Source organism: Prionailurus bengalensis, chromosome A2 (genome assembly GCF_016509475.1).
Source record: "Prionailurus bengalensis isolate Pbe53 chromosome A2, Fcat_Pben_1.1_paternal_pri, whole genome shotgun sequence".
Classification (NCBI taxonomy): domain Eukaryota; kingdom Metazoa; phylum Chordata; class Mammalia; order Carnivora; family Felidae; genus Prionailurus; species Prionailurus bengalensis.
This window is the reverse complement of record NC_057348.1, coordinates 1,557,931-1,625,661: the sequence shown is the minus strand read 5'-3', so window position 1 is coordinate 1,625,661 and position 67,731 is coordinate 1,557,931. Positions and strand designations below refer to the sequence as shown.

General features: G+C 58.1%; 3 protein-coding genes across 7 annotated transcripts; 2 read left to right on the top strand and 1 right to left on the bottom strand.

Moving 5' to 3' along the window:
* The first annotated feature begins 9,813 nt into the window (after nt 1–9,813).
* On the top strand, nt 9,814–29,615 carry LMNB2 (lamin B2). 2 transcript variants are annotated; one of them, XM_043586064.1, is made up of 12 exons: nt 9,814–10,164; nt 17,002–17,138; nt 21,767–21,923; nt 22,147–22,272; nt 23,723–23,893; nt 23,997–24,122; nt 24,454–24,674; nt 24,869–25,160; nt 25,248–25,355; nt 25,889–26,008; nt 26,270–26,383; nt 27,037–29,615. In XM_043586064.1, the coding sequence occupies exons 1-12, from the start codon at nt 9,865–9,867 to the stop codon at nt 27,076–27,078; spliced, it is 1,914 nt and encodes a 637-aa protein (XP_043441999.1). In that variant the 5' UTR covers nt 9,814–9,864; the 3' UTR covers nt 27,079–29,615. The 2 variants fall into 2 exon arrangements, with proteins under 2 accessions (XP_043441999.1, XP_043442000.1); XM_043586065.1 differs by lacking the exons at nt 9,814–10,164; nt 17,002–17,138; nt 21,767–21,923; nt 22,147–22,272 and adding an exon at nt 22,297–22,939.
* A 209-nt stretch (nt 29,616–29,824) lies between these two features.
* Nucleotides 29,825–35,655, top strand: TIMM13 (translocase of inner mitochondrial membrane 13). Of its 4 annotated transcripts, none has more exons than XM_043586067.1 (3): nt 29,825–30,098; nt 30,230–30,298; nt 34,002–35,655. In XM_043586067.1, the coding sequence occupies exons 1-3, from the start codon at nt 30,024–30,026 to the stop codon at nt 34,452–34,454; spliced, it is 597 nt and encodes a 198-aa protein (XP_043442002.1). In that variant the 5' UTR covers nt 29,825–30,023; the 3' UTR covers nt 34,455–35,655. The 4 variants fall into 4 exon arrangements, with proteins under 4 accessions (XP_043442002.1, XP_043442001.1, XP_043442004.1 ...); XM_043586066.1 differs by having other exon boundaries at nt 29,855–30,143; XM_043586069.1 differs by lacking the exon at nt 34,002–35,655 and adding an exon at nt 30,450–31,884 and having other exon boundaries at nt 29,911–30,098.
* Nucleotides 31,236–61,589, bottom strand: TMPRSS9 (transmembrane serine protease 9). The gene is made up of 18 exons (XM_043586063.1): nt 60,558–61,589; nt 56,860–56,987; nt 53,715–53,782; nt 53,430–53,605; nt 52,484–52,525; nt 51,272–51,385; nt 48,883–49,054; nt 46,208–46,482; nt 43,888–44,024; nt 42,865–43,168; nt 42,556–42,727; nt 41,761–42,032; nt 41,056–41,192; nt 37,012–37,393; nt 33,179–33,350; nt 32,257–32,522; nt 32,044–32,180; nt 31,236–31,574 (listed from the first exon to the last, which is right to left on the bottom strand). Exons 1-18 carry the CDS (start codon nt 60,697–60,699, stop codon nt 31,413–31,415), a joined length of 3,258 nt encoding a protein of 1,085 aa, XP_043441998.1. The 5' UTR covers nt 60,700–61,589; the 3' UTR covers nt 31,236–31,412.
* Nucleotides 61,590–67,731: the final 6,142 nt, after the last annotated feature.

Sequence of the window (67,731 nt, the reverse complement as noted above, 5' to 3'; positions counted from 1 at the left end):
TAAAATTTTGAAGACTCACCCATTGAGGTTTTTTTTTTTTTTTTTTCATTTGTTTTACTTTGTTGAAAAACATTGCTTCATTTTGGATTTTTCATCAGGACCGGGTTTCTGCCTCACCCAAGTCCGGGCCCTGCTTCTTGGGACCCTGACTTTAAACCCCCCCCACACACACCCCAGGGGTGCTGAGTGGCTCAGTCGGTTAGGCCTCTGACTCTCAATTTCAGCTCAGGTCACGATCTCACGGTTGGTGAGTTCGAGCCCTGTGTTGGGTTCTGTGCTGACAGTGTGGAGCCTGTTTGGGATTCTCTCTCTCCCTCTTTCTCTTCTCCTCCCCTGCTTGTTCTCTCTCTCTCTCAAAAAATAAATAAATAAACGTAACCCCCCCCCCCCAACACACACACACACACACACAAACCTGGGAGACAGGGGTTGTTCCCAATGGATGAAGGACAAGCCCAAGGAGGTGGGATGGGGGTTGGCCTGCCCAGGGTGGGTGGATGGGGCTCCCTGCCAGCACAGAGAATGCCCCAGGCAGAGAAGCAGGACCGGGGAGGACAGCCTGCCCACCCCCCATGTCACTACAGGAGGTATTAGGGACCAAATGTTTGTGTTCTTCTGCAGAAGCCCTGACCTCCAGTGGGGCGTACTTGGAGGTGGGGCCCCTGGGAGGTGACAGGTCAGGTGAGCTCATGGGGTGGGGCCCCCCTGGGGTGGATTAGCGCCCTTATAAGGAGAGGAAGAGAGATGAGCACTTTCAACACAGATGAGGACACAGTGGAAAGGTGGAGGCTGCGGGCTGGGGAGGCCTCCCCCGGACTCACCCCTGCTGGCACCTTGATCTCAGACGTCCAGCCTCCAGGACTGTGAGGAATCAGTGACTGTGGCATAAGTCCCCCAGTCCGTGGTGTTTGGTTATGGCAGCCCCAGCTGAGCAGGGGGGGGTGTGAGGGGTGGGGATGAGGAGAATGGGGACAGAGTCCCCGCCCAGCACGTGGGGGGGAGGGGGGGGTGTTTGACTGGGTTTGAATCCCAGCTTCCTTCCCGACCAGCCGTGTGAACGTGGGCACATCATTCCCTTGTTCCACTCCCGTGCCTCAGTTTCCCCCCTCTGCAAATGGAAATAATAGCCTTGTCTAGGATTGTTCTGTGCACCGAACGAGGCCATTCTGGTCCACACTCAGAGGAGGGCTCTGTGGGTAGCAACTGCCTCTGAATAAGGCTGCTTCCTGACTTGCAGGCATTGATTGGAGACCCGAGTCACGTGAAGAAGCCAGGCTCGGAGGCATGAAGGGAGAGAGCCTCCGACACAGCTCGTGCAAAGGTCCTGAGGTGGGGCCACAGCTGGCATGTCCACGGAGCCCCGAGGAGGCCCAGGTGGCAGGATAGTGAGCAGAGATAGTGAGGGGGTGTGGGGGGTTGAGGTTAGAAAGGTGGGTCCTGGGGGCTGCGGGTTGGGGTGTCTGGATGTGGCTCCGGCCGTGCCAGGAACCCATTGGCAGGTGTGAAGCAGAAGAAAGGCTGGCCTCTGACATCATGTGGGTGTTTTTGCAGAGATGAACAAGACGGGATTCCTGTCCCTAAGGAGAAGCTTCCGGGTAGATGTGAGTCATCATCTCCAGTTTGAGGTGTTGGTAAGACAGGACGGGTCGGGAGGAGGTAAGGGTGACCCAGCAGGTGGGGGAGGTGACAGGAGCAAAGGTCATGGGGCCAGGAGCCCGGGCACACTTGGGAAAGAGATGGGGGGTGGTGAGCGGGCAGCTGGCTGGCACATCCTACAGGGGGGTGGCTGAGGGGGGGTTCTGCTCTGAGGTCACACTCGCCGGGTTCAGATCCCACCTCCACCCCCCTCACAAACCGTGTGTCCTTGAGTTGGGGTCTTAAACTCCCTCAAACTCCCTCTTTTCGTGGGAAAATCGGCTGTTGCCACGCGAGAAAGGATGGCCCAGACCGCACTTGGCACGTGGGAAATGTGTCTCCGTACGCCTCCCCTGCTGAGGTTACCTGGAGATCCACGGAAGGCCACCCCTTCCCTCCTTGGACACCCACGCCCCGCCCAACTGGCCTCGCTGCAGTGCTCAGAGGGTCCCTCCCTCGGCTCACCCTCCCAAAGTAACACACACGCCAGAAAACCTCCCGCTCCCCTTTTCTGTTTTTTAAGTAGGCTTCACGTTCAGCGCCCCAATGCAGGGCTTGAACTCACCACCCTGAGATCACGGCTGAGATAGGCTCAGCAGGGCTGCTGAGCTGCTGTCCTTGGAATGCACCGGGCAGGGTCCTACCCCCAGGCCTTTGCTGGTTCCTCTCCCTGGAACACCCTCCTACCCCGTGTCATCTCCCCACTGTCCCCCTGCACCCCCATCTCAGCGGGGCTCCCCGCCCCCCCCCCCACAGCCTGAGATGTTTCACACCCCTGCCCCGCCACCTCGCACATTTTGTACTCACCCCTTGTTTCTTCTTAGCCTTTCACACCGTCTATGTGTCTTACCTCCCCCTCCTAGTCCCCCCCCCACCCTGTGCCCCTTATGGGAGCATGGATGCCCCAGGGCGGGAGTTCCCGGCACACAGTAGGTGCTCAAAAAAGACGTGTTGGTTGAACGACTGAATGAGTCCGCTAACTAATGAAGGGACTGGTGAGATGTCACAACACTCTCAGCTCCAGAGCCACGCATTTCCAGGCAATCGGGATGCTGAAATAAATGTGTTTCACGGGTACAAAAGGATACGGACCACCATCAACTTTCCATCGTTGACCGGAGAGTTCACGCCGCTTGGCTGGAGGACCCGGTTCCCCGGAGGCTGCCCACACTGCAGGCGCCAGCCGCGAGCCTGGGGGCCCGAGACGGCCCAGAGCCACCGAGGACTCGGAAAAGGGCCGGACGATAAATCCCCACACGCTGGGCAGCTTGAAACCACAGGGATTTATTCTCTCCCAGTTCTGGAGGTCCGAGGTCAAGGCCGGGCTGGTTCCTTCTGGAAGTTCTGAAGGAGAGTCTGTTCCGGGCCCCTCCGGCAGAACCGGGACTCCTTGGTCCCACGTCTGCCTGGGTCTGGACCCGGCCTTCTCCCTGGGCGCCTCTGTCTTCACAGAGACCTTAGGGCTGACCTTAATCCCAATGACCTCACCTGAATTTAACCAATAATTATATCATTATTTAACCAACCCTATTCCCAACCAGGTCCCCTCGCTGGTTCCAAGTGGCCGTGAATTTTGGGGGGACACGTTCGCTCCAACACACAGTGAAGATTCAGGGCTCCCGGGCAGGAGGGGGGCACACGTACAGACAGGTCAGCCAGCAGGCGTGCAGGTGGGAGGTGGGAGGTGCCGCAGGGGTGCAGGAGGGGTCGGGTGGGGCTCACCCTCTCACCTCCCTGCCCTGCGGCATCGAACTCCTCAGCTCTGGCTCCAAACCAGGCCTCGTGTCCATGCCTTCCCTCGGGTCTGGCTCACGGCCAGCGAGCCTGTCTCTAACATCCATGGGACCCAGAGCAAGAATTTGGAGGGGGGGGGGTGTCACAAAACCCTCATCCAAGGGTTCAAAGTCCATACACCGAGTGACAAACTGGGGCACAAATGTGTCCGTCCTGTCTGGACAGATGCTCTGATGGATTAGAGACGCTTGCCCTGGGACCGCGGGCAGGCTGCCTGCCTCACGCCCACCAGGGCGGTTACAATAAAGACACAGATTCTCACAAATGTCGGCAGGAGGTGGACACGTTGGAACGCTCACGCGCGGCTGGCGGGAGGGTAAAACGGTGGAAGAGTCTGGCGGTTCCTCCAAAGGGTGAACGCAGAGTTTCCATCTGACCTGGCAAGTCCAGCCCAACCCTGATCCGGGAATGTTAATGGCAGCGATGTCCATAATTTCCCAGATGTGGAATCAACCCCAATGTCCATCAGCTGACGGTGGGTGAGAGAGATGTGGTTCATCCCCACGACGGAATTCATTCACCTGCTAGCAAGAGCGAGGCGCCCACCCCCGCCGCCCCGCGGATGGACCCCGAGCACACGACGCCCAGGGAGGGAACCAGACCCGAGAGGCCACACGGGGTGTGAGTCCACGTGTGTGAAACGTCCAGGACGGGCCCATCCACGGACGGGAAGGGGGCTCTGGTGGGGGGCGGGGGAGGGCAGGGGGAGTGACAACCTGTGGGGACGGGGCTTCTTTTTGGGGAGAGGGAATGTTCTAAAGTTGACTGTGTTGGGGGACGCACCATGCTGTGGACATAGTAAAACCCACTGAAATGCACACGTTAGGGGGTGAACTGTTCGGTATGTGAATTACACGTCCATAAAGTTGTTAGGAAAAAAAAGAAGGTTGCAATTCTTGGACATCCCTCCCATTGGCGCATCCCGACTGCCCTCTCCTCCCTCACATCTGGGTTGCACCTGGTCCTAAAATTCAAGAGGCCTGGAGCTTCCGTCTGGCTCCCAGGGAGCCCCGAGACACCACGTAAGAAGTTCCACTGTGCTGCAGCCACAGGCACGCGGGACCACACAGAGGGGAGCGGGGCTCGCTGAGGCACCAGGCCAAGCACAGAAGCATCTGGGAGCCCCCACCCCGGCCCACCTGCAAGTCAGACGCCGCCCCGTGACCCCTGTCAAGCCCACCCCACCGGGGACGGAAGAACCACCCAGCTGAGCCACGTTCCCGACCCACAGGTTGGGATAAAATTTGGGGATGGTTTGTGACACGGGGATAGACCAGAACGCAAACCTTCCGAACTTCCTGGCAAGCCCGCTTCACGTTTAGAATTCTTGGATTCCTTGTGGTTCTGCCCCGGAGGCTGCAACATGGGGAGAGCCGGCCCTGTGTCAGGCCGCCCGCCGTGGCTCGCTCTCTCCCTGGGGTTTGTTCTCTGTGAGAAGGTCCTGGCGTGGACCAGGTGGCATCTCAGCTCACAAATCCACCCCCCCACACACACCTTCAAAAACCAGCCACCCTTCACCTCCTGAGTCCGGGCAGCACACACACTGGGTCCCGGAGTGCCTTTGGGAGGACAGGCCAGAGAGGGAGGTCGGCCCAAGTGTTGGAGACAGGTGAGTCCTGAGGTCTGGGTGCTGGAGTGAGGTCTAGAAAAGGAGGTGTAGGGAGAAGCCCACAAAGGGAGACGGACTAGGTCCAGGTGCAGCAGCGACCCCCGCCCAGGCCACTACAGTCCCTCCCCTGGGTGACCTTCCCAGAATTCTCTTCAACCTGTGCTGGCTGGTAGGTAGCAGCTGCGTGTGGCTACTGAGCCCTTAAAACAGGGTTAGCGTTGGGGCGCCGGGGTGGCTCAGTCTGGGGGGCTTGAACCCATGAACCAGGAGATCATGACCTGAGCCTAAATCAAGAGTCAGATGCTCAGCTGACTGAGCCACCCAGGTGTCCCGAAAGTCTCATTTAAAAAAAATTGTTTTTGGTAAAGTTTATTTATTTTGAGAGAGAGCACGCTCGCAGGAGGGGCAGAGAGAGAGAGGGAGAGAGAGAATTCCAAGCAGGTTCCGCACTGAAAGCTCGGAGCCCGATGCAGGCTCTATCTCACGGTTTGTGAGTTCAAGCCCCGTGTCAGGCTCCTCACTGATGGTGCAGAGCCTGCTCGGGATTCTGTCTCTCCCTCTCTCTGCCTCTGGTCGGTTTGCTCTCTGTCTCTCTCAAAATAAATAAATAAACTTGAAAAAATCTTAAAAAAAAAATAAAGTAACAATGTGGCTCACATTCTATATCTTTTCTTTTTTTGGATATTCTTTTTAAAAGAAAAAACTTGAGATTGGGGCACCTGGGTGGTTCAGTCGGCTGAGCATCCGACTGCGGCTCAGGTCGTGATCTCACGGCTCGTGGGTTGGAGCCCCGCGTCGGGCTCTGTGCTGACAGCTCAGGGCCTGGAGCCTGCTTCGGATTCTGTGTCTCCCTCCCTCTCTGCCCCTTCCCAGCTCATGCTCTGTCTCTATCTCAAAAATAAACATAAAAAAAAAAAAGTGAGTGAACTTGATGTGAGCTTTTGTGAAGCCTTGGCCAGATGTGCAGCTAAGCCCCACCCAGATTCTTGAGCCACGGAAACTGAGCGAAAAATGGGAGTTGCTTTAAGCCACTACATTTAGGGCTATTTGTTACACGGTGATAGATAACTAATACACTAACATCATATCCTATATTTGCTTAAAAGCGGAAAGTCAAACATAAAGTTGGCTGCACTAACGCTTCCACAAAGCTTGATTTTATTTTATTTGTAAGTTTTATTTTTTTAATGTATTTTGAGAGAGAGGGAGAGCACGAGAATGCAGCAGGGGAGGGGCAGAGAGAGAGAGTCCCAAGCAGGCTCCGTGCTGTCAGCGCAGAGCCTGACGCGGGACTCAAACCCACAAGCCACAGAGACCCTGCCCTGAGCTGAAGTTGGATGCTTAACTGACTGAGCCCCCCCAGGCGCCCTGAAGAAGTTGGATTTTAAAGTACTCTTTTTCCCAGGGCACCTGGGGGGCTCTTTATCCCCAAATCTGTCCTCGGGCTACTAGTTTGGGTGAAAACACCCCTCCATGCTGGGGGGTCCCTGTCCGTGCCGTGGAAGGCTTTCTCCCCACAGTTGACAGGGTGGATACCCTCCTCTCGGAGTCCTTGCTCAAACGTCTGCTTTGCTAATGAGGCCCAGCCTTTAAGAAGAGCTCCCCCCCTACTTAAAAATGCAACCCCCCTGGGGCGCCTGGGGGGCACAGTGGGTTAAGCCTCCAGCTCTGGATTTCGGCTCAGGTCATGATCTGAGGTTCCTGGGATGGAGCCCCACATGGGATCGAGCCCCACATCAGGCTCTGCATGACGTGGAGGGGCCTGCTTGGGGGTCTCTCTGACTCTCCCCCGCTCTCTTAAAATAAATAAACTTAAAAATAAATGCAACCCCCTATCCACATGCTCCCAAGCCCCTTCACCCTGCTGTGTTCCCCCGCAGGCCCTGTCTTCCAGCTCCGCCCAGGTCAGCTGCCCCAGAGCCGGGATCCTTGTCTGGGTCCCCGATGCAGCCCCCGTGCCCGGCACAAGGGAGAAGTTCAGTGAGTCTTCGGTGGTTTCTCCAGCGCATTCCGCGCCTGTGAGGAACGGCAGCCTGCACCCAGATTCCATCTGGGGTCACCCGTCTGCAGCCCTCCAGCCTCCCGAATTCTGCCTCTGTATTCCAGGGTCAGCCTGCAGGCTCTGGGGTCTGGGCTCCAGAATCTGCACTCCCCGCCAGGCCCCGGAACCCAGGATCCAGGCTCGCGAGCCGGGCCCGCAGCCAGCGGCGTCCGTTGGACCGAGGTTTTGAAAAATCAGGCGCCAAACCGAGCGCGCAGCCCGGGGCGCGGAGGGGACGACTGGGGGAGGGGTGGGCGCGCTGGGCGGTCCCGGGCTCGGCCCCTCCCACCCCTACCCGGACCCCCTGCCTCCAAGGCAGACAGCCGGGCACTCTCTGCGTGCGCTCCTGGGTTCGAGTCCCGCCTCCGCGTCGCCCCTGTTAGGGGGTCCCGTGCCTTAGTGTCCCGTGCGGGCCAGGGGTCCGGAGCGCAGCCTGCGGAGGGGGCGGGGTGCGGCCGCAGCTGTCGCCGCCCCGCCCGCCCAGCGCCAAAATTTGAAAACTGCCGAAGCCTCTCCAACCGCGCGGGGAGGGGGGACGTCCCGGGCCCCACCCACGGGGAGCGCAGGGCTTTCTGGGACTTGGAGTCCAGCTCCCGGGGGTCCCGCGTCGGGGGGTAGGGGGTGCTCCGGACCCCGAGCCCCGCCCAGCGCTGAGAGGTCAGGGCGTGTGGCAGGGACCCGACCCCGTTTCACAGACGGGAAGGCTGAGGCCAGGCCAGCCCGACAGCCAGCAGGGCAATGGCACCCTGGCCTGGGAGAGACCAGGAGGCGGATGGGACATCCCCGCGTCGGGAGGGGTGACAGCGGTTCACGGTGCGCCGGACCCTGCGGGGCCCCGAGTTGCAGGCGCTGGGGGTCAGGTCGCTGACCTGTGGCTCTGGGCGCTGGTCCAGTTGCTTTGATGAGGAGGGGGTGGCAGCTCAGTCTGGGGGTGGAGCGCTGGAAAGGTGACCCCATGCCACCCTCAAACTTCAGTCCTCTCCCTCCCCTCTGGCCCTGCCGCCTGGAGTATCACCTACCTTCCCTCTGGTTAAAATGCCCTCACATTCTACCAACTGTCTTTTGTATTTGATGGCCCACCGTTAGCAGGTGCAGACGACAATATCAGGTTTAAAGCACAAGGTAACGTTTGAGAAGACAGCAGAGTGACAGTGTAGCTGGGGACCTGCTCCTGCCTGGGTGTTCAAGACAGGTGAGCACGCAGGGGAGACCTCCTGGCCTCCTCAGAAGGCTGGAAGGGGAATCACATTCTCAACGTGCCACTGGCCAGACTCCCTGAGGGAAGCTGTTTAAGCCACAGTCCCCAAGGTGGGACGAATGGGAAGGAGGGGTTCTCCAGGCAGAAGGAGCACCTGGCAAGGTCCAGGGTACGGGGAAGGAAGTGATCCTAACTGGGGGTGATTTTGCCTCGGAGGTGACACGTGGAAATGTGTAGACATTTTGGTTTTAGGGACTGGAGTGAGGGAGTGGTGCTCCTGGCTTCAAGGGGAGCGGTGGGGAGCCCGGAGATGTTCCTCCACGTCCCACCCCCCCAGAGCAGGATGCGGCCAAATGTCCAGGCTCCAAGACCCTGCTCTATAGAGGCCCCTCTTGTGGACATTTTATACAAGTGGAATCATAGACTGTGTGGCCTTTTGTGCCTGGCTTCTTTCCCAGAGGGGTGTGTGTGCGTGTGTGTAATATTGAGATATAATTGACATATTACATTGTATTAGTTTCAGGTGTACAACCTAATGATTTGATCTTTGTGTGCATTGTTGAAATGACCTCAGTGGGTCTAGTTAGCAACCATCGCCGTACATAGTTACAATTCTTTTTCTTGTGGTGAACACTTAGCAACTTCAAATATGCAAGAGTGTTATTAACTACAGTCACCATGCTGTACATTACATCCCCAGAACTTATTCATCTTATAACGTGAAATTTGTGCCTTTTGACCACGTTCACTTACTTTGCTCACCTCCCACCTCTCCACTGCAACCACCCCCAACTTGTTCTCTGTATCTATGAGCTCAGTTACTTTTTTTAAGTTAATGTACTATTTTTTTTTTTAAGTAATCTCCACACCCAAAGTGGAACTCGAACTCACGACTCTGAGATCAAGAGTCGCAGACTCCACCGAGTGAGCAGGCCAGGCACCCCTGTGAGCTGTTATTTTATTTTATTTTTATTTTATCATTTCATTTTATTTATTTATTAAAAAAAATTTTTTTTTCAACGTTTTTATTTATTTTTGGGACAGAGAGAGACAGAGCATGAACAGGGGAGGGGCAGAGAGAGAGGGAGACACAGAATCGGAAACAGGCTCCAAGCCATCAGCCCAGAGCCTGACGCGGGGCTCGAACTCCCGGACCGCGAGATCGTGACCTGGCTGAAGTCTGACGCTTAACCGACTGCACCACCCAGGCGCCCCTATTTCATTTTATTTTGATTGTACAGGTAAGTGACATCACTGAGCATATTTTTCAGGTTCCTTCACCTTTCATTTTAATAGGACTCCAAAGAAGTAGATAGGCTATGCGGGTGTGGAAACTGGGCATTGGCGGGAAAGCCGGTGTCTCTTGGTGTCGAGCTGGGAGTTTCGGGGCGGGCGGCTTGGCTAACCGATTATGGTTTATGGACAGCCAAGGACGGAGCGGGAACCCGAGCGGGAGGCGGGCCGGCCTAGCCCGCTCAGGAAACTACAGCTCCCGGCGTGCCCCGCGAAGCCCCGACGGACTACAAGTCCCAGGCTACTCCGCGGCGGCGGGCGCCGGGCGCCATCTTGGTCGGCGGCGCGGATTGAATGAGCCCGCCGAGCCGCGGCCGCCGTTCCGAGCCGCGCGGGCCCCGAGCCGTCGCCGCCGCCGCCGCCGCCGCTGCCGCCGCCGCCGCCGCCGCCATGGGCACGCCGCTGCCCGGCCGCGCGGGCGGACCCGCCACGCCGCTGTCGCCCACGCGCTTGTCGCGGCTGCAGGAGAAGGAGGAGCTGCGCGAGCTCAATGACCGCCTGGCGCACTACATCGACCGCGTCCGCGCGCTCGAGCTCGAGAACGACCGGCTCCTGCTCAAGATCTCCGAGAGGGAGGAGGTGACCACGCGCGAGGTGGGCGCGGAGCGGGGGCTCCGGCCTCCGAGGGTTCCGGGGGGTTCCCCTGCGCGGGAGTGACACTGGGCAGGCCCCGCCCACCGGGGGGGGTTCCCCGGGGCTTCGGGGGGACCCCTAGGGTCGCACGCTGTGGTGGGCATCGGCCTCCGAGGGTACCTGGGGGGCTTCGGGGATCCCCGCGAGCGAGGTTTGGAGGCCAGGTGGGCCCTGACCACCGAGGGGTCCTCAGGGGTTTCTCGGGGAACCTGTGAGCGAGGGGTGCACACTGGGGCAGGCCCCGCACACCGAGGGGGATTCTCGGGTTTTTCGGGGGACCTGTGAGCAAGGGGTGCACACTGGAGCAGGCCCCGCCCACCGAGGGGGATCCTCAGATTTTTCGGGGGACCCGTGAGCAAGGCGTGCATCCTGGGACAGGCCTCGTCCACCGAGGACTCCCAGGGAATTTTGGGGGGACGTGTGAGCGAGTGTTGCATACTGGGGCGGGCCCCGTCCGCCGAAGCGCCCGCAGGGGGTTTCGGGTGTCTCCTAAGCGAGGCGTGCAGTCTGGGGCAGACCGTGCTCTGAGGGACCCCTAGGGCATCTCGGGGTCCTCTGTACAACTGGTGGATATGGGACAGCCCCGAGCGCTGAGTGATCGGAGAAGATCTGGGGATCCCCTGACTGAGAGGGTGTGAGCCAGAGTAAGCCACGCCCCTAAGAGAGTTGTGGGGCTGCGTTAGTCTGTTCTGGTGTCCTGGGAGAAAATTTGGTGGGGTTCTCTGGTCTCTGAGGAGACTGGGAGTTCAGGCTGTCTGATGGGGCCCTGAGGAGGGGTGGAGGGTCTCATGGGTGCGGGTGGGGGTCCCTGGGGCGAGTCACGTGGTCTTTTCTCTGCAGAACTCTGCAGAAGTCCTGTGATGAACTCTGGGGAGTTCAGGGACTGGGGAGGTGGTTAGGCTGTAGGCTTCGGCTCCTACCCGCACCTGGGGTGGGAGGGCATCCTGGGGGGGGGGGGGGGGCTGATGTGTTAGGGATCCCGCGGGAAATTTGAGAGGTCCTCAGTTGGGCCCTGGGGAGCCCTGTTTGCTGATGAGTTGTTTGATGAGTGGATGAGAGGGGATGGGGAGGCAGCTGGTCTTGGGGACCCACTAGGAAGTTTTGGGTTCCAGGTGGGCCCCAGGGTTTCACAGACTGAGGGGCTGGGTAAACCCTCCCCCTAAGGGGCTGTGAGAGCCAGATGTCTGGGGGTCCTGGGTGGGTTCTTGGTGGGGACTGCGGCTCCCACCCAACTATCCCCCAACCCTTATTGGCCCCAGGCTCTTTTCTCGTTTAGCCGGCCCCCTGAAACCCACGTAGGGGTCCTCTGAGTATGGGTTGGGGTGACAGGGGTGCTCACCTTGCGGTCCCCCCTGAGGGCCGCTAGGAGAGCCAGGTCCTGAAGCCACGGCGTCCCTAGCCTGACAGTGGACCATGTGACAGAGTTGTGGGAGGGCAGCAGCTAGGGGGGCATTTCTGGGAGCCACTCACTCACCCTTCGTGTGACCCTGGGCAAGTCGCTTACTCTCTCTGGGTCTCAGTTCCTCTTCTGTAAAGTGGAAATATCAATACCACCTTCTGTGCCAGCTGGTGGGCCCTGGGAGTTGGTATTGGCTTCGTGGAATAAAGAGCAGGCGCTCAGGGGAAGTGCCCTGTGGCTTCGTTGCCCCTGCGTAATCGTGGCCTTAGTGGCTCAGAAAGCGGCTTGGGTGACGGGGAGGAAGAAGCGTCCTTGGCGGGGGGTGGTGGTGTGTGTTGCTCGGAACTGGATTCAAACCCAGATCCAAACTGCTTTTAGTCTGTGTGACCAGGGGGCAGGTCATTTATGCCGTGCGGCTAGAATCGTCCGGTCCCAAGCGTGGCCACCTGCCTCAGCGGTGCTCGTGTCCTCAGGATGTGGACCTCCAGCTCCCACCTGCAGGTTGGTCAGGACGCCATGGGACCTGGCTCCTGGTCTTTCCCCTGGCCTCGGTTGTCCCACCGACAGAGTAAATGGCGAACAGACCTTTGGGGGCCATGAGCCTGGTGGGCGGAGTGGAAGTGGGTGCTGTCCCTGGAGTGCACACAGGTGGGGCCAGGGAGCTGTATCCGGGCCCTGTCTGTCCGTCTGTCTGTCTGGACAGTGGCGTTACTTACTTTTCAGGGGTGAGGCTTGCTCCTGGGAACAAGGGGAGTGGTGCTTCGGGCGATAAGCCTGCCCCACCGTGACCTTGAGGGCTGTGCACAGGCTCCAGGGGTGAGAGGTGGGCTCCCAGGATAAATGGGGGATAAACGCCCCTCTTAAGTGGGCAGTGGAGGGAGGTGGTGACCTGCGGAGGGATGGGGAAGGTGGTCACATGGGCCCTTCAGAGGGAGTGACCTGGAAACGGCCTTGGGCTACAGTGGGGCCCAGGCTTGACTGCTGAGCTGGGCAGAAGCAGAGGGGGCTGGAGAGGTGGCTCGGGTGGGAGGGCCATGGGCCAAGCAGTGTTTATTTTACCTGCGCGGAAGCTTCGCACCTGGATGGAGACTGCCCGACACAGAATGATGTCTGGGGACGCTAGTGGTCATCACGCTGGGGGTGCTCCTGGCATCGGGTGGCTGGGGAGAGGGGTGTGCTCAGCCCCCACAGTGCCCAGGATGGCCTTGCCCCAGAGGATGATCCCGCCCCAATGCCAAGAGGAGAAACCACTTGAGGAACCCTTTGAAGATGCCTTTTAAACTGTTCTGAGCGTGTCACACGCTTGTCATAAAATCCAGACAGTGGAACTGCACGAAGTAAAACCACAGCTTCACCCCTTTTGAGTCCTGCCCGCAGGCTCGCTCTCACACGTGGGGCGGGTAGTGCACTGCTCAATAGCCATGTGCTCGGATCACTAGAAGGTTTCTGGAAAGGCTGGGGCGGGCCGGATTCTGTTGGAGAGAGATCTGGGTGCGGGCGGGGAGGGAAGGGGCCCGGGAGGGAGGGGCAGTTCTCCAAGGAGCCTCCCCCATCGGGTGTTAGGTTCCTCCAGCCTTCAGTTTCTTTTCCCTTACCTGCCCAGGTGTCCTGTTCCTCCGGGGGGGGGGGGGGGGGGGGGGGGGAGGGCGGGTCGGGACTCCCTCAGGTGGACCCAGGGAGCAGGGGCTGGGCAGGGCGAGCTGGGTGGGAGAGTAGCACTTGGGGCTGCCTGCATTAGGGGATTGTGGGACTGTGGTTCTCAGCCGGGAAGTCGTCCCCCAGAGACACAGGGACAGGCAAAGGCCACCTCGGGTTACGTGCGCCGCCCCCCCCCCCCACACCCCCTCTCTGCCCAACACATGCGAGCACATTTGCTCACTCCTGGCACTTGCAGAATGCCATGAAAGACCGAACAGTAGGCCCAGCCGTTGGTCTCCGGTTGCTGTGCCCGCAGTGCCTCGCAGGTGCAGGGAAGCAGGGCCTGCCAGGGGAGCACCTGTTAGTGGTCTGAGAAAAAGGAGTCTGTGAGCTTGTCCCCTGCGAGAAGTTTCCAGGTTGCCCCGCTGCTGTGGAGCCGGGTCCGCGTTTTAGCTCTGTGGGCTGGAAGTCTCCGTCGGGGCTGCTCGACTCCGAGGCTGCAGTGGAGAGCTGCCGCAGACACCGTGTGAAGGAGCGGGCCAGGCCGCGTGCCCGTGAAACTTCATTTGTACCTGCTGAAATCAGAATTCCTGGGGTCTCCCTCCCTGTGTCGCAAAATTTCTTTTTCTTTTCTTTTCTTTTCTTTTCTTTTCTTTTCTTTTCTTTTCTTTTCTTTTCTTTTCTTTTCTTTTCTTTTCTTTTCTTTTTTTTTCTTTTTCTTTTCCCCCCTCGGCCATTTAAAGATGCAAAAACTATTCGGGGCTTGCAGGCTGGACGAAGACAGGTGGCGTGGTGGAAATTGGCGCGTGGGCCCGAGTTTGCAGACCTGGCTGTAGATAAGTGCCTTGTCGAGACCAAAGGGACACCAGCCGCACGCGGACACACGCAGGGACCTGAGTCACACTGCAAGAGCTTGGTGTTGTGCTTTTGGTCTTCTTTTTGTTTTTTTAAGTAACCTCTGTAACCGTGGGGCTCGAACTCACCACCCTGAGATCGAGAGCCGAATGCTCTAGTGACGGAGCCAGCCGGGTGCCCCAGAACTTGGTACTTTAAACAGGCCACTTGAGGTGGTTGTGACGCTTTGGGCACAGAATCCGGGGGGGGGGGGGGGGAGGTGCCAAAAATCTCAATCGTGAAGACAAGCGATAGGGTGTATTTTTACTGACTCAACCTGATGTTTTAGGCCAGTTTTAGATGTACCGAAAAACGGCAAGGCTAGCGTGGGGTTCCCACAGAGCCCAGCCCCGTTCCCCTGCTGATCCCTCGCGTTAGTGTTTGTCACCGCGATGTCACCAGTATTGACGGCACGTTGACCTCGTTGACTAACACCCATACTTTATTTGTGGGTCCTCAGTTTCCCCTGACCCCTCTGCCCCAGGACCCCCTGGGGACCCCACACGGCATCCAGGGGTCCTGTCTCCTCGGGCCCCTCTGAACCGAGACGCTTTCTGAGACTTCCCTCGTGTGCATGCCCTGGGCCGCCGTGAGGAGTGCCGGTCAGGAATTCGTAAGACGTCTGTCCAGTGGGGTTTGCCTCCTGTTTCCTCGTGGTCAGGCTGGGGCAGTGCGACAAGTAATATTTTCACGGACTCTTCAAGAAACTAAAACGTGTAGGACGCCTGGCTGGCTCACTCGGTGGAGCACGTGTCTCCTGATCTTGGAGTCGTGAGTTCGAGCCCCACGTTGGGGGTAGAGTTTACTCCAAAAAAAATTTTTTTTAACTAGTACAGAAATCTCGCTGTGAATGAAATATCGAAAACTTAAATACGGTGTCATAGTTGCTGGCTTCTCCTGCCCTGTGCCCTGACCAGACTCCGTACTGAGGTCGCCTTAGTGACCGTTGTGTTGGTCACTGTTCGTCCCTGGACCCCCTGCCTGGTGAGGGGAGGGTGTGAGGGAAAGGGCCCCAGGCTGGGGGAGGAGCAGGGGTATGCCCTGCGTGTGCCCCTCCCTCAGGCTCAGGAGAGTTCTAGAAGGTGAGATGGCAGTTGGCGAGCAAAGACACACACGTAAACCCAGGTGCCCATCTACCTGTGGAGAGAGGAGCCAGTCACTCTGTGAACTGAGGTTTATTCCAGAAGCCAGTTCCCAGAGTTGGAGACATCGGGTGTGGCCAGAGGTGACCACCTTTGTGGGAGGGAGGGCGGGCCCTTGCTGCTGGGGGTGCAGGAGGGAGAGGCTGGCTTTGTCTCCACTCCCCCTATCGCGTGTCCTGACCTTGGAGCTGCGCCCGGCAGACCGGCCCTGCACCTGCAGGTCAGGAGACCACAGCTCACCGCTCCCTGTCTGGGAAGTAGGCCTGGGAGCCCGGATCCTGTCTTACCTGTGGGATGAGACGACTGGGGGCTGCCGGGCTGAGGCACAGGGTGCCCGGGCCAGTGGGGGTGGTGCGTGGGGTCTCAGACTGGATGTTAAAACCCCAGCTCTTGGGGCGCCTGGCTGGCTCCGTCGGTGGAGCATACAACTCTTGGTCTCCAGGTTGTGCGTTCAAGCCCCGTGTTGGGTGTAGAGATTACTTAGATAAAACTTCAAAAACACTTAAGAAAAACAAACAAAGCATCTTTTCTGAAAAGCGCCACCTCCTGGAGGCTCCTTGGCCCCTGGGCGAGCCGGGATGGTCATGACCCTAGCACATGGCAGGTTCCACGGCCCCTCTGCCCAGGGGCCTTTCCTGTGGACGGGTGGGGTCCCAGCCGCGCCCCGGACACACACCGCGCGGGCACCTTCTAGCTCCACAGCGATGGCTGTGCTTGTCATCCCGCGGCCCCGTCTTCAGCCGCTTTACTGAGCTGGAATTCCCGTCTCCCACCGCTCATCCAGTCACCCTCTACACCTCCGTGCTTTTAGCACTTCCAGAATGGTGCGGCCTTCACCTCCGTCCAATTCCAGAACATTCCATCTCCCCAGAGGGAACCCCGTCACCCCCAGCCCCCAGCTCCTAGCCCCCACGAGCCCCCCTCCTGTCCACGGACGGGCCCGTTCTGGACGTTTCACACACGTGGGCCCACACCCCGCGTGGCCTCTCATGTCCGGTTCCCTCCCTGAGCGTCGTGTGTTCGGGGTCCGGCCGTGGGGCGGCGGGGGCGGGCGCCTCGCTCCTGCTTGAGGCCAAGTGAGTGGGTTGCGGTGCCGTGTGTGTTCGTCCACGGATGGCCCTGTGGGTCGTGTCCACTCTGTGGCTGTTGTGAATCGTGCTGCTGTGAACACGCACCCGGTTTGTGTAGACGCGTGTGTTACTGCTTCTGGGCAGACAGGTACTCAGCCGTGGAGTTGGCGGGTTACAGGTGAGTCTGCTAACCCGTCCGAGGGGGCGCCCCGCGGTCTTCTGCAGCGGCTGCCCGGCTTTCCATTCCCCCTGCCGTGCGTGGAGGGCCCCATTTCTCTGTGTTGCCAGCATTTGTTGTCCTTTGTCTTTTCGACCCCAGCCGTCCTAGAGGGTGGAGGGGGTACCTCACTGTCCTGTTGGGTTCCAGGTATCTGTGAACACACGTGCGTGGTCCTGGGCACATAGACACGGGGGAGGCTGGGGGCAAGAAGGCCACGAGAAGCGAGCCGTGTGCCCAGCTGGTGGGTGACCTGGGCAGGGGACGGGCCACAAGGGCGGGTGGGACCGGCTGGGGTGGCCCCGGGCTAGTGGGGCCGAACTGGGTGCGGAAGCCTCCGCTGTCCCTACGAGCTCTGTCTGGCCTGGGGGGGTGTGGGGAGCCTGCGCGGCGGGGAAGAGGCTTCTCTTTGACCTGGGCCTTGCCGAACCCCCTCAGGTGAGCGGCCTCAAGACGCTGTACGAGTCGGAGCTGGCCGACGCCCGCAGGGTGCTGGACGAGACGGCCCGAGAGCGGGCCCGGCTGCAGATCGAGCTGGGGAAGGTCAAGGCCGAGCTGGAAGAGACGAACAAAAGGTAGGTGTGTGGCTGGCGTTTGCCACCCTCGTTCTGGGCTGCGTCCCCGGGACCGAGCTCTGTGGCCTCGGCCTCCAGATGCCCCTTCCCAGCATCATGCGGCCCAGGGGAGATTCCTCTTTTTTTTTTCTTTTCAGAAGTTTATTTATTTTGAGAGAGTGGCAGGAGCAGAGAGAGGGGGAGAGAGAGAATCCCAGACAGGCTCCGCGCTGTCAGCACAGAGCTCGATGCAGGGCTCAATCTCACCGACTGTGAGATCATGATCTGAGCGATGGCAAGAGTCGGACGCTCATCCGACTGAGCCCCCCAGGCGCCCCTTCCCCAGGCGGATTTCAAACCCGAGCAGCTCTCCTGAAGCGGAGTCTGTAGGGAGCTGTCAGCATGGGGCCCCTGTGCTCCCAGGGGGAAGGACGGGCCAGAGCCCAGCCTCCCTTCTCTGCCCTGGACTTGGGAACCACTGTTGTGTCACGGGTCCCCAGGGACCTTGCCGCCCACCTCACGTGTGCGCAGTGGCCCTCGTCCTCCACGGCACCTGTCGGGTGCCCGCCCCGGGAAACTCGGTCCGCTTCCGTCCCCCCACTGGAGCACCTCAGCCACCATACAGGCCGCGTGGGGGAGGCAGCCTTCAGGCTGTGGGCTTTTCTCTTCCAAAGCACACACTGTGGCCACTTTGGAGTGAAAGGGCCGCGCGGGAAACGAGCAGAACCAAGTTGTGCGGGTGTGGACAGCAGCGGGACGGAGTACTTGATCGGGGGCGCCGTGCGCCACAGCAGGCAGTCAGATGTGACCCGCTGTAAGCCTCACACCCGCCAGGGCCCGGCCGTCACGGTCTCCAGTCCGGACGGGCAAACTGTGGCGGGGGCCGGGCTTATCCAGGGTCCCTCAGCTTGGTGGTCACCGGGGCCGAGGCCTGGTGCCTGTGTCCCTGCCCACAGCCCCGGCCGCCACCCGAGTCACCGTTGCATTTGCGGGAATGTTTTGGGTTTTTTTTTTTTTAAGGCAGTTTTACGTTTATAGGAAACGAGTGGACGGTACAGAGTTTCCAGAGCCCCCCTCCGGTTGCCCCGTTACAAACACCTTTTTCACCTTCCATTAATGAGCGGGCGAGGCTGTTGTAACGGACGAGGCAGCACCAATACGCTGCCGTTAACCGAAGCCCACAGCTGACGTCAGGGCTCACTCTCGCGGGGGTTCCCCCGTGAGTTTGCACAAACGCATCGTGAGAACGTATCTGCCCCTCTGCCATCGTAGTCCCGCTGGCCCTCAAAGGCTCGTGCTCTGTCCGTCCCTCCCTCCCTTTCTCCCTCCCTCCTCCCTTCACTGCCTCCATGGTTCTGCCTTTTCCAGAATGTCCTAGACTTGGAACCACACTGTGCGTGTGGCCCCCTCAGCCTGGCTTCTGTCGCTGAGTGATGGGCACCTGTGGTTCCTCGGTGGACTAGATCCGCTGGAGCAGAACAGAGAGCCCAGACACGGGCCCACGCCGCGCGGTCACCCGGTCTTTGGCCAAGGAACAAAGGCAAGTCCTGCTTTTGTAAAAGGCCAGGTAGACTGTGTGGGCCATCCGTTCGGTCAGTTTTTTCCATTAAAAAGTGATCCTGGAGAAGACTGCGGGGATTCCAGAGTCAGCACCGCCCGGACCCCAGCCTCTCTCTCTCTCTCGTTTCGGTGCGGAGTCCGGAACTCTCCAGACGCTCCTTGTCTGGGCCGGAAGTCTTGGTTTTTTTTCCCCACTATCGGTCACAGATGCTCGCTGTCAAGAAAGTGGAAAATGCAAGATCGTTTGAAGAGAAGCAGCACACGTGGCCCCAGCCTTCGCCCAGAGTCGCCTCAGTGGGCCTGCCACGTTTCGGTCCCACGGGTCTTTTCTGTGTGGCCGTAGGCACCTCCACGAACTGGCGACGCCTGAGAGCAGTTGGGGGGGGGGGGGGGCGTCCCTCGCGGACGTCCCCCGAGTCATGAGATGCCCCTGTGCCGGGGCTCTGTCCTGGCTGCTGGGATGTCCCCACGTCTGGGCTGCTTCACCAGTGGTGCCGGGGCTGTGCACTGCCAGCCCCATTGTTCTGTGACCGCCTCCGCGGGTGACAGCTGCGGGGTGGGGGTGGGGGCAGATAGGACAAGAAGAATGGCGAACACTGCTAAGTGTCTGGGCCGGAACTTTCCCGTAAGGCCCCTACTCCAGAAGGAAGCCTTCCTGTGCTTGCGGGCCCGTGGACGCCTCTTTGGCCCCTGACCTCCGGGGCTTCGTGCAGTCGCCTCACTTCTCTCGTCCGCGCAGGAGCCCTTCCAGACCAGGGCGGCCATTTAGCTCTGGTGTCTTTCTTCTCCCGAACAACTTGTCACCACAGCCCCGTGAGGATGGGAATGTGGGTAGCGTGTGGAGGAGCCACATTCTCCCACTTAACCTCCCAGGACTTCCTGTCAGGCAGGTGAGCGATCTGCCTTAGCGCCTCGAAGCTGGTGAGACGCGGCCAGTGAGACGAAAGCCAGTATAAGCCCCAGTGCCCCCGCTTTCTGGACCGTGCTGTGTAGTTGTGCAGGGTACCGAGCACTAGATAAAGTTGTTCAGAAGTTTTCCATGTTACCTGACGCCTCTGTCCCAGTCCCCCTGGCTTCGTTGCTGATTTCAAACTTGCCGGGCACACCTCACCCCAGGGCCTTTGCACTTCTGCTTCCTCTGCCTGAACGCTCTTCTCCTGGAAATAACAGATCTGGCTCCTCCCACTGCTGCCCTCACGCAGGTCTGTTTCCGGGGCCGTCCCCCCCCCCCCCCCCCCCCCCCCCCCCGGTCACGGCTGACGGGACTTAAAAGTACAATTCCCACCTCACTCTGCTCACCCCGCGTCTCCCCTCCCTGCTTCATCTGCCCTTCTGATGCAGACTTATGTCTGGCAGGCAGCGTGTTTCCCTCTTGTCTCTACCCACGAGAAAGTTCTGCACCGTGGGAGCAAGGGTGTTCCCGGATGGATCTCTGGCAGGAGGGTGTCCTCCACAAAGCGGGCTGTCAGTAATGGTTGTGAAATGAGTGACTTGTGTCCCCCCCAAACCCCTGCAAAACCGCTCTAGGGGCTCAGGGTTTGCAGCCCCTGGAGAGCCAGGACTGTGTGGCTGTGTGGACCCTGAGACCCCTCCCCCCATGGAGAATGGCCATATGATGCCTGGGCAGAGCTCCACGTTCGTGGGGCTGCTCTGGGGACATGGGCAGCTTGGCGGCCAAAGTCTCTGGTCTTTATGCCACCCCACCTCACGTGAGCTGATGCGGGGTCCCCTGTGCTTCTCCCTGGGGGGGAATGGCGGGGATGCCGCCCAGCCCCCACCGTGTCCCATGTGAGCAGTGCTGCTCGATGGGGATGGCTCCCTCAATTCCGTGGTGGGGAGGTGGCCATGTGTTCAACTCCAAGGTTGAGAATTCCTTTGAGAATCAAGGGCCAGGGGCCCACGCTAGTAATAGCTGTGCCTTAAAGAATCTGTTTGTCATCTTCAATATCGGGAAAGTTGTCTACTAGGATACCAGATGAACCTGCTTCAAGTAACTTAAGTTTGCAAGTGAGATGGACTTTTCAGTGGCTGGGATGTTAATTTTATAATGTTTATTTTTGAGAGAGAGAGGCAGACTGGAAACGGGGGAGGGGCAGAGAGAGGGAGAGACAGACTCCGAAGCAGGCTCCAGGCTCCGAGCTGTCAGCACAGGGCCCGACGCGGGGCTCGAACTCACCAACCGTGAGATCATGACCTGAGCCGAAGTCGGATGCTTACCGAGTGAGCCACCCAGGCACCCCAATATATACAACTTTAGGGGCGCCTGGGTGGCGCAGTCGGTAAAGCGTCCGACTTCAGCCAGGTCACGATCTCGCAGTCCGTGAGTTCGAGCCCCGCGTCAGGCTCTGGGCTGATGGCTTGGAGCCTGTTTCCGATTCTGTGTCTCCCTCTCTCTCTGCCCCTCCCCCGTTCATGCTCTGTCTCTCTCTGTCCCAAAAATAAATTAAAAACGTTGAAAAAAAATTTTTTTTAATAAAAAAAAATATATATATATACAACTTTAATAAATTTAAATTATACATTCACTTTTTAAAAAATTTATTTTTATTTTTAAGCTTATTTATTTTGAGAGAGAGACCATATGCAGAGAGAGAGAAAGGGAGAGAGAATCCTAAGCAGGCTCTGAGCTGTCAGCACAGAGCCCAACGCAGGGCTTGAACCCACAAATCGCGAGATTAGGACCTGAGCAGAAATCAAGATTCGGATGCTTAACCGACTGAGCCACGCAGGCGCCCCAGTATATGTTAACTTTTTAATAAATTGTTCTCCTCTCTACGAGCCGTCCAGTGTCCAGAAATCACCAAAAAATGACATTAAAGCTCTTCCCTTGGGGTTTTTGGAGCGTGTGTGTGTGTGTGTGTGTGTGTGTGTGTGTGTGTGTGTGTGTGTGTGTGTGTGTGTTGGCCAGTGGGGCCCTGCTGGCCTGGCTCAGGGCAGGTTTGTGCCGAGAGCCGGGGTGGGTCTGGCCTGCTTAGGCCCTGGTGACCTTGTCCCGGGGCTTCCTGGGCTGCCTGAGGGGCTCCCTGTAGCTGCACCACAGCTGCCCTCCCGCTCTGTGCTCTTGGCTGAGTCCCGCTCTTGACTTTCAGCTCCAAGAAGAGGGAGGGCGAGCTCACGGTGGCCCAGGGCCGTGTGAAGGATCTGGAGTCCCTGTTCCACCGGAGCGAGGCGGAGCTGGCCGCCGCCCTCAGCGACAAGCGGGGCCTCGAGAGCAATGTGGCGGAGCTGCGGGCCCAGCTGGCTAAGGCGGGTTTTCAGGGGGCCCTGGTCTGGGGGAGGCCCGGTGCCAGTGGGCATGTGCGTGTGCTGCGGGCCCAGGCGGTGGCTTTCCTGTCGGGTGTGAGCGGCTTTCCCACCTGGCGACGCCCCATCAGAGTGTGTGTGTGTGTTTAAGGGGGATCCCCCGCGCCCCGAGAAGCTACGTGGTGCGGCAGATGGTCACGTTGGCTTGCTGTCCTGTGTCCCCCAGGCGGAGGACGGTCACGCGGTGGCCAAAAAGCAGCTGGAGAAGGAGACACTGATGCGTGTGGACCTGGAGAACCGCTGCCAGAGCCTGCAGGAGGAACTCGACTTCCGGAAGAACGTCTTTGAGGAGGTGCGGCCCGGCCGGCCCGCTAGGGCCCTGCGACAGCCTGAGGACGGGGGCCTCAGCCCGGCACAAGTGTGGGGGGCGGGGCGGGACCCGGGGAGGGTCCTTCTGCCTCTGTCAGCCTGGGGGACCCCGGGCACGTCTCCCATCTGTGCCTTTCTTCACGCGGCCTCTCTGCCTCTCACCCAGACACTTGTCACTGGGTCTAGGGCCCACCCAGATAATCCAGAATGATCTGATTTTGAGGCTCTTAATCGCATCTGCTAAGCCCCCCTTTCCAGATAAGGTCACACTGCCAGGTTCTAGGGATTAGGATGTGGACTCCTCTTTTGGACTTGGGGCTCCCCCATTCAATCCACAGCAGACCCTCCCCAGGGAAGGGAAGGAAGGGGGGGCCCATCTGCTTCCCTTGCTTCCTGGGTCTCTCCCTCCCCCTTTGCACCTGGGCCTGCCCGGGAGTGAATGAGCACTCCTGGCGGTTAGAGCAGGGGTTTCTGTGTCCCCCCCTCCCCACCGTGGCCCCTCCCAGCTCGTCCTCACAAAGCCCATTGTCCTGTCACAGCCCAGAATGGAACCCTGGGGCCCTCGCTGCTGCCCTCACTGCCTGGGTGAGCTGCTCGAGGGAAGGATGTCCATGCTCCCGAGGAGTGGTTTCCCACTGCAGCCGCGCCCCGTGAGAGCCAGGGCCGCCAGGGCACTTGGGGAGCAGCCCGAGAGGGAACCCCTGAAGGCATCCGGCAGAAAACCGGAGCCTTCCGAGGGGATCTGTCAGAGACCCTGACCTTGTGCGGGGCCCCTCGGAGGCACCAGTCAAGGATCCCGGGTCTGCCAGGGGGCCTGGGAAGACAGACACAAGGGGGCCTGCCAGGGGAGCCGGAAGGGCACCCCAGAAGGGCTCCTGGAGGGGTGTCCCGAGGCAGGCATCCGCGAGGGGCGCCGTGACGGCGGGTGTGCTGTTCGTGGGTTCGTTGTCAACAGGATTGGCTTCCTGGAGAAACATTCCTATTGTTTTTACAAGCGATGGCGCAGTGTGATAAGTGACAGCTCTCTGTGCTGGGGGGAGCTTCTGGGAGGAAAGGCCGTCCCCTTTCCTGGAGCCGGAGGCTGGCGAACAGCTCCTTCTGCCTGCCCTTGACCCCACCGTGTGTCTGGGGCAGCGGTGCTCTGGGGCCCCTGCCTTCCTCGGCGTTGCCGTGTGTCCTCTGCTGTCCCGAGGGCGGCGGGGGTGGTGGACACATGTTATTTACCTGCTAGTCAGCTGGAGGGCACTTGGGCTGGGTCTCCTCTGCGCGGTGTGAGCAAGCAACCGGGAGATCCCCCCGCCCCCCGGTGGTTCACTGTGCAGTTTTGAGCCCTCGCTCGGCCTTGGCTCTCGGGTCGGGGACACCGCCGACCGGGAGGCCAGGGGTGCCCGGGCCGCGGGCCCGCCGCAGCGGTGACGCTCGCTGTGCGGCAGGAGGTGCGGGAGACGCGGCGGCGGCACGAGCGCCGCCTGGTGGAGGTGGACAGCAGCCGGCAGCAGGAGTACGACTTCAAGATGGCCCAGGCGCTGGAGGAGCTGCGCAGCCAGCACGACGAGCAAGTGCGGCTGTACAAGCTGGAGCTGGAGCAGACCTACCAGGCCAAGGTGCCCGCGGCGGTGGCGGCGGCGCGCGGGGGGGGCGGGGGGGGTGGGGGGGGAGGGCCACGCCCGCCGCCAGGCGCTCACCTGCCGGTCCGTGTCCCTTCAGCTGGACAGCGCCAAGCTGAGCTCTGACCAGAACGATAAGGCCGCCAGCGCCGCGCGGGAGGAGCTGAAGGAAGCGCGCATGCGGGTCGAGTCCCTCAGCTACCAGCTGTCCGGCCTCCAGAAGCAGGTGACTCCCCGGGGCCTGTCTGCCCCCCCCCCCCCCATCCGTCGACCCCCGCCGCTGCTGCGGGACGCCCGCTTCTGGCTTCGGGTGTAGATGCAGCGGCGAGTCCCGGGCGCTGGTGATGCATGCAGCGCCCCTTCCGGCCTGGCCTGGCCGAGGGGGCTGTGGGGCCCGCCGGCCACCGGAGCCCCTGGGGCTGGGTGTCTGTCCCCGGCCCGCCCCAGGAGCCCGGCCGCGTGTGCAGGAGGACGGGAAGAGAGGCGCGCAGCCGGGAGGGCTTCTCCCCGTGACCTGCAGAGGCCGCCCTGACCTGGCCGCCCCGACTCCTCCCCAGGCCAGTGCCGCGGAGGACCGGATTCGCGAGCTGGAGGAGACCATGGCCGGGGAGCGGGACAAGTTCCGCAAGATGCTGGATGCCAAGGAACAGGAGATGACAGAGATGCGCGACGTGATGCAGCAGCAGCTGGCCGAGTACCAGGAGCTGCTCGATGTCAAGCTGGCCCTGGACATGGAGATCAGCGCCTACCGCAAGCTCCTGGAGGGCGAGGAGGAGAGGTGGGGGGGCGGGGGGGTGGGGGGGCGAGGGGGCGGGGCGAGGCAGGCTGTTGGGGCCGGGGGGCGGGGCTCCGGGGGGGGAGGGGAGAGGCGGAGCCGCAGGGGGTGGGGGCTCTCGGGGCAGGGGCGAGGAGGACGGGGAGGCCGAGCGGGTCTGGTCCCTTGGGAGCCCTAGTCGGCCCTCCGTCCCCCAGGCTGAAGCTGACCCCCAGCCCGTCGTCGCGGATCACTGTGTCGCGGGCCACGTCGAGCAGCAGCGGCGGCAGCGTGGCGGCGGCCGGGCGCACGGGCCGCGGCAAGCGGAAGCGGCTGGAGGCGGAGGAATCGCCGGGGTCGAGCGGCATCGGCTCCGGCTCCGGCGGCGGCGGTGGCGGCGGCGGCAGCGGCTTCCACCTGGCGCAGCAGGCGTCGGCCACGGGCGGCGTGGGCATCGAGGAGGTCGACCTGGAGGGCAGGTTTGTGCAGCTGAGGAACAGCTCGGACAAGGTGAGAGGCCCGCGTCCCTGGGGGTGGGGTCCCGCGGGGTTCCCCCCGAGCCGTGCGTCACGTCAGGCCGCGTGTCCCCTTTGCCAGGACCAGTCTCTGGGTAACTGGAGGATCAAGAGGCAGGTCCTGGAGGGGGAGGAGATTGCCTACAAGTTTACGCCCAAGTACGTGCTGCGCGCCGGCCAGACCGTCACGGTAGGTGGCTGCGGAAGGGCAGGTGGGCCGGCCGGGGGGGTTGGGGAGGGGGGGCGGGGGGGGGCAGTAGCAGCTAGCCAGGTGCCCAATGTGACCGGGGGCCGGGATGGGGCAGGAAAGGGGGTGGGGTGGGGGGCGGTGGTTGAGTGACTTTGCCCTGAGAACGGCTGTTGCTTGTCACGGGTCACCCGTGTGCCACTGCTGTGCCAGCGGACCCTCCCCGGAGCCCTGTAGCACCTTGGTGACACATCAGGGTCCCGTGGCAGAGAAGGATCCAGGTTGTCTGGGCTGGCGGCCGGGCATTGGCGGAAGATGTTAACAGTGACGGGTGTGGACCCCTGGAGCCGACGGGCTTCTGATCCCAGCACGGCCGTCGTTCTCTGAGATGAGAGCCGTCGGCCACCGTGAACCTCAGTGTCGTGGCAACGGACATCCCTCGGCAGACCCAGGGGGCAGTGATAGGGAACCGGCTGGTGGCACAGAGTACTGGGACCAGAGCCAACATTGATGGGGAGGCCCCCTGTGTCCCCCAGGTGTGGGCAGCTGGTGCAGGAGTGGCCCATAGTCCCCCCTCGACACTTGTGTGGAGGAGCCAGAACAGCTGGAGCACAGGCGACAGCTTCCGGACCGTCCTGGTCAACGCGGATGGGGAGGTGGGTGCCCTGGGCCTGTGGGGGCCGTCTTCTGTCCTGGCCTTGGGGTCCCTCCTGGAGCCTCCCTGACCGCACCACAGGCCGCTGTGGGAGCCCTGGGGCGGAGCTTCGGCCACAGGGCCAGCGAGGCGATCCTGGGTTCGGGGTGCTGTCCTGCGGCGCGCCGAGGCCTGGCCGGAGCATTCTCACCTGACGGCCGACCTGTGGGCCGGGCCCTGGGCACCCGAGGGGTCAAGTGTCCACGGCTCTTCTCTCGCCCAGGAGGTGGCCATGAGAACCGTGAAGCAGTCCTCAGTGGTGCGGGAGACGGAGAACGGGGAGGAGGGAGAAGAGGAGGGAGCCGAGTTCGGCGAGGAGGATCTTTTCCATCAACAGGTAGAAGTCCCCAAGGTGGCATGCGTGGCCGCCATGTCCCCGGGGCCGTGCTGCCCCGCGGGCTGCTGCGTCTGCGCTAAGGTTCTTGGCACAGTCCGGGCCTCACCCCCTGGAGGGCCCCACGGCCTGTGGCCAGAGATGTGCCATGGTGGGGCTGGGGGTGGGGGGGTGACATCCCTGCCTCCTGGCTCTTGTCCATCGTGAGGGCCTCAGGGTTCTGGCCCGGGGGCCCCCTAGGAGTGTGGTGTTGGCCCCCGAGCGCCGCCAGGCGGCACCGGTGTAACCCCGAGGGTCCTCAGCGAATGGGCTCTGTGCCACTGCTCCGGCAGCCTGAGACAGCGGGGCCTAGATGATGGTTTGGGGGGAAGGGCTCCTGGAGGGCCCTGGGGCCTTGCCGCAGCAGCTCTAAGTCCCAAGACTGGGGTCTGACATTTCAGTTGTGTTGTGTAGCTCGGAAGGGAGACGTGGAAGGTTCTGGAACGGGGACAGTTGAGGCTGAAGCTGCTGGCCCTGTCTTCTCGCCGGGAGCTGGTGCTCTGGGCTGGCGAAGGCCCTGGTCCAGCCCCTGTCTGGCAGGGGTGGGGGGCCACCAGCTACCTGCCTAGCCAGGCGGGCACGCTCCGGCCTCTTAGGCTGCTGGCCTTTCTTTCCAGGGGGACCCAAGGACCACCTCGAGAGGCTGCCGCGTCATGTGAACGGAACTCGCCTCATCATGTCTTTACCCAGAGCCACTGAAAACTATTTTTATATCATTGGCCGTCTTTAGTCCTTGATACATTTCTAGAGAATTTTTAAGCAAACTGCCAGAACGTGGGGGCGGGTCTCTGCCATCTGTGCTGTGGGTGGGCTTCCTCGGACCCTCCCTTCATCGCCACTGTCTGGACCTGGTTTTTGTTTTTGGTGCCGCATTTCACCATTTGGCTGAGTTCGAGGAGGCCGAGGAACCTAATAGCTGCCGGGGGCGGGGTTTGGAGGCTGGAGGGCCTGGCGGGGGTGCAGGGGCCCGACTCTCTCCCTGCCTCTGTCTCTCCCTCGGACAGAGCGGGGCTGGCCTCTCCTCTCGGGACCAACCCGTGGGTCTTAAGTGGGCGGAGAGCAAAAATGCCCGGGAGTTTCGTTGTTTGTTAAGCTCTTTAAAAACCAAATCCAGAGCCCAGGCTGTGACCTGGCGGGGGGCCAGCGCCCCCCCCCTGTGGAATTTTGGCGGCTGGGCCGGAGACCAGAGCTTTGGGAGCCGGTGGTGTGGACGAGGCTCTGCTCTGACTCCGCTGGAGCGTGTGTGCGGCTGCAGGCCAGGTGTCTGTGCACGTGTCGGGGGCTCTGCGGTGAGCCCCCCTCCCTTCCTGGCTGTCGGGCCCTGGGGTTCTGGAGTTTTCTGTACTTGAGTTCCTCGGCTTGCAGGACCAGCGGGGCAGGAGACCCGGAAACCTAGGGGACAGGGACAGCTCTGTTTGGAGACTTGTCACCAGGTAAATGGCAAGGGCACAGGCGGGATAGCCTCGCCGGCGAGTGTCCACGTGTGACAGCTGCTTCCCGGGCCTCTGAGAGGAGAGCCGCCTTGGGGTGAGCCCCCGCCCCCTTCTCCAACTCTGTGCCTTGTGCACGGACGGGGCTGAGTGCGGGTCCCCACCGGCTCCTGTGTGCTCGCGTGTCCCTCTGTCCTGGCTTCTGTGGGCGACTTCCTTCTCTGACGGCCGTGCTGGTGCCGGCCGATTCCTGCAGGGCGGCTCCCGGTCACCTCGCCGGCCCCCCCTCTGCGCTCACTGACCGTTCATACCCCCTCCCACATAGATACACAGAAGTTATTTTTTTAATGGATATTTATTTTTTTACATTGGTCAGTGCTCAGATTGCCGGATCCCACTTCAGGGCTCGAGCCAGGGTCACTGGGACAGTCCCCCGAGGGGGTGGAGGGTGGCCAGCTCGGTGGACGCTGAGGCCGCAGACAGCAAATTCCTTCAGAAAGCGCAGCTCAAGTCTTAAAGACGAAATACTGAGCCATGGAGGCACGCTGCCCCCAAAAGGTAGCACGTTTACCAAGCTGGCCCCTCCCACTCGCCCCAGGCAGGGAGACCCGGCATGGGGTCCCTGCGGTCCCCCACCGGTCTCCCTTTCCTTGGAAACTGCCTGTGGCCGGAGGGTTAGAGGCTTGTAGGCTAGCGAACAGTCTGCTGCATCTAGGGTCGGCTTTAGGTCAGGTACTTTGCGTGGCCACCAGAGTCCCCAGGATGTGAACTTGGTTTTTCTCGTGAAGGGAAATGTCTCACCACTACCCCTCCCCCGTTTCTGGTGGGTCCTGGGGGGGGGGGGGAGGGCTCGCCTGCCACGATGATCAGCCTCCGCCCCATGCGTGACCTTCCCCAGGAGTGCTTCCGGGCCCCCGAGGCCCTAAGGTGGTGCCCCCACACCCGCATCACAGGAACTGCATGTGCAGTGAGGGTCTGGAGCTCAGACGCAGAGGCATCAGGCGGGTTGTGGTGGGGGTCTCCAAAGTCTGCACTGGTCTCAGCCACATCTTGCGATGTATGGGGGGGGGGGGGCGGGGAGAGGCGACTGTGGACAGGGAGTGGGCCCCATCGTTCCCATGGGCCCAGATGCCTCATGGCATCCTTTTCGGTTCCGGGCAGGGCCTCCAGGTGCACGGGTAGGGCTTGCTCCTGGCAGGTGACATTTGTCCTTTCCAGGCCCATTTCCAGCCTTTCCCCCCAACCCGTGGTGGCCTGGCCTTCCCCCTCCCCCCCCAACCCGTGGTGGCCTGGCGGAGGTCCCGAGTGGAGGGGTGAAAGGGCCCAGGCACCGTGGTGTCCTTGTCTGGTGGGGGGAAGGTAAACTAGGGACCCTTGGTGACTGCAGGAGGATGGTGGCCGTTGGTAAGGGAGTATTTGGAAATCCAGAACGGAATCCAACGTTCAGCTGTCAGCGCTGGCCTGGGAAACAGTCTGCAGTTGTCATTCTTAGCTTTAAGCCGCTTTAAACGATGCGGGAACGATTCCTTTGTCCGAGCCCCACTCGCTAACCGGGCGCCCGGGCCAGCGGCACCCCCGCTGGGGTCGCGGCCGCGCCCCGACGGATCGGATCATCAGCACAACCTGCCGTGGGGCCGGCTGGGCGGACGGCTTCTAAGGACTTGCATGCCAAACGTGTGGTCTTTTTCTTTCTCCAATGATTTGTAATATGCATTTTATGACCGGAAACTTTTTGTACAACACTCCAATAAACATTTTGATTTTAAGTTCTGCCCCCGAGTCTACTCTGACGCGGCTGCCCCAGACCGGGGACGGAGGGGGGCATACGAGACCGCGGGACACTCCCAGGCAGCGACCCGCCTCGGGGTGCCGGAGCCTCAGCGGCCGGGCTGCGCCTTCGGTCACGCGACACGCACGACGCTCTGTGCACATGCGTCGCGGGATCCGCAGGACGAGCCGGGGACGTTTTCTGCAGGCCCGGGGCCTCGAAACCAAAAGCTGTCGGCGCAGAAGGTGACGCCTATCCGCGCATGCGCAAAGGTGGAAGCACAGCTTTGTGGGGGTCGTAGTCCGACAAGCCCGGACTCCATTTCCCGTGGTGCCCTGGGGGGGCAACTTCCGGCGCGGGTACGGGTCGGCGCACGCGGTCTCGGTTCGGTTGACTTTGCGGAGCCATGGAGGGTGGCTTCGGCTCGGACTTCGGGAGCTCCGGCGGCGGCAAACTGGACCCGGGGCTCATCATGGAGCAGGTGAAGGTGCAGATCGCCGTGGCTAACGCGCAGGAGCTGCTGCAGGTCCGGGGTCGGGCCGGGGCGGGCGCCGAGGGCAGTGGGGTCCACCGGGCGCGGGTGTCGCGGCTCAGTTCGCGTTGTCCCCACAGAGGATGACGGACAAGTGCTTCCGGAAGTGCATCGGGAAGCCGGGGGGCTCCCTGGACAATTCGGAGCAGGTGAGGCGCGTGGGGCCGCGTGGAGGCAAGTACGCGTGCGCGGATCAACGGGCGTCGCGGTGGGACGAGTGCGCGTGCGCGGCCCGCTGCCTGGGGTGGGGCGCCGGTCCGGCCGTTGCTGAGCCGAGCCGCGCCCCCTTCCCGCCCGCAGAAGTGTATCGCCATGTGCATGGACCGCTACATGGACGCCTGGAACACCGTGTCCCGCGCCTACAACTCGCGGCTACAGCGGGAGCGAGCCAACATGTGACCCCCCCCCCCTCCGCGCCGCGTCCGGCCCCGCGGGCTCCCGGCAGGCCCCCACCCCAACCCCCTTTTCCGTTTCCATAAAGGCCCTTTGTGAAGCGGGGGCCCGCCTGTGCATCCTGCCTGCCCGTGGTTCCTGAGGACGAGACCGGTGCCGCCACACTGGGGTCGTCGCTCCCTCGGGTCGTGGGGGGCCCTGGGACTTCCCAGATTGCAGGCGGCGCGGCCCCTGCGGGGTCCAGGCTCACCGTGCACCTGGGGCGGAGAATCCGCCCTGGGACCTGGGGGCATAGTCAGGCCCCACCTGGCTGTGGCCACCTGAAGGTGGGGGCCAATAAGGGAGGTGCGGAGAGCACCCGATCGGTGTTCCCTGGAGGGGGTCTCTGCGGGAGGTGGCCCGGCGTGTTCCCGGGTCCCCTGACCGGCCTGTGCCTCTTTACCCTCTGTGCCCCTGGTTTCCAATGACCATGACCAGGAGCCGGTTGCTCACGCGAAAAGCAGCTTGAAGAGGAGGCTTGGCCAGACCCCGCCCCCCCCCCCCCCCCCGCCCCAGCTCCGGCGCCAAAGACGGAGGGTAGTCCTGCCCCGGGGAGGCCTTGCTGCCCCTTCCCCGCACCTCCCATATCTGGGCCCCGGGTGAGCAGCAGCCGAACGGTCCCTGCTGTGATACGGAGGTGCTGAGCCAGCAGGCTAGGGACAAGGGGCTGTTTATTGGATCCAAATAAGCAGCAAACGTGCACCCGGTTACCCGCAGCCCCCTAGCCCCCCGCCCGCCCACCACCTAGACTCTCCTCCTCCGGCAGAGGGGCCAGCCGGTTCCTGGCGCCGTCACCTCTCCTCCCGGGCGTGTGCAGCCACGTGCTGGCGGTCACTCCTGGATGTTCTGCCCGATCCAGCCTCTGACGGCAGCCACCCGAGTATAGACCCCTGGGAAGTGGGGCCGCCCGCAGCCGTACCCCCAGCTGGTGACCCCAGTTAGCACCCACCGGCCAGAGGGCTCCCTGCAGGCCAGGGGTCCCCCGGCGTCGCCCTGAGGGAAGGAGAGGAAAGGCCTTAAGAGCAGGCCACTACCTCCCCCATAGCAGCCCTTGGGCCCGGGTCCTTTTCCTCTTGAGCTTATTTTCTGGGGAAGGGGTTCTAGGTTAGGATGACCCGTTCATGCAGACATTCATGGACACTCGGTATTTCCCCCGGGTTGAATGGGGGCCTCACGCGGCAGTCACTGCCCAGCCCACGTCCCCATCCCGCCGCTGCCGGGCCGGGGAGGGGGGCGGGGGATGCCGAGGCGCCGAAACCGGCTCATAATGGTTGCCCAATAAACGGTGGTCGAGTGAAAATTCCTCCAGGGTCAGAAAAGGTGCCCTGCTTGGTGGGCTTGAGAGGGCGGCGCCGGAGGGTCTTGCAGCGGGGACGACTTCGCCCCGCCACGCCCCCCTTGCCCTCTGCGCGTGGGACCTGGGTCCCGAGAAGCGCCCGCTTCCGCTGCAGAGTGCGCTCACCGAACAGCTGTCCACGCCGCCCTGCGGGAAGCCGGCGCACAGCATGCGACTGCTGATCTGCACCGGGTAGAAGCGGCGGCACGTCTGCTCGCTGAGGAGGCGCACGGCCGCCTTCTGCAGCTGCCGCGCCATCGAGCCTGCGGGAGAAACGGGAGCCGTGGGCCCAGGGCCCTCTCGCCGCGGCGGGGGCAGGGGGGGGGCTGCCGAGCCTACCTCCCTCGCGCACCGAGCCCCAGCCGGTGATGACGCAGCGCGCGCCGTCGGGGGGCCGCGGCGTGGGCTCGGGCAGGCAGATGGGCCGCACCAGGCGGCCGCGGCGCACGGGCCCCGCCAGCTCGAGCAGCGCCACGTCGTAGTCGAGCGTGTAGAGGTTGTAGAAGGGGTGTTTGTAGATGCGCGCCACCCGCTCCAGCTGCCCCTCGGCGCCACTCAGGAACGGCGTGCCCAGGAAGGCCGCCCACTGCTTGGGGTCCCCGTAGCTGCGGGGCGCGCGGGGACAGGCGTCGGCCCGAATCCCCGCGTCCCGGGCGCGCCCCCCCCCCCCCATCTGGAAACGGGGCTGTCGTCGCTTCCCCCTAGGACGGCGGGGAGGGTGCGGGGGTCCCGTGCCTGGAGTGAGCGCTACCGCGCACGGAGGTGACACCACAAGCGTTTCCGTTCCCGTCAAGTATTAGGGCTCTGGCCCTGGGAGTCGCGCTGCGCGTTTCCCTGGAGGACAGGGCCCCTAGCCTGGTCCACCCTACGAGCGCCCTATCGGGAAGGGGACTCACCACTGGGTGGCCTTTGGGTCTGGTGCCAAGTGCCAGCGGGGCGGGCCAAGGTGGGAGTGTTCCATCGTTCCCCAGAGCCTTTCGCCCCGCCCCGCCCGTGGCTGCAGACCTGGCCCCCTGGTGCCGGGAGAGGCCATGGCCAGGGTTCGGGGTGGGGGGTGGGGGGGCTGCGGGGCTGGCCGGGACCGCGGTGCGGCTGGGCCAGGGGAGGGGCTGTATACAGAAGGGGCCGGTCTGGGGCGGTGGGTGCCAGTGGCTGGGGAGGGCATCTGGGGCCAAAGCGTGGACAGGCAACGCGGTGAGTTTTCAGACAAGGCGCTCCAGTGAAGCGCACAGGCCAGGGGCGTTGGGGCGGCCGGACTCACACATCGAAGCAGTGCGCCGCCGACAGCAGCCACCTCTCGGCCACCAGGACGGCCCCGCAGCGGTGCTCCCGGCGCCGCAGCCACAGGCTCACCTGCCACGGCCACTCCCCGCGGGCCGCGGCGCTGCCGCCCACGATCCTGGTCATCGCTGCCACCGGTGCCAGGCCACAGTCTGCGGGGGAGTCGGGTGACAGATCGGCGGGCGAGCGCATCCCTGCCTGCGGCGCGCAGGGTAGGAGGAGCCCACACTAGGTTGGGGGACCTGCCTCGGGAAACCTCCGCTGTCAGGAACACTGGGCCTGGTGGTTAGGCCTGCAAATGAGGCTTCTCTGAGCTTTTCTCCAGTAGTATTTGAAATGCATTTTAGGTTTGCCTCCTTCGTGGCTGAGGGCCAGCCCAGCAACTGCTCACCTCCCTCCCCTCACCAGGCGTCTTCCACTGCCGTAGTAGCCAAGTTCCTTGCTGCCCCGGGGCCTTTGCACACCCTAGGCTGCTGCCCAATAGGCCCCTTCCCTGTCCCAACAGCTCCTGCACTGCCCTGGATGCCCTCTCTGGGCATCTCCCCTTACTGGGGTCCTGTGTGACTCAGTACCCTTCCCTTGACACTTCCTCCAGGCTGTGACATGTATCACTCCCCCTCCCTCAGCACAAGATGCCCTCTCAGAACACTACTGCAGACAGAACAAACTGGTGGTTGTAAGGGGTGCTGCGGGAACCCTTCCCGCCCATAGGGGCCCTCAGGGACCTGCCCTGTCATTCCCACAAGGAATTTCCCGCCTCCGGAACGGTCCTCCTTCCCCAGCCCGCCTTTCCTGCCTTTCAGCCTCCTGTCCCAACCTCAGCTGGAAGGGGAGAACGGAGAGATGGGGGGCCACCTGCCCGGTTCCCTCTCAGCCCCACCCCCAACACGCCAACACCATGGGGATCTTGCCCAAGACCAGGAGGCCTGGGGAATCTGATGGAAACAGCTCCTCTCCTGGAAGTGCCCCCCACGCTGAACGACGCGAGAATGTGTGCCATTCCAGGGGGCTTCCTCACCTCCACTGGAGGCCAAGTTAAAAACTTGGCTGTGACTATTAGAACAGTAAAAATCACCAGGGCGGGAGGCCAGACCCAGATAGAGCCGGCTACAGAGACAGTGTTTCTGCCAAGAACAAGCAGCGGCAGCTGTGAAGTATCCCTGAGTGTCCCTGCTGGAAGCTTCCCTGCACCCAGACCGGCAGAAACTGCCGTCAGGAACCAGAGCCACGTGAACAGAAGACCCCCTTTGGCCTGAGACCTTGGTCTCCTTTCCGGTCCAGGTGCATAACTTCTCAGCGGGTTCCAGACTGGATGCTCCGCATCCGTCTTAACTTTGTGTTACCAGGGAAACAGGACCTGGGTCCCCCTGAAAGGGTCTAGACCACCCTCGCCCGGACCCCTGGCATGTGGCCGACTGGGCTCGCGGCCAACAGAGACTGCTTCTTTTCGATGCCATCCACCCCCTCTGTGCCCCCAGACCCTTCCTTGGTCTGGGAGCCGTGTGATGGTTCTGAAGGTGTGCGGGCTGCCTCGCTGCAGCGAGCCCCTAAACCTGGCTTTGTGGGCACAGGTCTGTGCCTGAGCGACCCAGGCTCATCGGGCCACGTGTGCACACATCCATATGCGTGCGAGGGAAAGGGAAGAGAATAGGGAAGAGAAGGCGACACATCCTTAAAGACAGTGACCATGAGCACTTTCCCCCAGCTCCTGTGTCCTGGGGTTAGACCAGATGCACACACCCCTGCCACCCCTGAACAGGACAGTGGGGATCCAGGGGGCCCAGGGAGGGACCCTGATGCAGGAGGGAAGCAGGGAAACCCCCCTGGGTCGCAGTCTCTATAGGGGAGTCGGTGAGGATGCTGGAGATGGGGACTTGGAACAGCCGGGAATTCTGGGAAACTCCCCAGGAGGAAGGGAAGCTGATGCAGCCGGCAGAGGCCCGCAGCCCCACGTGCTGAAGCCCTGGGACTCCCAGAAGCGTGCTCGGTCCCTCCCTGCCGACCCGCTCCCCGCCTGAATGAAGCCAGACCGCCGTCCCTCAGCAGTCCCTCAGCATCTGGACACGAGCACAACGTTCACGTCTGCTGGGGGCAGGCGGGGGCGGCGTGCCCGGGGCCCTCCCCCATCCCCCCACCCCGCCTCCACCCTACTTGGTAGGGCCCCTCCTCTGGGGCAGCACTTCCTCTCTGAGTTTTGCGACCTACCGCTCGGTCCCTTGAAACTGACACGGTTGGGGGGGGGGGGGTTGGCAGGGCAGGAGTGGGATGGTTGCTAAGACAGGGGTCCCGCCAGCACACCCCGCGCCCCACAGAAGCCAGCCTTGTCCTGCCCTTGGTTCCCCACGACGCTGCAGCCAGTATGACGCTGGCTGCTCGTGATGGCGTTTTACTCCGGACCTGCCAGTACGCGTTCGTACCTTCTGATCACTGTTTCATAAAAAACGCTTTAGTCACACACGAAGGATCTCCAAGGCACGTTCTCCGTCAGTATCTCTCTGGGCCCGTTCTGCCAAGATGGGCTGAGCCAATTTAGCCAGGGGCCCCTGAGCGGGGCCTGTGGGGTCAGCTGGGGCCTGCACAGTCCCCTTTTCACTCCTGCCTGCCAGGGGCTGTGTGTGCATCGCCAACGTCTGGTTCCCTGCCGCGCCGCATGGCATCGCACGGCAGGCTCGGCCCAGGGCGGCCCAGAGGAGGGTTTCAAGCATGGACGACAGGTGCCTGGACGTCCGTGATGACCCTCCCGCCGGACACTCCTCCACATGCCCTGGTGCCTCAGAAAAGTCTCCGTTTTGTAACAGGAGCAGACAGCGGCGCCTGGGTGGCCTTCAATTGAGCGTCCACCTCTTGGTTTCAGCTCAAGTCGTGGTCTCAGGGTCGTGGGATCGAGCCCCACGTTGGGCTCATGTCGGGCACAGCGCACAGCCTGCTTGGGATTCTCTCTCTGTCCCTCTCCTTTTGCCCCTCCCCCACCCGTGCACGCTCTCTCAAAATAAATAATAAATAAGCATTAAAAAAATAAAGGAGTGCCCGGGTGACTCAGTTGGTTGAGTGTCCAGCTTTGGCTCAGGTCATGATTTCATGGTTCATGAGTTCGAGCCCCGTGTCAGGCTCTGTGCTGACAGCTCAGAGCCTGGAGCCTGTTTCGGATTCTGTGTCTCCCTCTCTCTCTGCCCCGCTCTCTGTCTCAAAAATAAACAGTAAAAATTTTTTTTAATAAAAAATAGGGGCACCTGGGTGGCTCAGTAGGTTAAGCATCTGGCTTCAGCCAGGGTCATGGTCTTGTGGTTGGTGGGTTCAAGGCCGACATCAAGTTTTGCGCTGACAGTGCAAAGCCTGCTTGGGATTCTCTCTTCCTCTCTCTCTGCCCCTCCCCTACTTGGGCTGTCTAAGTGAATAAACAGACTTAAAAAAATTAAAAATAAATAAGTAAATAAATAATAAATAGCACAGGAGCAGACAGGGGCTTGGGGCTAAGGCATCTGTCACTAGACAACACACATCTGGCCAACCAGTGCCCGTGTCCCTGGCTCTCGGTACTGGGAGGGGGGGGAGGGTGCTGATCCAGTGTGACAGGTGTCCTTACAGGTGACGACATGAGGACACAGACACGCACAGAGGGACAGTCCCATGAGGACACGGACAAGGGAGAGCACAGTGTCTACACAGACTTCTGACCTCCAGCCTGGGTGAGAACAAGCGTCTGTTGAAGCCTGCCCCCACCCTCCACGCACTGTGGCCCCTGTGACGTTAACAGCGTGAGCAGACCCACACGGGACCCCTGCCACCCGCACATCACTCCACTCGCCCCAGTACCTGGTGGCTGGAAGCCCACGGTGGTCCTCGGGGCGTCTGGGAGGGGTGTCTGTCCCCCAGCAGTGGCGCTCACGGTGGCTGCAGTCATGTTGGCGGGCTGGCTGGTTGCCCTGCTGGTGGCCGAGGGGGTGGCTGTGCTGGCCGGGACTCCCGGGACTGTGAAGGCAGCTGCCGTCCCAGAGGACTGCCTGGTGGCGGGGGTCCTCGCGGTGGGGAGGAGGCCGGAGGACATGGTGTCCAGGATCCAGCCCTTCAGCCTGGTGATTCGAGCGTACACGCCAGGTCTCCGGGCCTGAGCGCAGCCGACCCCCCAGCTCACAATCCCCGCCAGGTAAAACACACCGGGGGCCTCCTCGCAGGCCAGGGGTCCCCCGGAGTCGCCCTGAAAGGGAAGGAAGGAGAAGGTGAGCTACATCTGTTGTGGCCATCATTTCACACGGTGCGTGAGACCACACGCCGTCCGCCCCCAGCACACGCCATGATGCAGATCACTTATTCCTCAGAGACTTAAGGGGGGGGGAGAGGGGAGGAAGTTAAAGGAAGAAAGTAAAGAGCTGGCTGTGACCCTGCGGCGCCTTCTCTGCAGGGGGCACCGCCTGGCCCTCCAGCCTTCCCATGGGTGGCTGAGACCCATCAGTGGAGCAGGAGACACGGCACGGGGGCTCCGGAGACCTGGCTTCAGACCTTGCATGACCTTGATCAAGTCACTTCTCTCTGAACTTCAATTTTTCCTGCTTTTGTTCTTGAGATGTAAAAAAAAAAAAAAAAAAAAAAAAAAAAACACAGAAAACCCAATCTCTGCTCATTAGCCGCCAGCCTTTTTCCTATACATTTCAAAAAAATTACACCAGTAACACACTGCTCTTCCTTTAAAAAGAAAAAAAAAAAAAAAAACAAATTTTTTTTTTAACTTATTTTTGAGAGAGGGAGAGAGAGCGGGAAAGGGGCGGAGGGAGAGACAGAATCCCCAGCAGGTTCCATGTAGTCTGCACAGAGCCGGCTGGACACGGGGCTCCAAGTCCTGGACTGTGAGATCATGACCCGAGCTGAAATCAAGAGTCAGAGGCTCAACGGACTGAGCCACCCAGGCCCCCCCATTTTGTTTTTTGTTTTAATTTTTTTCATGTTTGTTTATTTTTGAGACAGAGAGAGAGAGACAGAGACAGAGCATGAATGGGGGAGGGTCAGAGAGAGGAGACACAGAATCCGAAGCAGGCTCCAGGCTCTGAGCTGTCAGCACAGAGCCTGACACAGAGCCCGAACCCACGAACCGTGAGATCATGACCTGAGCTGAAGTCGGACACTTAACCGACAGAGCCAGCCAGGCACCCCTTGCTTTTCTTTAAAAACTCAGAATGTTACAATAGAGCTTAGGCCACACAGCAGACTGCTTTTCCCAAAGGTGGCAGGAGACTGTCTCCCTCGTCCCACATGTGCTCTTTGAACGCGGAGATCTTGGCACTCCTCCCATTGGGTGGTGGGGGTCTGCCTCTCCACATGACCCTGGGCACAGCTCTGTGGCTGCCTTCGCCCCTAGACTTTGGGGACAGTGATGCCAGGTGACTTCCATCTTGCTGCCTTGAATTACCTGCTCTTGGGAGCCAGCCAGCACGTTTCGAGGTGGGAAGGAGCCAGGCGGAGTCCACGTGGAGAGGCCACATGTAGGGTGTAGCTGAGACCCCAGCCAACGACCGGTATTGGATGTGCAAGTCGAAACCCCTTCAGAATCTCCTGGGACATCAGCCTTTGAGCCGTCCCACTGCAGGCCGCAGACGCCACGTGGAGCACACAAGCCAGCCCCACTGGGCCCCACCGGAATTTCCAACCCACAAAATCCATGATTGGAAGAAATGGCTGTTTCACACCACCAAGCTTTGGGGAGTTTTGTCGCACGGCAGCGGGGACCGACACAGCCCTGCTCCTGGCCCCGGGGCCCCATTTCCCCAAAAGTGAACATATTAGGAGCTTGGTGGGTCCCACTATGCTTTTACACTTATTAGTAATTTTAGAAAATACGTAGTGCTGTCTTTAAAATGTACATAAATGTTACGCGTAATATTTTGCAACTTGCTTCATTCATTCAAGTCACAGCAGCCCTAGCAGACAGGTATTACTATGACCCTGTTTTAGAGACAAGAATCTGAGGCCCAGAGAGGCTGAGTAACGTGCCCGGAGTCACGGAGCTTGTGGGAAGAGGAGCCAGGATTTGAACCCACAAGTGCACTTCCCAGAAGCTGCCCTAGAGGTTCCCGCTGCAAGTTATTTGCCGCATTTCCCTCAACTGCGGCCTGTGAGTGTACATTTATGTTGCAGCCGATATCTTCAACCTGGCGGACGTGAGCAATACCTCCGAGTGTTACCACTGAAGTCCACCCTTTGGGGCCCTGGCCCTCTCTGCTGGGACGAGCAGGCGGAATCCGTCCCTGCTGAGCTCTTACCAAAGTGCAGGTTCAGGAGCCCCATCGATGAGTCTCGTTCCCAGTCGCTAAGCTTCGGGCTGGTTGTTGACGCAGAAGCAGGAGCCATCGCCACTTCCCATTTTGTTGTTCCCGGCGGTACGCACATTCCTGATTCTTCTTTACCGGGACTATCCTGCCTGGTCAGGTACCATTACTTTGCTCTCCTGCGTGAATTTAAAGCCAGCCTGCCAAGTCATATGGTGAAATGCTATTGGAATTTTGCCTGGAATTGCAGTGATTTATAGGAAAAAATGGAGACAAACAGATCTTCATAATATTGTCTTACCATCCATGAATATGGTATGTTTTTCCATTCTCCACGAAAACCTTGAACGTCTAGAGTTTACTGCTAGACACCACACAGATTTTGTTCCCACGCCAGTGGGATCCCTTTTTCTAGGATGCTGATTTTTGCTGGGAAAAGAAACGTTCTTGACTTTGTATGACCTTGTATCAAGCCAGACTTGCTGGACTCTTTTGAATCTTTGTAGTTTCTTACTTGGCTCTGTGTGTTTTTATTTTATTTTACTTTTTTGGTAGACAGTCATGTTACTGCAGATTACATTTTTGTCTACTTTACAAATCCCTATGCTTTTTTCTTGACTTCCCGCATTAATCCAGATGTCCTTGGTGACAGCAGGCAGCCTGGCGTGTGAATGGAAGGCTTTGTTTCACCATCAACATGATGTCGGCTGTAGGTTTCTGTTGTCTTTCATAGGATTGGAATTTCTTAAAATCGTAATTACGAATGGTTGTTAAAAAGTATCGGATGCCTTTTTCTGTGGTTTTGGAGAAGACGCCCTTTTTCCCTTTTGGTCCACTAATGTGATGAGTGGCGTTACTGGGTTCTCCTGTGTCAGACTAGATCTTATGAGATAAACTCACTATGGTTGTGATTTATTTTCCTTTTAACACATTATTAGATTTAGTCTAATATTTTATTAAGGGTTTTGCATCGATATTTCTTCAAGATTTTTTAAAATGTTTTTTGAGAAAGACAGACGTGGTAGGAAGAGGAGGAGAGGGGGAGAGAGAGGGAGGGGGAGAGGGAGAGAGACAGCGGGGGGAGGGGGGGACGGAATCCCAATCAGGCTCTGTGCTGTCAGTGCAAAGTCTGACATGGGGCTTGATCCTACAAACTGTGAGATCATGACCTGAGCCAAAACCGAATCAGATGCTTAACCAACTGAGCCACCCAGGCGCCCCACATCAATGTTTCCGAGACTATACATTTCTCCACTTGTGTATTTCTTTGGCCTTCACGGCATGGTTCTGGAGCCAGGTTTCCCCTAAGCTGGATCACACACACCTCAGGTGCTCACTGGCTACCCTGTGACACAGAGCAGTCACATGTGCCATAACTTGTGATTAGCTTTTTCTCCTGTGAATACATGCTGCACATTTTCAAGTTAGTGTATTTTTATGCACACCCACCTCACCTTCTGCTTGGAAATATGACAGTTTCTCTAAACCACATATTTACAGGCATTCGGGTTCCCTTGAGGGTTCCCCTGCTCGCTGTGACGCACTGGAAACTGCTTCCCTTCCGTCTGCGAACACGTCAGGCGGCCCCCTGGATGCTCACCTGGCAGGAGTCCACTTTGCCCTCCAGGAAGCCGGCGCAGAGCATCCTGTCCGTGAGGGAGGAGTTGTAGAGTGCGCTGCACGCCTTCTGGTCTATGATGCCCACAGACGCTCTCTGCAGAATGTCGGGCTTGGTGGCTGCCAAGGAGAGGAGGCCCCACACAAGCTCACTCACAGAGCGATCCCTCTTCGACGTCGGCTACGCTGTGGCAACACCCACCCGGGGAGGGGAGTCCCTGCCCTATGGATAAAGAACCACAGCCCCTCCGGGCCGCAGGGATCCGTGCGGTCGTGTCGTGATAAGGGGGCGGACCCCGTGCTGCTACTCAGCACCCTAGACTCTCACCAACATCCCCGGGCGGATTCCCTAGCGCCTTGGGTGACCTGCAGGGAGGACAAAAGCAGCACTAACTCTTGGGGGTCCCTGAAGGGTACAGCACAAGGGTCTCCGAGCTTGTCTACCAAGGGCCACAGAGCACATAATCATGGCTTTACGGGCCAGACAGTCTCTGTTGGAACTGAGCTCTGCCCTTGTAGCAGGAAAGCCCCCAGAGACCGTCTGTAAACCAGCGGATGGGCTGGGCACCGATGATAGACCTTTACGAAGCAGCCGCACTGCCCGTGCGCCAGAGCCTGCGACCCTGAGGGGAGCGGAGGGGAGAGGAGTTTGCAGGGGTGGGACCGGAGGGCCTGGTGGGGAGCTCACCGTTTCCCTCCTGTGTGTTACCCCAGCCGGAGATCATGCACTTCCGGCCCACGGGGAACTTCTGGATAGCCAGGGGCAGGCAGACAGGCTGGATGTACTTGTTGAAGCCCAGGGGCCCGGCCAGCTCCAGCACGGCCACATCGAAGTCCAGGATGCCGGGGTTGTACTGGGGGTGCAGCACCGCCCGCTTGAGCCCCATCTTCACTGGGTTTCCGCCGACGCCCGTGAGGGACGCGGTGCCCAGGTGGGCCCGCACCAGCTCCACCTTCGTGCTGCCGACAAGGGGCCGCTCAGACACCCCGCTGCCCCCAGGACGCCAGGCACAGCTGTGGGGCCCGGGCTCTGGGGAGGGGCGCCGGGAGGACGGAAGGGCCACACGGCTGTTGCCCAAAAGTGGTCCCAGGCCGGGGGCCTGTGGACAAGGCAGGGAGCCCCTGCGGGCTCATGTCCTCTGGCTAGAACACAAGGGGCCCCTGGTGCCCTGTGACTGACAGACTAACCATGGGGCGGAGGCGAAGATGCCCCCACTTGTCCCCCAGAGACCAGCCCAGCAGAATCCTCCCCCCAGGAGCTGCGGCCCAGGTGGGGCCCTTGAGAGGCCCCCCCACCCCGAACCCTCACTTCTCCCGCCTGTTCCCTCTCGGTTTGCAGCTGGACAGAACCAGTTCTTGAGCCCAGGGGAAGGGCTGCCTCTGTGTGGCAGGATTCGTGTTCACGAGAGGAGGGGGCAGGGCACCGGGTGACAGAGGGGCACAGGGGTGGCTGCGCAGACCCGGGGGCCGGGGTGGGTCTTACTGGTTGAAGCAGTGGGCGGCCGACAGCAGCCAGCGGTCCCCCACCACGGTGGCGCCACAGAAGTGCCGGGAACCTTCCTTCAGGCTGACCTGCCAGGGCACTTCCCCGGACACGGCTCCCAGCCCGCCCACGATCCGAGTGGGCTTCTCCATGGCGGGCCTGGCCCCGCACTCTGTGGGGAACAAGAGAGAAGGGCCCAGGCGGCATGCATCTCCTTCCCGCAGAGAGCTGCCGGGAGCCAGCACCCATCCGCCCAGTCCCGCAGGGGCGCACGTCTACCTTACCTGCGCCTGCGCCCCTAGAAAGTACCTTGTGGCTTAGAGGCGGTGACTGAGTCGGGAGGCCCGACGCTGAGGCCCAGAGTGGGCCTGGTGGGGCTCTCAGGACTGGTGGGCCGGGCAGTGCTGGCGGTGGTGGAGGCGGGAGCCGCCGTGGGGGCCAGAGGCCGGCCTGCCGTGGTGATGGCCTCCAGGATCCAGTCACGCAGCCTGGTCACTCGGGCATAGACGCCGGGGCGTCGGGCTTCCGCACAACCTATTCCCCAGCTCACGATGCCGGCCAGGAAGAACCTGCCAGAGGGCTCCTCGCAGACTAGGGGGCCTCCCGAGTCGCCCTGGGAGACAGAGGCACGCCTTTGGGAGGGTCGGGGGCCCTGGCCGCAGCCAGTCCAGATCCCAGAGCCGCAGAGTCAGAGGAGTCCCCCCTCCCCACGGGCTCCTGGAGCCAAGGTGGCTGGCGAGCCTCCGTCTGCTCTTCGTAAACACACAGCAGGACAGCTGGACAGCCGGGCCGTGGGGTCTCCAAGACCTCGCTCGGTTCAGCCTCTGGCAGTTCAAAACCCAGCCCAAATAAACATCCCCTCCTCTCCTCGTCCATGGGATCTCTGATGATGCTGCCACTTGCTAAGGCGGCCAGTGGGGCTGCCCCCGTGTCTCACTGGCAGTGAAGGGCCTGATCCGCCCTCACACATCCTGTCTGCTCACCCTTTCCCTTCCCACTCCCGGCTCGCCTGGACTCTCACGTTCCCAAGCACACGCCCTCTGCCACCATTTCCCCACCTTTTCCACAGGCCCCGGTTTTGCTGTGGCACCGAGTGCAGGCAGCAGTCTCCCCCCCTCCCCCCAGCCAGTGGGCTTGAGAAATGAGACCAAAGGCATAAAGGAGAAAGCAGATCCGGAGCCGTGCCAGAGGTCGAGCAGGGAGGTCTTGGTGGCAGACTGGAAACTGTGAGCACCCCCTCTTCCAGGGCGGAAACCTGGGGGCCTCGGGCAGGTGGGGCGGGGCCTGGGGCCTCGGGACTTGTCCCCGGGCCCCAGGGGCTGCGGGGCTCACCTGGCAGGAATCCACCTTCCCGTCCAGGTAGCCGGCACACAGCATCCTGTCGGTGAGCGAGTGGCCGTACAGGCTGGCACACAGGCCCTGGTCCAGCAGCTCCACTGTGGCTTTCTGCAGCGTTTCTGGCTTGACCACTGCCCAGGACAGAGAGACACCAGCAGGCTGAGCGCTTCGGGGCCCCGGGCAGCCACCCCGAGGCCGGAGGCTGCAGGCCGTCTCTGCTCTGGCCCTCGGCTTCCCCAGCGGGAAGGGAATCCGCGGCAGCAGCCAGCTCGGAAACCGGCAGAGCACACACTCCACGACTGCCCGCCAGCAACCTCCATGGCCCAGGCGGCGAAGAGGCATCAGAGTGAACGCCCGGGACTGGGCTCCTTCCTCACCTCCCTCCTAAAACCTGCTCTGCCCTGAGCCTCCCCGCACCTGCTTCTGCTATCATTCTTGTCCTACTCTGCGGAAACCTTTTCTCGGCCTGCAGCCATGCCTTCTTTGCTACAGATTATGTTGCCCTCCCCCCAGATCCTGCAGGGTGATGCCCTCCCCCCATCCCGGCTCAAATTACAAGTCCAAGTCTGGACCACCGACCCCAGAGCCTTTGTGCATGCTGTCCCAGCTGCCTAGAGCGCTGTCTGTCGCTACACAATCTGCCTGCCCTCCACCCTCACCCCCATTCTCAAGAAGCCCCTCCCGACCACCCTACTAAAGCTTGCAGCCCCCATCTCCACCCAGCCTTAGTCTCCAATGCACTCATCGCCACCTGTCGTCCTCGCCACCTACTTCCTTCCAGGGCTGTGCTGTCCAGTCTGGCAGCCACTGGCTACGTGTGGCTATTTAAATGTAGATCTAGGGGCGCCTGGGTGGCGCAGTCGGTTAAGCGTCCGACTTCGGCCAGGTCACGATCTCGCGGTCCGTGAGTTCGAGCCCCGCGTCAGGCTCTGGGCTGATGGCTCGGAGCCTGGAGCCTGTTTCTGAGTCTGTGTCTCCCTCTCTCTCTGCCCCTCCCCCGTTCATGCTCTGTCTCTCTCTGTCCCAAAAATAAATAAACGTTGAAAAAAAAAATTTTTAAAAAAATGTAGATCTAAATGCGTAAGACGCAATAAAACGTAAAAACTCGGTTTCCCAGGCACACGGCCACGGCCAGCTTGCAGGGGGCTGCTGGCTCCTATAGCGGGTGACACAAACATAAAGCACAGCCCCCACCCCCCAAGGGAAGCGCTCTTGGATACTGCCGGTCTGGCCTGGGAGCCCCACGTGGCGAGGCTCACTGCTCTGCTCCCTGCCCCGCCCTCAGACCTGTGGTCGGTGAACGAGGGAGGCTGAAACGAAATGTTTGTGGCCTGGGCTTAATTATCTTTATATTCCCTCCTAATTAGGTCCGTGTGGAAAATACCTTTCCTTTTCAGAAGGTGTAAAAATCATACGACATTTTTCTTTTCTTTCGTATCAGGCAGGCACAGACCTGAGAAAACCCCAAATCACAGGCCATGGGCCCTGCACCTGAAGTCAGCTGCGGTGGACGCCCAGGCCCTTTCGACAGGGCAAAGCTGCCCCTCAACTTGAGGGGCCCTAGGGCACCCCCCACTTCCATGCACAGCCACTGAGCCAGCCCGGACAGTTTGCTCTAGAATGTTCTAGACTAGTGTCATCCAATAGGACTTCCTGCAATGATGGGACTTCTCGCTGCAGGACAACCCCCCGTCCGAATACTTTATCTCATCCGCTGGGTCAGAGCTGAGGCGTCACTTTCACGGTCCTTCCCTGAAGCCATCCCCACCCCAAATCCTTTTCCCTGCAACATCCTGTGGGTTTCCTTCCAGCACCTTCGGTCAGATTACAGTGGATTCTCACCCCTCCTCCGGGACAGTTCTGTTCTGTAAAGTCGCCACAAACCCTGACTCATCGCTTCTGTAGCGTGGCTTGTGGGGGGCAGAGGGCAGGTTCCTAGGAGCCTCTGCTCTCAAGGTTCGTAACTTACGGTGTGTGTGCCTCTGAGCACGCGCACTTCGCTGAGTTTACCTCTGGAACCCACCGCGGAAAGCAGCTTACTAGACACCCCGGCCTGTCTGCGCCTGGAGACGCCAGCCGCCACTCTGCACCAGGGGCCCTTTTAGCCATCACCCACCAAGAGCGCAAAAACGCACAAACCGTGGCAGCGAATACGCCACAGAAAGGACGCCGGCTCCTGGCCTGAGCTGAAACAGCAGGGCACCTTCGCAAACGGCACAGAACTGCCCAGAGTACCCCCTGGGGCAGCAGGCGCCGCAGGCACGGAGCGCCAGGACCCCCGGCCGCGGGAGGAGGCAGGGGCGCAGCGACTTACGGAAGTCCTCCTTGAGGTAGCCCCAGCCGGAGATGAGGCACTTCCTCCGCGGCGGGAAGACGTGCGTGGCGGCAGGCAGGCACACGGGCTGGACGTGCCTGCCGAAGGCCAGCGGGCCGTCCAGCTCCAGCACCGCCACGTCGAAGTCGGCCGTGTCCGGGTTGTACAGGGGGTGCGGGGTGATGCGGGCCACGCGCACCCGCACCGTGCTGGCCTCTGCGCCACTGAGGTGGGTCGTGCCTGCGTAGGCCACCCACTCCGCCGGGTCTTGGAATCTGCGGGGCACAGAAGCCACAGCTCCAGGGCCCACCCAGCACAGACGGGCAGCAGGGGCGGCGAGGGAGGCACCCGCCCCGGGAGCGGGCGTGATTAGGGTGCGCCCCGAAACTCAGTCATCACGCGACTTTGTCGAAAATGGAAATGGATGCACACGAACCCATTCCACGCCAATTTTCAGCATTTGAAACAAAGACAGATCTGGGTGCAGAGTGTTGGGGTGGGGGCCAAAGCCCACAGGCCTTGGGATAAACCGTGTCTTCGCACCATTCCGCAGAACGTCCAAATGAATGCCGAACCCACGACAAACAAAGTGCGACATTTTACATAAACACAGGATCCGGCTGCCCCAGCCCCACTCACCGCCCAGCCTTCCCAGAGCCCCGGCCGGTCAGATCTGGTCTGAATTTCCCAACTGGACATTCTGTTCATCGTGGATTTTGTTTTTTGCGTTTTTATTTTTTTGCAACATGACATGAAAATATCACTTGTCATAATGACTGTTCTGGGCAACACCTGACACTTTGCCGCCCCCCCCCCCCCCCAGTCACCAAAAGTGCCTCATTCTCCTCACCCTACTCCTGGCCTTGTAGTGGATGTTCCTCGTGGGCCCCGTACAGGGTCAACGGACGGAACACCACGCTTCCCAGCAGAAGCAGGGGACAAGGCCCGGTTCTGTCTCCCAAAGCCCTCCCTCCCCCCCCACCCCTCCATACCTTTGAGGAATCATTCTGCTAAGCTCAAGATCAAAACTCTTACAGAGCCTTAAATAAGTTTTACCAGAAGGAAGTTTTACCATGTTACCAGAATAAGAAAGAAAACACAAAGGCAGCTCTAATGGACCCTTGGGACAAGCGGGGAGATCGGATGTGGACAGGGCACCGGATGCCAGCATGTGGCAGTGGGTCACGATACTGTGGGTGCGGGCGACAGTGTTCCTTGTTTGTACAGACATGTGCAGCAGAGTCAGGGGGACGCATCACGGTCAGAGGGGAGAATATCAAATGGTTTGGCACGAAAAGACGCAGAGCCGCGTGTGTGTAGGTAAAGACACAGCAGGAGCGATGGCTAATACGGGAAAATGCCAACGCGTGCTAAAATCGGGTAAGAGCACACAAATGTCTGCCGTGCCGTTTTTTCGTCTTTTCTATCTGCTTAACTACTGCTGTAATAAAATATGGAAGAACAAAACTGAATGGAAAAATTGCCACCTACTGTCCTGAGCTGTGACTGGTTCTGGCATCCGTCCCCAGGCTGGCAGCTGAGGCAGACAGCAGGCTGCACGCGGGGCCCGGCGGCAAGCCAAGGGCTGTAAAGTACTGAACGGTCTGTCCAGACTGCCCTGCCCTCTCCCTCAGGTCTCCAAAGACTGCAGCAACCAAACAGCAATGCCTGGCACAGAGGCTTCTAGAACCTTCTCCCACTTTTGACCAGCTCCATTCTGCCTGGCCACTCTGGTTTGTTAAAGATTCTGACCATCCTCAACAACAAGCAACGACCTGGTTCAACAACAGGCAAAGAGTTCAAACACATTTCTCTAAAGACATACAAGTGGGCCACAAGCACAGTCAGGCAGCACGGGACAGCCGCCACGGTGGCTCAGATCAAAACGGCAGATGACAACAAGTGTTGGGGAGCACGTGGAGACACCGGAGCCTTCTGCGTGGCTGGCGGGGATGGAAAATGGTGCGGCCCCCAGGGATAACCATACGGTGGTTCCTCAAAAAGTTTAAACACAGAATTACCAGGTGACCCAGCAATCCCACTCGCGTGTCTATACTCAGAGGCACTGGAAACAGGTCCCAGTTCACAACCACCAAGAGCTGATGAAAGCACTCGAGTGTCCCTCCATGGATGAAGGACAAACACAATGTGGTCCATCCACACGTTGGGGTATCATCCAGCCTCAGGAAGGAAGGACGTCCTGCCACCTGCCACCACGTGGACGGACCCAGAGGATACCATACACAGTGACAGAAGCCAGACACAGAAGGACACGTCCTGCATGACCCCACTCACAGGGGGTCCCCAGAGGAGTCCCGTCCACAGAGACAGAGAGCAGATGGTGGGAGCCAGGGGAGGGGCAGGGACAGGGAGTCAGTGCTTCATGGGGACAGAGTGTCAGCTTGGGGACATGGAAAGTTCTGGAGATGAGTGGTGGGGGCAGCTGCACAGCAGTGTGAACAGCAATGCTACTGAACTGTGATGGTTAAGGTGGTAAATTTATGTAGTGTATATTTTACCACCACTTAAAAAATAAGAACACATTCAGATTCAACAACAGAAAAAAAAAAGAAGGGAGGGGAGGGACAAGACAGCTCCATGGGACTCTAAGGACCCCAGGAAAGGTGGTGCTCCGGGAGTGGGACAGAAGGCAGGACCAAGGGTGCAGGGCTCACCCGTTGAAGCAGTGGGCCGCGGACACCAGCCACCTGGCCCCGATGACAGCAGCCCCACAGAAGTGTTCCTTGTTTTCTCGAAGGCTGACTTGCCACGGGAACTCTCCCGGGGATGCTTCCACGCCACCCACGATCCGGCCGGCTGTCTTCCAGCCGGGCTGTAGACCACAGTCTGCAAGACAGAGGTCACCAACCAGGGCCCTCAGAAGGCAGGGCCGTGACTATGCTCCCACCACGTCTGTGCAGAATCGCTCATCCCTGCCACCCTCGCGTTCAAAGACGTGCTCTAGGTCCCTTGCACTTGGCATTGCCGACTCCTTTGGGGTCCCCCTAGCCCTCGCGTGCCCCACCTCCAGCTGCCCAACAGGTCAAACACCCAAGGCTGCATGCACCAGGCAGTGGCAGAGAATGTCTCTGCCGGGACCCTTTCTCTGCCTCAGGCACAGGTGGCCTTCAAGCAACCTTCGCTTCTCCACATTACACCTGTCACGGAGCTCATGGCCGAGGGCGAGATCCAGGTGGGAACTCCACACTTTCGACTTGATTCGTGGGTGTGCCGACTCATAAAGCAAAGGGTCGACCCCTTGCTTCCTCATGTCTCTAGCTGCCCAGAGGTCACTTTCTTTTCTTCCCCACACAGCCCCCTCCCCCTGCGTCTCCACTTCAGCTCATGTTGTCATGCAGCAAACAGTCAACTGAGACGAGCTGTCCAAACACTGCACATCTCAGAGAAAGTACTGTTGCCCTTGGCCACCTCTTGGGAGGAAACCTCTAAACTCTTGGACTGTTGCTTGAGAGCAGCTTGACCTTGACCTGCCTGGGGACTTGGGTCACCCAGAAAGTTCATGGTGACTTTGGGCCACGTGATATCACCTTGACCTCTTGAGGGGCTGGAAACTCAGTGTTTTGGGCTGAGCTGTGTCCCCCAAAAAGATGAAGTTTTAACCCCCAGTACTTGTGTGATTTATTTGGAAATAGGGTCTTCAGAGATGACCAAATTAAGATGAAGTCATTAGTGACGGCCCTGAATCCAATGACTGGTGTCTCCTTAAAAAGGGGAAATTTGGACAAAGGCACGCACACAGGGAGAATGCCATGTGGACGTGATGGCAGAGATCTGGTGACACTTCCATAAGCCAAGAAATGCTAGACATCCATCAAGCCCCAGAAGCCAGGAGAGAACCATGAAACAGATTCTCCATCACCAGCTCAGAAGAAACCAAACCTCCTGCTACCTTGACCTCGGCTTCCAGCCTCCAGATTGTGACAGGGACCGTCCCTGTTGTCCAGGCCACCTTGTTTCGGCAGCCCTGGGACTCTCACACCTAAAGTGAGCTGTGCCGGTGCTACCTGCCTGTGTGACCCGGGACACCAGGCCTCAGCGAGTTTCCCTGGCTGGAAACACTTTGTATGTGTTCACGTGCCGCTGCTGCAACTTTCAGTCCAGCACCGTCCCGTGACCGCACCGGGCAGTGGGGAGCCTGCCCACCGCCGGTCTCGCCCACTCTGTGCCCGGGGCACCTCTTCCTTTCGTGACCTTTTCACTGGGAGAAGCTGTAACCTTGCATAGGAGGACACCTTTCTGAGTTCTGCGAGTCACTTTTGGTGAGTCACGGACCCCGAGGTGGGGGGGTCACAGCCGCCAATTTCAATTGGCCTCCACAGATCAACCAGGTCCAGGTGCCACACACTACCAATGTTTCCTCCACCGTAGACTTTGCAAGTTTCAAAGTTCTTATACATCCATCTTTTCACGGGATGCCATGTTTCAGCTTATTTGGTCCACTTTTATGTCCAGTGAGGTTTTATAATTTTATAGAACTCTACAGGCTTGACATGCTCATTTTTTGTTGCTACTGATCACATGCGGGATTTTTTGCATTTTATCTTCTAACCCGTTGTTAGTTGCATAAAGCAAAGGAATAGCTTTTGTATGTGTTTATGTTTCTCGTACTCTCCCCTCCGTGTCAAACCTTCTCATTTTCTAATCCCGGGCTAGTCAATTTATTGATTCATTTATATAGTTGATCACATCCACTGTGCATTATGGTTTTGCCTCTTCCTTTCCACACTTCAACTGCTGCTCTTACCCTATTGCATGGGCTAACATCGCTAGAAAACGTTGGCTCCTCTTACGGCACTTCCACCGTGACATTCCCTTGCTCGAATCCCACTGCATATAGGACAGAGCGCCAGTTCCTGGCACTCGAGGCTTATCACGCTTCGGCAGGGGCCCATCTCACAGGCGTCCCCTCCCTTCCTCTGCCCAGCTCCAGCGATGCCAAGCCCAGGTGGCGTGTATAATGTGTGCAGCGGGCCAGACAGCAGAGCCAGCAGCTGACCCTGGAGAGGGGACGTGGCCCAGATACCAGCCAGACAGGGGACTGACCACAGTGGGCCTCATCAGATCCGTCGGGGCAGTCCACTCTGTCGTCACACTCCGGGTTCACTTTGGTCACACACTGGCCGTTGCGGCAGGAAAAGGTGTTCCCTGGGCAGTGACCTGTGGGCAGAGAAGAACCGAGTTCCTGACCCCACTCTGTATCTCCCGGCTGCAGCAAGATTCCGCTCGCTACTCGGAGCCTTCAGGGCATGGAAAACATCTCTTTTTTGCTTCCTTGGCCCTAAATGTTTCTGAAGCAATTTTCTCAGAACCAGTACGGAGGCACAACACGAGAATGTCCGTCGGCACACAGGCCAGGACAATGTAACAGAAGTACAGGCAGACCATGTGTGCTTCCACACTTTGGAGCGCCCACGTATTTTCAAGTAAGACACAGGTGAAACTGAACTTTTCAGGGCACCCGGGGGGCTCAGTCGGTTAAGCATTAGACTTTGGCTCAGGTCATGATCTCACGGTTCGTGGGTTTAAGCCCCAGGTCGGGCTCTGCACTGACAGCTCAGCCTGGAGCCTGCTTCTGATTCTGTGTCTCTCTCTTTCTTTGCCCCTCCCCTGCTCACACTTTGTCTTTTTCTCTCTCAAAAATAAATAAAACATTAACAAAAGTATTAAAAAAAATAAATCGAACTTTTCAAGTTGTAGTAAAACATACATAACGTGAAGTTTACTATGTTAACCATTTTAAGTGTTCGGCACACATGTGGGGCCCAACCGTTCTCTGCGAGGGCATCCTGGGCACTGTGGGGGCTGAACAGCACTCCTGGCCCCACCCCCTCCAGGCCAGGAGCCCCGCTCCTTACTACCAGATGTCCCTGGATACCACCCAGCATCCCTTGGGGCCAGGATTGCCCCTACTTGAGGACTCCACGTGGTACTCAATTCTTTTTTCTTTTTTTCCAAACTGTTTGTGTTTTGTCTTTTAACAGCAGATCCCTACCACTTTTCCAAAAAAAACCCACCAGTAATGTTTTCTCTTACTCATATTTGGCCACGTGTGCTTCAGCGTCTCATCTTTCCATCTCTTGCCCACACAGGACTGTAAGCCCATGCCTCCTGGCCCCCAGAGGAGGCTGGTGTGCAGAACTAGCCTTCACTGCATTGGAGGGAGCCCTCTGTGTCTGAAGTCTTGGGGAACCTCTCCAGGTGACTCTCTGGAAACTGCAGAGGGCAGGGAGCTCCGCGGGAGAGGGGAAGACATACCTGATTTTAAATCTCTTTCTGTCCATGGCGCTTTCTGGCTTCCTGCAGTGAAATGGACAAGACACGTAAGCTCATCCAGTGAGTTCTGTAGTTTTTTGAAAACATCGGATTGCAAGGCAGCTGCACGGTCTACCATGGGAGCCACTTAAATTCTAACTTAAATCAGTTAAGATGAAACCCAACGAATCATTCTGTTGCTTGGTCTCACTGGCTGCATGACAAACACTCAAGGGCCACACAGGCCTAGTGGCCACCACAGTAGACTGTGCAGGCACAAGACCGAGGAGAGTTCCAGTCACACTGACGCCGAGGTTACGAAGACTCAACCAGCATGTCAGCATTGGTGGGCAAAGGGCATAAATGTCCGGTAGGACAAGGTCAAGGCAAGCAGTCTTTAACCTGGCAACAGACTGAACGAACTCATGTCTGGTTCTCAAATCACGATGAACTGCATCATCAGATTTTATGTGAAGTTTCGGTTCATGATACGGAATCTGCACCATCCGATCTTGCGTGAAGTTTTCGGTTCATGATACGGAATCGGCACCATCAGATCTTCGAGCACAGCATTTACTCTTATTTCTATACCGGGACTGGCAAACAATGGCTGCAGGCCAAATGCGGCCTACCATTTGATTATGCGTTAAAGTTTTATCAATACACAACAGTGCCCATTTATGTATTGTCTTTAACTCTCACGTGACGATAGCAGAGTCGAGTGACCTCGACCGAGACCCAAAGGGCTGCAGGGATGAAAATATTTACACTGCGGCCATTTGCAGGTTGCTGTCACCTGGTCTCTACTAGTGAGGGTAAAGCAACGTGCCTGTGTTCTCTTTTCAAGGGAGGGAGCGGCTGTTGAAAACCTAAAGTTTAATGCAACGTTCAGCTGCCACCTCCCCCACAGCCTCCCCCTGGTGTCTTTCAGGGTCTATAGCCTACTTGCCTGTGAGCTGGGCGGACACAATGGTGCCGTGGGCAGCCAGGGGGATACCGTGCCCCTGCAGCCTCGCTCGGAGTCCCTGCCGCAACAGCTCCTCCTCCAGGCCCAGACTCAGTGACTGCGAGGCTTGCAGCAGGAAGTGCAGCCGGAAATGCACGAAGACGCTGGAATTCCCATCCCTGCAGGGAGGAGAGAAGCCTTTGGGGAGGGAGGGCTCCTGCTGGAATCTTCTGGAACCTCTTGGGTGTCCACCGGGGTTCCTTCGCCTGAAAGGAGGCCCTGACCCACCTGTAACTTAGCACGGTGCAGCCCACACAGCTGGCCTCCAACTCGGTCTCCCGAAAGCTGCTCACAAACTGCAACAGAAACCACAGCAGCACGCGCTAAGGCCACAGGCTGGGCGGCTGTCCCGCAGGGACCCGCGGAGTTGGAGAGGGCACGGAAACGCGCCTCCTCTTACACTCAGTGCACCCGGCAGTCACAGAGCCGTGTGCGGGACAGGGAGACTTGGCAGTTATTTGGATGAAAGTACTGCCCCATCGGCAGATGGATGGATAGAATGTGGCCCATCCACCCGGACGGGAGCGAGGCACGGACACAAGCTGCCTGTGGGACAGACCCTGGACACACAACGCTCAGAGCGGGAACCAGACACGAGAGTGTGGTTGCCGCGTGTGAAACGTCCAGAACAGGCACATCCACAGACAAGAAAGGGCTTCATGGGTGCAGGAGGCTGGGGAGTGACAGCTAATGGGGATGGGGTTGCTTTTGGGGTTGGGGGAACATCCCGGAACTAGACAGAGGTGATGGCTGCACAATTTTGTGAATATACTAAACACCCCTGAAGTGTTTACTTTAAAAATGGTTAATTACATTTGACATGAATTTTTACATTAAAATAAACTCTGCTTTGTGCAAGCAGACGCCGTTAGGAACTTGCTTATCCTTCGTGTGCTGTTCGAGTGACCACTATCCACAGTCTCCAGTTTAGCACTGAAGGGCCCTCATCCCGGGCACCAGGATAGGTGTTACTCCAGTTGCTGTCCCCAGCAGCACCAAGGTTGGGGGTCCGGAGAGTCCCCCCGGCACATTATGTGACCTATACCTAGGCCTGCCAGATGTCTCCGTTCACCTGCTCTCAGTGGAGTCACTAACAGCATCCCTGTTCACAGTCAGTGTCCCGGCTTGGCTGCTAAACCTGACGCTCACCACGCCAAAGCACATGATACACAGGCCTCCCGCCTAAAACTCCCTCTGACCTGCTTCTCTTCTGTCCACTCTCCGAGCCTATGTCCCCCTCACCCACATTCAGACCTGCACTGGCCCACAGAACAGCACACGAATCTGGGAAATGTTCTTTACCTGCCCTGCCCCATGTGGCAGCCACGGGTCACACGTGATGACGGAGCATTTGACACATGGCACGGCTGGTGCCACAGGGGGACTGGTTTTTACATTTTAGTTAATTCACACTTAGATTTAAAAACAGATACTCTGCACAGTTACCAGAAAACTCTTAAGAATACTTGGGGCAACTTACGCATGTACATTTATGGAATCTACACACGGATTAAGTATTCCTGGTGACAATTTAGCAAATGCATTGAGGTGTGAGTGTAAAACACACCCGGGTTTTGAAGACTCAACACAAAAAGAGGTGAAAAGTCTCATTAATACCCACTTTATCTATGCCGATGACATCAAATGATAATATTCTGGATACCGTGGGTTAAGTAAAATATATTAAAATTAAGCCTACCTGTTTCCTTTTCCTTAACACAGTGGCTAGATAATTTTAAATTATGCACGAAGCTTCGTGTTGTACTTCTGGACAGAGCTTTAGGGCATGGGGCTTAAATCAGCAAGCTGACACCCATGGGCCAAATTCAAGTCGTTACCTGTTTTTATACAGTACACAAACTAAAAATAGTTCTTACAGTTTTAAATGGTTGGAGAAAGTCAAAAGAAAAATATCTCATGGTACGTGAAGATTATACGAAATGCTTATTTCGGTGTCCATCAACAAAGCTTTATCGGCACACAGCCACATCCATTAATTCACCTGTCCCCTGTGGCACCTCTTGAGCTGCCTCAGGCCAAGTTGAGTAGCTGGGCCAGAGAGTGTCTGGGCCCCAAAAAGCCAAAGATCTTGCCTGTCTCGGTTAGAGGAAAAGTGTGCTGATCCCTGGTCTGGATGGTGGTGCCTTGTAACCGCCCCCCTGCTTTCCCATGTCTTATCATACAGCCTCCAGGCCACAGGCAGATTGCTCGTCTCAAAACGTGAATTCTTACTTAGTGACCCTTCTGCTCTCTTACGATGAAATTTAAAACATTTTCTTTAATTGAGGTATAATTCACCTACCTAAACTTACCCTTTAAAAGTGGACAACTGGATGGGTTTTAGTGCATTCACAGAGTTGTGCAGCCATCACCACAACCAATTTTTGAATATTCCATCAGTCCCAAAGCAACCCCATCTCCCCTAGCACTCACGCCCCACCTCTCCGCAGCCCCCATGAGCCCCCTTCCCGTCTGTGGATGAGCCTGTTCTGGACATTTCACACACGCGGACTCACACCCCGTGTGGCCTCTCGTGTCTGGGTCCCTCCCTGAGCGTCATGTGTTCAGGGTCCGTCCTCAGGGCAGCAGATGTGGGTGCCTTGCTCCTGCTCCCGGCCGAGTAACGTGCCCGTGTGCACACAGGCCTCCTTGTGATTATCCATTTACCCATCAATGGGCATTTGGGTGTTTCCACTTTTTGGCTTTTGTGAGTCATGCCGCCATGAGCACTGGGTGTGCAGGTTTTCTGTGAGGACATGAACTTTCATCTCTCTTGGGTGGACACCTATGAACAGAATCGCTAGATCACATGGAAATTATGTTTACCCTTCTGACCAACTGCCTGCCTGTTTCCACAGTGGCTGCCCTCTTTCAGGTTCCCACCAGTTGTGTGTGAGGCTCTGGTCTCTCCACTGGAATACAACTTTTTTTTTTTTCAAGGTTTATTTTTATTTTTGAGAGAGAGAGAGGGGAGCAGAGCATGAGTGGGGGAGGGGCAGAGAGAGAGGGAGACACAGAATCCGAAGCAGGCTCCAGGCTCTGAGACGTCGGCACAGAGCCCGACGTGGGGCTCGAACCCGTGAAGTGGGAGATCATGACCTGATCTGACGTCGGACGCCTGAGCTGACGTCGGACGCCTAACCGACTGAGCCACCCAGGCGCCCCTGGAATGCAACTTTTAACCTTTCAAAAGTGCCTACGAGCCAGCAGGGGTCAGTCCCCACTGATACCGCACTGCCCCGTATTCCAGGGGCCACCAGCGCTGGCCACAATGGCCTCAACCTCTCCGCCCCACACGCCCTCTTTCCTGCCCCAGAGCCTGCCTGGGCTTCTCCCCCGCTGTGCTCTGCTCGCCACCCCCGGCCGCCCTCACCAGCCATTCCAGAGCGGGCGTCAGGGTGCGGTAGTAGTCCGAGGCCTCGTGCTGCAAGCTGTGGGCGTAGCGGACCCCTTGCAGCTCTGCCGTGTGCTCCACGTCGACACCCTGTGTAGAGAGGGAGGCTGCGGACAAGACCAGGGCCCCGTGAGAGAGCCCAAGTTCGGGGTCAGGGTGCAGTTAAGTCAGCCTCAAAGGCCCCCAGCCACCCAGGGGCCATCACCCTGACAAACAGGTGGTGGGCCGACTGCCAGGGCGGGGGGGGGGGGGCTGAGTGGTCACCAACAGTGCCCCACTTCGTCTCTCACACAGGTCTCGGTCTGGTGACGGACTCTACAGGCAGCCGCCTGAAGGCACCGGCCGTCCCCAGGTCTCCTGAGGACACGGTTAGCTCCTGCTCACCCCTGGCTCACCAGGTGTACCTGGCTCAGGGCCTGAAGCTGGCCTCACCAAGAAATGGCCTCAGGAGGAGCAATTCCCAACAAATGCCACGGGGGCGTGACCACAGCCGGGAGGCACCAGGACCCTCAGCCCACAGCCCCATGATGCCACCCTCTGAAAAAACAGGGGTTTGCGACTGTTGGAAACACGGCGTCAAAAGCACTTAATAACAGAGAATCGGACCCATCAATACAGAGAACAAACCAATGGGTACCAGAGGGGCGGGCGGGGGAGGGCAGAGGGGTGCAGAGGACAGGGTGGCACGGTGCCAGGAGTCCAGCCAGTGACGTCGGGGTGGCCGATGGCAGCCACGCTCACGGTGAGCACAGCACAACCCACAAGGCTGTCCCGCCACTACGCTGTATACCCACCAGTAGCCCCTAAAATCCACTTTGCTTTTATTTAATTATCCATTTAAAAAAATTTTTTTAATGTTTATTTATTTTTGAGAGAGAGACCGTGAGAGCGTGAGTGAGGGAGGGGCAGAGAGAGGGAGACGCAGAATCCAAAGCAGGCTCCAGGCTCCGAGCTGTCAGCACAGAGCCCGACGTGGGGCTCAAATTCGTGAACCGCGAGATCATGACCTGAGCCGAAGTCGGCCGCTTAACCGACTGAGCCACCCAGGCGCCCCTACTTCGATTTTAAAAAGTACGTGGCAGGGGCGCCTGGCTGGCTCAGTGGGTACAGCACACAACTCCTGATCTCGGGGTTCTGAGTTCGAGCCCCACGGGTAGAGATGACTTAAAAATAAAATCTTAAATATAAAAAAAAAAGTACACAATAGCAAAGAGTAACAATCATCACAAAATTTTAAAAGGACACAACAGCAGCCACCTAAAACGTGAAAACGTGGGTTTCTGCCACGAATGGATCGAAATAACACACCAGTGAAAAATGCTCATAACTGCAATATAAAAACATGAAGGTAGCAGCCACATAAACCGTGACAGCTGAGTACCAATTCTATTTATTGTGAGTGAATGTTCACCTAGAAAAATATTTCGATATTTATGAATACCACAGGATATATATATCGTAAGCCAATTCCTAAAACAACCGTTTTTCTCATTCGAGAAACTAAAAATAAAGAGAAATGAGCATTCTTCAGTGTGGGCCACGTTGCCTACACTCTATACGCCAGCTAAGCCTTTCTGTTTTCCCTCGGAAATAATGATAGACACACAGGAAGCTGCAGAAATAGTACAGAGGTCCCAGGGGCCCGACCCCCAGCTTCCCTGAAGGCTAACATTACCAACTAACACTTTGAGCTGTCTGGGAAGGGGACACATTTGAATTTTAATTAAAGAAAACATTCTAAAACTTCTTAAAGCCTTCCTTAGTTTCAGAGGTCCTGATGGGGATTGTATTTATGCCGTTCCCCAAAATGTATGTGCTTCTGGAATGCAGGTGTGAAACCCCACCCCCTGCCTCTCCCCAGTGTGAGGACACTGATGTGCTCACACCTATACAACCACACACATGTACACACGGCACTCACACACGCCTACACATACGCGCACACTCACATGGCACAAATTTTCCTGCATTTGACTCCCACAACCACTAGGGGGCCTCTGTCAGACACGCCAGGCTATATTCCACACTAGATATATTCCAGATGTTCCAAATATATGCACAAAGTGCATAATAAACATATCTGTACTATATATAAGAATCAAGGAAACCCACATAGCATTGCCAGCTTACAGTTTTGCCACATGGCAACATTTTCCCTCAAACTGCCCCTTTGTATCGTTATGTTTTTTCATGAAAAGGTGACCTTCACATCTCCAAATAAAACTGTAGGAAGCTTATCATCTCAGAATAAGCCTGTTCCAGAGCAGCGCTGCCCAGCGGAAATTCCTGTGATGACAGAATGTCCTAGATCCACACCGTCCAGTGCAGTATCCGTGAGCTGCCCATGAAACATCGCTGGTGGGGAAAAGGAACTGACTTTTAAATGTTACATAATTCTAAATAATTTTGTCTGTCTGTTGGGGTTAAGTAGGCTTCTGCCCAGCATGGAGCCCAACGTGGGGCTTGAACTCAGGACCCTGAGGTCACGACTTGAGCTGAGATCAGGAGAAGGACACTTAACCGACTGGGCCACCCAGGCACCCCTAATGTTAACAGATTTAACCCTAAGAAGCCCCCAGGGCTCAGGGCCACCAGCCCCAGTAGCACTGAGGCAGGCAACACCGGACTGAGCGCTGTCTGTGGTGGTGACAGATGAAAACAGCTCATGGTCTCACAGGGAATGTCCGTCTAAACTCTCCATACGAACATTAGGGAGAATCCAGGACAAATGGTGGAAGGAAAAGGCAAGCTCCCACAGGGTCTGCAGACCCTGCTGACACATAACAGATTCTCCCAAAACAGCACTAGGCGTTATCCGTGGAAACGCGTCTGTGTGTGGAAACCTGTGGACTGTGAACCACTCATGGTCGCTGCTGCCACAAAGGTGGCACATGGAAAACTAGTGCAGGCTGTGGTCAGCTGCGGTGAGTGGTTTCATACTTTGCAAAAAGACAACACTGTGAACGGGCGTAATGAATCCACATGGTTCAAAATCGAAAGCCACCAAAGGGCATCTGGTGACAAATCTCCCTCCTGTGTCCTCCCCAGAGGTAACCGGTCAGTTAGGCTCTGAAACTCCCTTCCAGAAAACAATTTACGCACATAGGCAAACACGTTCTTTCTTACTATTCGGCACCTCTCTCTACTTTTCCAAACGTAGGCGTCTCTAGATCATTCTACTGAAATATAAAAAGAGCTTCCTCTGTTTATTTTTCACAACTGCAGCCCCACATTGTACAGAGACCATAATTTTGTATGGTTAACTCTAAATAATATGACTATCTACTGAAAGAAAATAGGAAATGGGGCCCACTTTGGATTGTAGGAACATAAACCACTGTTCATTCCTTACACTGTATACTTTTCGGTACTTTTTAAATTTCTTAAAATTTACAAGAGTTCATTTCGCTGTTTGCATTTTCACCCCACAGCGAAAACTTCCTTGGAAAACCTGGTCAGTGGGAAACGTGATTATGCAGTGCCTGGCCCCCTCCCACGCACCACCCACCCCAGACCGCCACCCCAGGCCCTCAGGCTCCTGACCTGTCTTCAATTCCACACTTGCAGGCTCAACCCTTTGGTTCCGGGATCACAATGTGGATACGACCGAGCCACTTCTAAGCATCTTTGTGCAAGCTGCCCGGTGTGTGAACCCATGCAAGCCCACAGCCACTTACCCATGAGGACTCCCAGGGTGACCATGATGATGCTGGTGGCCACAACAACGCAGAGGGCCATGCGGCAGCACGAGGTGTAGGGAGCTGGGACTTCCTTTGCTGTCCCAGGCACAAGCTGTAAGTCACCAGCGGTGGGCTCCATGGCTCCTACACACTGGGAAGGCGACCTGGATGCCAGCAAGAAAGGGCGAAAAAACAGGGTCAGGGCTGGAGGATGCGTCTCTTCCCCTAAGCAACGGTTTTACTTGTGCAGATGTGGCAGCCTCCAACAGTGCCCTAGGTGCCTGTCTTAAAGCCATAAAAGGCGGCACAGCGTGATTGCTGGCTGGGCCTGTGCATGCGGGCTCCCCCGGGTCCCTGGGGTCCACTGCCAAGACGGATGCGTGACTTCCTGGTCGCCGTTTAACAAATCACGGCAAACCTAGTGTCGCCGAGGAACCCAGATTTATTACTAAGCAGTTCTGGCCTCAGAAGTCCTAACATCCAGGCCTGGGCAGGGCCGGTTCCCCCCGGAGCCCCAGGGAGACCCGTCTCCCCACTTTTCCAGCTTCCAGAGGCGCCGCATCCTGGGCCCGCGGGGCCCTCCTCATCCTCACGGTCAGCAGCGCGGGGTCCGCCCGGCTCTCTGCCTTCCTCACGACGCCGGGCCCCCGGGGCCCCCCGAGTCACCCCCGCCTCAGGGGCCTTGACAAGGACCCCTCTGCCACGTGAGGCGACACATTCCAGGCTCTGGGACTAGAATGGGTAAGTCTCCAGGCCACCGCTCCGCCTAGCGGCACAGAACACGCGGACGCAGAGCGAACCAACTGGAGCCTAGCCGAGCGCCAGGTCGGGCGCCCGCGTCGGCGTCGTCCTTCGTGGCCCTGGGGTCTACGAGAGCGTCCGCAGCCGCCAGCATCCCTGGCGGAGGGACAGGCCTCGACGCGCCCTCGGCTGACAGTACGCCGGGTACGTATCCTCGTTAGGGCCTCAGCTCCGAGAGAGCCAGAGGCAGCCATGCGCTCCTATGGTCACGCGTCCAGCCCGCCCCTTCATCCCGGTCTCGCGAGAGACCCGACACCAGGCAGGCCCTGCGAAGTCACCGCTTGGTCGTAATCCCGCGAGAGACCCAACCGAGGTCACGCGAGGCCACCCGTTGATCGCGGTCTCGCAAGAGACCCAGCGGAAGTCCCCCTCGGCGCGGCCTCGATCGTAGTCTCGCGAGAAACCCCGCTGAGGCCGCGCGAGGCTTTCTTGCGAGGCTGTCTCCGAGAGGAGTAGCTTCTGCGTCTCTTCGGTCTCCTCCCGGGAAGGGGCGAGGAGAGTAGCTGCAGCCTGGCCGCGCCGGCCTCCTGCTTCCTCCTGTCAGGTAGGCCGAGTGCGGGCGGTAGGTCGGCCTTTCCCTCCGGGGGCCTTTGGTCCTCCTCGTGCCTGCAGCCGCTCCCTCTCTGCGCCGGGCGGACACAGGGCTGCTCTGGGGGGTCTGTGGGCACCAACGGCAGGCCTGGGTGTCAGGGAAAACACCGGGCGCCCAGATGCGCTTGGATTTCAGATGAGCAGATCCTGCTTTCGCAGCACGAGTGTGTCGCTGGCCTGGCTAATTTTACGTGTCCTCTTGGCCGGGTTGTGGCGCCCAGTGGACGGGTCAGACATTATGCTAGAAGTTGCCGTGGAGGTAATGGTTAGACGTAACTACCTTTGCAGTGAGTAGATGTTGAGTAGAGCAGGTGACCCTCCCTCTCGCGGGTGGGCCACATGCAATCAGTTGAAGGCCTTCGGAGGCGAGGAATGCCGCCTCCCGGCGGCCTGGGGGACTCGAGCTGCAGCATCAGCTCTGCCCTGGGTCTCCAGTCCGCCCTGCGGATCGCGGGCTCGCCAGCCTTCACGTTGGCTGTGTTTCTTTGGAGAACCCCGATTGACACAGCCCCTAATGCACCTTGTGCAACATTTGGGACCTACTTACGCTAAAAAAAAAAAAAAAAAAAAGTATTTGTCGTTCGCTTGAAATTCAGATCTATCTGGCTGTGCTGGATGTTTATTGTTAAGGCGGGAACCCTATGCTGGGGCCCAGCCAGAATACTCCATCCTCAAGGGAGTGTGTCCCTGCCGGGAATGGCCACTCCATGCCTCCCCGCCGCCATCTGGAGCTGAGGAGAAAGGGGAGATGTGCGGGGGTGGCGGGGAGTGAGGCTGTGTAACACTTACCCCTTTATTCTCACACTTGAGCCGAATTGCCTTCTGAGGAGCCAGGGGATCTCTAAGAATCACTTGATGAAATGTTTTAGGGACAAAGACACCAAGATTCACCTCTGTGATTAGGGCTGGAAGCTCAAGTTTAGTGTATGAGCTCATTGACGCGCACCGCCCCCCCCCAACCAAACACACACACTATATTCATTCAGCCCCAGCTGCCCCTGCTACCCCCCCAAGCCTGTGGGTTTTCTAAGGATTCCTGTGTTCTCCGAATTGTCTTGTCATCACTGTCATTAGGACACAGAAGGGGCCCGATGCTGTTTAGCATCGAATATAGAAGCACTATTCATTCAGCTTTCTGTCTGTCTGATATTTGTGACGGGCCAGGCCTGGGTGCTCTGTGCTGAGTCCCCAGCCCTGAAATGAGGCAGATGGGATTCTCTGAGCTCAGAGAGCTTAAATCAGAGTAGCAGGGCCCAAAATAAATTAAAATTACAGCTACAATTAAGGCTTGAAAATGAAGATGTGTCCATGGGGCTTTGAGTCCGTGTGAAAAGGAGCTTTGATCTAGATGGGGCCGGGGGGTGGGTGGGGAGGGGGGGTGGCGTCAGGAAGGGCTTCCCTGGGGGAGGGGTGTGTTATCTGAGTTCTGAGGGATAAGCAAGCATGAGTTCAGTAAGTGCCCACGGAAGGAACAGATTTCCACACAGGACAAAATGCGTAAAGCCCCGTAGCTGAGTGGGAAAGGAAGGGCCAATGCAGAGAAGGTGTGTCAGTTGTCGCAGCTGCTCAGCACATTTCCGCCGACATAGCGGCTTAGAACAACGCATAGTTATTCTCTTGCGGTTTCTGTGGCTGGGATCCCGGCAGCTTTCAGCTGGGTCCTCTGCTCTGGGTCTCAAGAGGCTGTGAGTCAGGTGTTGTTAGCTGGGCTGCATTCTCATCCGGAGGCTCAGCTGGGGAAGGATCCACTTCTGAGCTCCCGATATGCCAGAATTTGTTCCCTGGCAGTTGTGGGGCCTGCTGGCTGTTGGCCTGGGGCTGCTGTTAGCTCACAGGCCCCTGACAACACAGTAGCCACGTTGTCAAGGCCAGAGAGAGAAATTCACTGCAGCGTTCTAGGATGGGGTCTTTTTTTTTTTTTTCTTAAGTGTATTTATTTATTTTGAGAGAGAGAGAGAAAAAGCAAGCAGGGGAGGGGCAGAGAGAGACGGATAGGGAGGATTCGAAGCAGTCTCCATGCTGTCAGCGCAGAACCTGATGTGGGCCTCAAACTCATGAACTGTCAGATCATGACCTGAGCCGAAACCAAGAATTGGACACTTAACTGACTGAGCCACCCACGCGCCCTACGACGGTGGAGTCTTACAGAATGTAAGGCAACGATGGGAGCCACATCCTGACACCTTGTTCATCGAATGTGACTTAAGGCAGTGGCCATGACATTGTATTCAGCAGGTTCACACTCGGGGGGAAGGGGTTATACAGGGCATTCGTGCTGGGGGACAGAAATCTTAGGAACCTTTTAGAATTCTGCCTACCACAGATATGAGGAGGGGTGATCTGAAGTGTGCATGGGGATAAGCAGGGTGCATATTTCACTGGTGTTTGAGAAGGAGAGATTAGACAAATGGGAGAGGCCATCTTAGAAGAGAAATGAGCTGGGAACTTTCCAGAACTGCTGGAAGATCTGAATCCTCAGACTTGAAAGGCACAATGCCAAGCATGACAGATAAAACAGATGCTCAGAGTAAATCCACAGAATAAAAACAAAGAGAAGGTTCTAGGAGTAACTAGAAAGTAGAGATATGCCACCTACAAAGGAATGCTGGTTAAGAGCAGCAGATTTCTCAACAGAAAAGAAACCGAGGTGAGAGAATAACATGTTCAAAGTGCTAGGTGGAAATAGGTGTCCATGAACAATCATATACCTAAACCCACATGGTCAAGAAGGAGACTCAAGGGGCGCCTGGGTGGCTCAGTCGGTTAAGCGGCCGACTTTGGCTCAGGTCATGATCTCGCGGTCCGTGAGTTCGAGCCTCGCGTCAGGCTCTGTGCTGACACCTCAGAGCCTGGAGCCTGTTTCAGATTCTGTGTCTCCCTCTCTCTGACCCTCCCCCGTTCATGCTCTGTCTCTCTCTGTCTCAAAAATAAATAAACATTAAAAAAATTTAAAAAAAATTAAAAAAAAAGGGAGACTCAAATGCAGACAATTGCAGGAAGACTGTGAAGCTCAGCACTAACACACCAGCACTGAAAAACACTACTGAAGGATGGAATGAAGAAAACTAAAGTTGGATTTGGAACAAAGAGGTGAAATGCAGAAGCACCATGAACCCAGATACTGGTTAACATGGGGAAGCATCGGAAAAGCACTGTGTCTATAAAACGATAATACTGACCAACTTGGGGTGCACAGATACCAAGGCTGAACCAGCTACAAGATGGAAGCATGAGTGCAGTTGAAAGACTCTAAGGTTCAGAGAAAAAAAGAGATTAGTGATTAATTTCAGACCTTGTCAAGTGAAACATGCATGGAAAAATTTTAAGAGCAATTTTGATAACAGAACTGAAATGGATAGCTTCCAAATAGTAGAGTGACGAAAGATGTGAATGCAAGAGAAAGGGAAGAAGGCAGAGAAAGAGAAAAAGAAAACATACAAATGCACTTAAATGTAAAAGAATTGGTGAGGTTAGGTTGTTTTAAAAGTCAGCTAGATGTTTTAGGTGGTCTCTTGTAAACCGCAAAAGGCACAAAATGGAAGAGAGAAAAATTGTAAACTCTTATGTATGTAATACCAAAATTTAACACTAGACAAGTTTACTTAATGGACCTATATTCCCTATACTGAGAATAAGTTTACTTTTTCAGGATTCTCTGTATTGAGAATAAATTTACTTTTTCAGGCACACACGAAATATTTACAAAAATTAATCATGTACTTAACCACAAAGCAAATCTCCACAAAACCCAAAAACTCTACACTCGATGCACATGTCTTGTGGAGTGCAATTAAAGTTTTTTTTTTTAACGGTTTATTTATTATTGAGAGACAGACACAGAGTGTGAGCAGGGGAGGGGTAGAGAGAGGGGGAGACATAGAACCCGAAGCAGGCTCCGGGCTCTGAGCTGTCAGCATAGAGCCCGACATAGGGCTCGAACTCACAAACTGCAAGATCATGACCTGAGCCGAAGTCGGTCGCCTAACCAACTGAGCCACCCAGGTGCCCCTCGTGGCAGTGCAATTAAATTAGATGACTGGAAATAACAAAATCATGGTTGAAAAGTCTAAAATTACTTCTACAGAATTAATGATCCCAGGAAGAAATTATAGCTAATTAAAATACTTAGAACTGAATGTGCTTGGCATCAAAATACCCGATGCACCCAAAGCTGTCCTTACAACGGTCACCGTCAGTGTTCCATCAATCCAGACAGCCCACACAGCATCCACTGCACTGAGGTCAGCTGCCAGAACCCTGGTGTCCTTGGGAGACCAGGCCACATTTTGGGTTGTATTGTCCTGAGCAAAGCTCCTTCTCTGTGCCAGTGACCCAGGAAGTACTCATGGGGCAAGTGTGCCTGCTGTCTTTTTTCTTAATATTTCCTGAAGACACATCTGAGAAGGCAAATCTGGCAAGAAGAGAATGGAATGGGAATTCAAGGGGGTAAAGATCGCCCGATGAGAGGATGTGTAGGCCAAATTTAAGATTGCTCAAAAAGAAAGCCCAGACTTTATCCTCAGTGTCTGGGAGCTTTTTCTTGGAGGCTGAGATCAACCATGTGGGCAATCAGTGAATCAGCCAGCAAATCCATCAATGAATCAGTCTCAGGAAAAACTCTGGACACAGAAAATGGAAGTTAGGGGGTGCTGCTCAGATTGGTTATAGTCCATGCGTGTTGTCGCACGTGCCCCAAGAACAACACACCCTGGCTGCGCAGGGAGAGGACCATGGAAGCGTCAGGCTTTGTCTTTGTCCTGGTGCTGCAGACTAGTGTCTCTGTCCCCCCAAATCCATATGCTGAAACCCTACTCCCCAAGATGACGGTACGGGGAGGTGGGGCCTCTGGGAGGGATTAAGTCATGAGGGTACAGCCCGCATGAATGGGGTAAGTGCCCCTGTAAGGGAGGCCCCAGAGAGCTCCCTGGCCCCTGCTCCATGTGAAGACACAGTGAGAATATGGCCATCTGTGAACCAGGAAACAGGCTCTCACCAGATATGGAACCTGCCAGTGCCTTGAACTTGGATTTCCAGCCTCCGGAGCCATGAGAAATGTGTGTTGTTCATCAGCCACCTGGTTGGTGGTGTCCAGCTAGAGCTGCCCGAGCAGACTGAGACAGCTGCCCCCTTCCCCACTGGCCTCTCTCTCTGGCTCCTTTTACCCTGTAATGTTAGTCCCTGTAAGCCGTAACTGTGACTGTACCCGCTTTTAGTGAGTTCTGAGTCTTTCTAGGGAGTTGTTACACCTAAGAGCGGTGCAGGGGACCTCCCTGCATGAGTCTCCTGGGGCTGCCATAACAGAGCAACACAAACCGAGCAGCTCAAACAGCAGAGATGTATTCTCTCCCACCCCTGGAGGCCAGAGGTGCAAAATCAAGGTGTAGGTAGTGCTGGTTCCTTCTGAGGCTGTGAGGGGGAACCTGCCCCAGGCTCCTAGATTCTGCTGGTCACAGCAGTCGTGACCCTTGGCCTGTAGAAGCATCCCCTCATCTCTGCCTCCGTCTTCATAGGACCTTCTCCCTGTGGGCATGTCTGTGTCCCAAGGTCCCTTCTTATAAGGACATCAGTCATAGAGCACTAGGACCCACCCTAATGACCCCATTTTAATTTGGTCACCTCTGTGAAGACCTTATTTTCCAATAATTATCCTTCTGAAGTGTTGGTGGTTAGGACTTCAACATACAAAATCTGAGGGGACAGAATTCACCCCAGAACCCCTCTGAACTCGCATGTGGTGTCAGATGTGCAGGCAGTCTCAACCTCTGACCTTATAGTTGGT

Excerpts from the sequence above, each read along its gene's own strand:
- LMNB2 (XM_043586064.1), top strand. The coding sequence starts at position 9,865 with ATGAGCCCGCCGAGCCGCGGCCGCCGTTCCGAGCCGCGCGGGCCCCGA. Across the intron at positions 10,165-17,001 it reads AGGAGGTGACCACGCGCGAG|GTGAGCGGCCTCAAGACGCT; the intron begins GTGGGCGCGGAG and ends GAACCCCCTCAG. Across the intron at positions 21,924-22,146 it reads TGCGGGCCCAGCTGGCTAAG|GCGGAGGACGGTCACGCGGT; the intron begins GCGGGTTTTCAG and ends TGTGTCCCCCAG.
- TIMM13 (XM_043586066.1), top strand. The coding sequence starts at position 30,024 with ATGGAGGGTGGCTTCGGCTCGGACTTCGGGAGCTCCGGCGGCGGCAAA. Across the intron at positions 30,144-30,229 it reads ACGCGCAGGAGCTGCTGCAG|AGGATGACGGACAAGTGCTT; the intron begins GTCCGGGGTCGG and ends TTGTCCCCACAG. Across the intron at positions 30,299-34,001 it reads CCCTGGACAATTCGGAGCAG|CCTCCTGTCCCAACCTCAGC; the intron begins GTGAGGCGCGTG and ends CCTGCCTTTCAG.
- TMPRSS9 (XM_043586063.1), bottom strand. The coding sequence starts at position 60,699 with ATGGAGCCCACCGCTGGTGACTTACAGCTTGTGCCTGGGACAGCAAAG. Across the intron at positions 56,988-60,557 it reads CACCCTGGGAGTCCTCATGG|CCTCCCTCTCTACACAGGGT; the intron begins GTAAGTGGCTGT and ends TCTTGTCCGCAG. Across the intron at positions 44,025-46,207 it reads CTACCTCAAGGAGGACTTCC|TGGTCAAGCCAGAAACGCTG; the intron begins GTAAGTCGCTGC and ends TGTCCTGGGCAG.